Source organism: Salmo salar, chromosome 26 (assembly GCF_965601325.2).
Source record: "Salmo salar chromosome 26, fSalSal1, whole genome shotgun sequence".
Taxonomy (NCBI): domain Eukaryota; kingdom Metazoa; phylum Chordata; class Actinopteri; order Salmoniformes; family Salmonidae; genus Salmo; species Salmo salar.
In genome coordinates this window covers 13149431-13221519 of record NC_138316.1, presented here as the reverse complement: position 1 = coordinate 13221519, position 72089 = coordinate 13149431, and positions in this window count along the sequence as shown.

The following is a 72089-nucleotide window of genomic DNA, read 5'->3' as shown; positions in this document are numbered from 1 at the left end:
AAATCCAAGATATACAGTTGCTGCTGAAATCACATCAAAGGCTAGCAGTCAGAAACATGGAAGCAGAATGACAAATGCATTAGCTGTGCAGAATGTCAGTGTGTGCGTGTGTGTGCGTGTGTGCGTGCGTGCGTGTTTGTGTAACAGACAATTTAGCCTCTTATGGTTGAAAAATTGAATGCATTGAAAAATGTGCTGCTTATTTGATAGTATATTCACCACAGGAGGTGAATATACTATGATGGTGATGATTCCATGATGGTGATTATTCCATTTTAATGCCAGTAAATTACTCAACTGGATTTCCAAAGACTTCCTGAGCTGACTGGAATTGTTCTTAACATTCATCAAATGTTTTCTTCTTTTTCTTGAAGGTGCATTACGTAATACTTCCACATGCATATAGCCCTTGACTGTGAAATGTAATTTCCCTTGGCCCACCATAAGTAAATACCATATGCAAGTAAACATGTTGTACAAACTGAACTGCAAAACAATTACATGTGTAGCTGGCAGCTCATGATACAAACAGGATATCAAGTTGCAGTGGGTCTTTGTTATTAAGTCTGGAGATACCTGTCTGGGTAATCTCAGTGTTAAGCACATGGATTTAGGTTTAAAATATTTAGAGATGTATGTAATCTCTCATACCAATGAGTACCGTAATTTCCGGACTATTGAGCGCACCTGAATATAAGCCGCACCCACTGAATTAAAAAATATATATTATTTTGAACATAAATAAGCCCCACATGTCTATAAGCCGCAGGTGCCTACCGGTACATTGAAACAAATTAACTTTACGCAGGCTTTAACGAAACAAGGCTTGTAACAAAAATAAATAGGCTTTAACGAAACACGGCTTGTAACAAAAATAAATAGGCTTTAACGAAACACGGCTTGTAACAAAACATTTAAAATTAGCAGTAAACAGTAGCCTACCAAGAAAGTCATTGGTCACTATCTTCCTCCTCCTGTGCACTGAAACCACTGAAGTCATCTCCTTCGGTGTCGGAGTTGAATAGCCTCAGAATTGCTTCATCCGATATTGGATCGTTTTCATTGTCGCTCTCGTCACTGTTTGACCTTAACCCATTCGGCAATTTCATTGGTCTAATGAAAGCTTCATGCTGCCAAAAAACTGAGCACGTCAAAGAATGTGTTTTTGTGGAAAAAAATTAATGAAAGCGGGAAAAATCCATATATTAGCCGCGTCATTGTTTAAGCCGCGAGGTTCAAAGCGTGGGAAAGAAGTTGCGGCTTATAGTCCGGAATTTACGGTAGATCAGTCAACATTTGCTCTCCGTATAACATAGAGTTGAGAGGAGTCTGGGAAAAAATGATAATCTGTCATACTTTAAATCAGCTGTGGTCATGGATTGTCAGGTTTTCCTTTGTCATTTGCCTCTTTGGCGTTGGGAAATTAATATTTTTTCTTGACCAAGTTACACTACCCAAAATGTACTCTATTTGTGAAACAATCTAGTGCTAAGTGGGTACTGTAGCCTTGAATTGCAGGACACTTTATGGCAAAAGTCAACTAATATTGTAATCATTGAATGCCAATGGCTTCTTGAACCACACAAGTAAGCCAACACAAAAATGATAAAAACTGCCAAAGGAGAGATAGCGCAAACATGGTGTGGAAGACTCTTACCTTCTCACTCAGGGCATATCATTCTGAGTGTACATTTTCTGTTTTATTAGAGAGACCTGAAGGGACTGAAAAAAAGAATTATATTAGGGTCTTTATTTGTCAGCCAACTTAAGCATACTCTCTGTTTGCCGACTCTGAGAGACTGCTCAAGTATGAAGAGAACCAATCAAACTAAACCAACAATAGAAAACAGGGTGTTTTTTCTTCACAGCACAAAATGAGGTACAATTTGAAAGTCAAATAGTAGGAAATTGCTTTAAAAACTCAAACCCATTTCAACAGTTGAAGATATTCGATGCCTGAGGGTTATCGGTGGCAAAATGTATGTATTCATAATGCTTTTTTACTTAATTATAATTAAACAAATGATAAGAAAGCCTGTGGCAATTATTTGTGTTTTATTTACCGTCTGGAGAGGGAAAATGTGTTATATGATTGGTGGGAGAGTTTATTTTGCTAACCTGTCTGGGAATTTGATCAGTAAACAGCATTTGATTCTTCTAAAAGCAACACGTATTTTCTGCAACTGTGAGTGCAGTGATATGGTTTGTAAGTGCTGTCCATTCATTTTCTATCCACTTGTTGTCTGTCTTCGACTTGAAACACATTGAATGCTGGCACAAGCCATATTACCTTTTTGACAGCGGGCAATATTGCGCTGCGTGTATGAGACCCCCAAAGCCTTCACGTGAAATGTAGCTATTAGTCTATCACACTGGCTGCCATGGGTGAATAAACAAGTGCAATAGTACACTTAATAAGATGGGTTGTCAGACAGTCAGACCATCCTCAGACTAAATTACACATTGTGAGAAGACGAGAAGGTTAATGTGCCTGTAACAATGGCATGAGGATGGTGTAGTTCCACACAGGGGGGATACATTTTTCCGGGAAAGTATCATTCTTTTTTACCTCTGTGTCAATGTGTAAAAGGATGTCAAAGGAAGAGCATTTACATACAAATTAGTTTAGGCTATTTGTTTTAGTTTTATTTCGGTTTCAACAGGTGTTTTTTAGTCATGTCCTCTAATACGAATCCGATACATTCTACAGAGAAGCTGTTCAAAGTCAGACAGAAATCTAAAGATTTGTTATATAAATCAGCCTTAAACCAAGTAGTGGGTGGCCTATAAATATGTATACATACAGATCTCAATTAAGATTTTTTACAGCTAGGTGTTCTGTAGGCTACATCGTGTGGGAAATACAACGCTAATGAAGATATAGGTCTGCTCTTTATGATTCTTGTGTGTAGGTTGTCAAGCTGTAAACAAAAGCAGAGGCAGCCATGAGAAATACTTATCTTTGATTGATTTCCGTTGCCGTAGCAACAGGATTTCATCCCATAGGGAATGAGTCAATGTCATTCAGTCAAACTCTCAGAAACAGAATAAAGCATTGGAAAGTGATCTGTGGCTACTACTAGTCTTTCAGTTAAAGAGAAGACTTTCCGCAATGACCTTGCAGATAACCAATATCACAATAGTGATGAGTATAGTGTTTATTGTTTTCTTCAGATTACTACAGTAAAATTTCATCTGGTTGATACCAAACCTGAAGTCCTCCTCCATAGCAAGACTACGCAAGATCTAGCTTGGAACCCAATTGCTTCAAACAACTGTCCATTTGCAACCACTAGAGGAGAATTAGGGTGAAGTAAAAACGTAAAAATCTTCGCAAACAAAACAAAATCAGATGTGAAAAAAAACCCTGCAATTGAACCAGATGTGTTTTCACTATGCTTTTGGCGCAGGTCTCATGTTGTAGATTGTAGCAGGGAATAAAGTGGGACCTTTAGAAAGCTCACAGGCATTTCATAACAACCTTGTTTTGTTCCATTGCTGAAACGGTCCACCTGCACATAATGACGGCTTACCATAGGTCAGCGCATTTCCAATAATAGAAGTGGTACAACACATTCATTTCCATTCTATGTATTTGAAATGTCAGCATGTCTGTATTGTGTAACAGCCTATGGATATATTGCTTCTGTAAATTAAAGTTAAAGGTAAGAAATTCAAAGTTTGAACAATAAGACATTCCGTTCCAGGGAGGTAATTTTTAATCAAAGAAAGGGATTATTAGTTAATTTGGGATTATGCTTTAATGTTGAAAATAACCTACACATTTTACATATGTTCTGTAATACTGCATATTTAGGATACTGCATTTAACAACTACTGTTAAAATCTTTATGCAAAGAGGCCTTCTTCATGTAAACATGATTTTTCTCTGTGAAATCAGCATCATCCTACACACAAGCAGCACAATGTATGTCACTTATCAATATCATAGTATCGGTACCATAAAGATGGATTAAGAACGCCTGACTAAAAAGACAGGAGGCAGCTGCTGCTTGTTTGTACAATACATCCTTCAGCAGCAGTCATTTGTGACAAAGAGTTCAAGCCAACCGACGGAGTGCCCCAGTTACTTTTCCTTTCATCTTTTTACTGTACAAATCAGGTTAATCATGTTGTCGTCTTTTCAGGCTTGTGTGACTATTACAGTAACATGTGTGACTATTACAGTAACATGTGTGACTATTACAGTAACATGTGTGCTAGCTATAAGCACCAAATCAGCCTAACAATGTATAACTATAATCAGTCTGTAGGTTTCCACATTGGCTTGTATAGCAATAACATCCAAACAAACATTACATGTCTTCCAATTGTGTTGGGATCAGGAAGCCCTCAAGCATGACTTGAAACCTGAGTTTTCACTTCTCTAAGACAGAATGGTTTTCCAGGCGTTCCTTGACCTCTACACCCCATCTCAGCTCTGTAGAGGTGGCATTTGTTTTACGTGACAGGTCGCGTCTATTTGTCGGACAGCAGGGCCGCAGGGCCAGAGACGAGGGGGTCCAGAGACCAGTTCTGAGGTGAACCCTGTGCCTGCCAAGCATTTTGGGAAATTAGGAATATGCATGCAGGCCTTGGTTAACCTTTATTTAACTAGGCAAGTTAAATGGCCACCCCCAGCCATTCATTTGCATCTTACTCACCCATGTGTGCACAAAGTTCCTTTATTCAAATTACCTTTTCAGGATGAGCAGCTTCTGCGGGACCATAATTGCATTTTTTTTTTGTCTTTCTCCCTCTGTTTGATTATGGAGTAACAGTGAAACATTCTGCCCACTTTTCTGGGCAGCTCATTTGTGTGGGTGTTTGTTGTTTATACAGCGGGTGGGTCTAATCCTGAATACTGATTGGTTAAAACCCCATTCCAGCGGGTGTCTATTCCACAAGTTACCACCAGCTAAATCTGTGATGTTAAAATGGCTTTTTACTCCGTTCTATCTGACTGCGCAATCTACTGTCTCATCAACTAGCCAGGCACACTTGATTTCCACTATAAAAAGCATCTACACATTATCTCATATTTCTTTTGGACTAACATTTAATTTTCAACAGCGGAGATTTGTATAAACCTTGCTTTCTGTCTCTCCGACATTTGCAACATTGTTTCAATATTCAAATTCAATCTCCTGCTGTCCCATAGTAATGAACGTGTCGGGATGAGACAGAAAGGCCAGCAGCATTTCTCAGCCAGTCGAAAGCATGAATCAGCTGGCATCATCTTTATTGATATATACAAAAAAATGTAAATTGAAAAAAGGTCAATCGAAACGCAGCTAATTTGTAGTCTTTCCTGCTTCACTTTGAAGTGATTGTGTTTCTGTAGCTGTGTTGTTGGCTATCTCCTCTGAACAACAGTGTCCTGACGAGTGAGCACATTTTCTATGCCAGGCGAAATCACGCCTCATTAGCATATTGTTATGGATGTATCCAAATAAATTTCACTAGAAAACAGCTTAAACAAATGCAAATGTGGCTACTTTGCTGTTATTCTGGCTGATCTTTTTGATGTGACTGTAAGTTAGCTGTAGTTGGCTAGCTAGCAAGCAAGGGATAAGAACATTGCCAGCCAATATGGCAATGGAACATTTAGAACGAACAACTGGGTCGTGTCCATAGATACAGAAGAAAAAGACTGAACGACAGATTTGTGTCGGGACTATATCTCGAGGAAGGATGAAATAGTATGAATAAATTCATAAAAAAAGAATGTTTTTAATGAAAATATGTCAATCATTATTTGAATATGTTTGTAACCCATTGTATAAAAGTGATAATGCCTTCGAAGGCGGTGTTTGGAGGATATATTGGCACGGTTTGCCGGCCCGAGATGAAAAACAAGAGCTTGTGGGTAACATTAACAAAATGTTACATTTCCAGGCTCCCTGTTTTCCCTCCATTTACTTTTTTAAAGGTACTATTTGTCAGTATTTGTGTTCATAAATGGTTATGATTACCACATAGGTGATTCAATTAAGGCAGGGCAGGAGTTGACTCACTGGTGGTGATGAACACATCATCAGACTTAGCCAAGCATATTAAATTACAGTATTTCTACTGTGGCAATTCACACTAGAACAAAACATTACCGACAAAACATTTGCAGCATTGACATCATTGTTAATATTTTGGGAAATGTACACTTCATTGAGTATTTGCACTAGGTGTGAAATGTATACTGTAACTATTTTTAGAGTAAAGGATTAACCACAAAACAATTACTATGCTAACATCGAACAGGCTTCATGTACCTCTGTCCATCAGATAAGAGGAGAGAAAGAGTTGTAATTAAATACTGATCCCTGCCTTTAAATACTTGAAGAGTGAAGGTGAACTGTCCACATGATAGAAGCAATGTTTTAAAGGTGTCCACCAACCCAGGCTTGTCTAACTCTCCTCAGGATAGTTGCTCTGCTGGTAAATGAGCAATTGCATGCCTTCCTCTGTGACAGCGATTTGTAATGCAGAATTACCACCATGTTCAATAAGGTCTTGAGCCCCCATGAATAAAATGGGAAAAAGCACATAATATTGTGGGTCATTAGCTTGCACTTAATGTTGTAGCACATAATTGATGTGGTGGTGGCATAGAGAGAAATGTACACTATTTGCTCGAAATGCACAACTGCTCTGCTGTTTCACATTAATATGATAGTGAAACGTAATTACAAGTTTGGTCTTTGTAAATATGGAATGGTTTCTTTCATCAACAGCTAGTGTCCTTTATTTAACCACAGTGTTACACCAATGTTCTCCCTAATAGTTCAAATGGGTACTTTATAGAGAACAGGCAAATGGTATGTTTGAAACGGCCAGGTAGGTATCATAAAGATACGTTACAGGGTATCATCATGCGATTCCACAATGGCTTCACTGATGTTAACTCTTGCCTGGGTCTCAATGGGGACTGAGAGAGTGAGTCTGATAGTGTAAGACAGTTATATTGGCAACATGTCAGCTCTGTGCATCGACAATATCTAAACCAAAGTGGCCTGAATGAAGTCTCCTAGAGGGCACTAAGGTGTTGTGTCACATCTGAAGATTGCATATATACAGTTCAAAGGCATTTCGCTACACAAGTATTTCGCTACACCCGCAATAACATCTGCTAAATACGTGTATATGACCAATAACATTTGATTTGAAAAGGCATTATAACTTATCCATGGTATTCTTGGAAATCGCCACTTTATAATCCTATCACTACTACAGCAGAGTGGCAAATTGGATACACGCCTCGATTCTCTTTCTGCAAGTGGTTCCGTAATACAGCTGCTCTTTCAGACATTTCTTTTTGATACATTTTAAAAGTCTCTCAACAAGATTTTTTGATGATATGAATTCTACAGCCCAAACTCCAATGGATTATGTGCTGTCCAGCCATATTTATAGTAGAATGGTGAAGTTATGGCTTGGTGTGGCGTTTCATGGCTATTTCCAACCGTCCACTAGGGGCAACGTGAATGCCTGTTACCATTTACTAGGCTTGCGGTGAGCTAAGGTCATAGAGATGGGGTTGAGGATGGACTAAAACCTCAACCTACGGCTCCAAGCATTGCAGGTTCAAACCCAGTGCTAGGCATTTGTTTTGTAATTGTAGTTTTTCTGATTTAACCCTATCCCAAACCTTAACCCTAACCTTAACCACCTTAACCACTGCCAGACATACCCGAATGCAAGATCGTAATTTTCATAACTCATACGTTGAGCCTACGTCTGCCCATGTCTGTTGTACATGGTAAGCTGATGCGAACCAAGTTGTACTTCATGTTTTAATATGGAAAACGTCTGTGAGGATTTTTCTACGATATTCCCAACATTATGACACAATTACACACTTATAGAATAAAAATCTAATTTAATCAATTGCATGTGGAAAAACTTATTTGATTTAACATTAGCAAGCCAGCAGCAGATGAAACAGAAAGTTAATTCTCTCCTACCTGTCTCCCTGGTTTAGCTTGTGGCTATCACTGTCCAGCTGGCTAGCTTTAGGATATTTACTAGCACATACCAGTGACAAATGTATCTATGTTATCAATATATGGCACTACACAAACAAAATCTAGCTCACTTCTTTTGCACAGCTAGAAAGAAACAGCAACAAATTCAGAAACGGAGGAAGAGGATAGCTAGCTATAGCAAGCTAACGTTAGCTGATACTTCTTCAACAAGAAGCAACTGTGACAACATTGATCCTAAGATAAAAACTTTCCCATTGACTAAATCCACAATCCACCCCTCCAAATAAAGCCTGTCTCCAGGACTTCTTCAAAATGACCCTAGATCCGCGATCAAATCCATGACCAAAGTATCACATTTCAATTTAACCCACAGGTAGGCTCATTAGAAAACTCCCCCGGCGCCACACACCATCCAACGAGCCATCCACACACACACAGAGAGCCCAAGTGCAGACAGCCAGGGCTCCCAAAACACATCTCATGTGGTAAGCTCCATAAATAAACTTTATCATTATACAATCCACCCCTCTAAAGAAAAACTGGCTCCTTTCCCCCGAAATACCATCAGATCCATGATGAAATATATTTGATCGCATTCCGGTTTAGCCCGTCATCTACACACATAGACGCACACACAGTTTTGGAACAAGCCACAGGGCTCTATACAGAAACACTGACCTAAATCGCGACCAAAACTACTATTTTCCCATAGGCTTGTGCTATCTATACTATGACAGATCCAGCAGTTAGCTACCAATAGCTGGCAGACATATTACTTTAGCATTAATCTGTGTTATTTAGATTGGGGTCATGAGCTAAATGAGGTAGCTCTATAGCTAGCTAGTGTTAGCATAGAGGTAAGTAAGCTAGCTCTTTCACTTCTAGTGCCTTCAGAAAGTATTCACACCGGTTGACTTTTTACACATTTTGTTGTGTTACAAGGTGGGATTAAAATTCATTGAATTGTTATTTTTTTGCTAACTATCAAAACAAAATACTCCGTAATGCCAATGTGGAAGAAAAATTGTAACATTTGTAAAAAATGTAGGAAAATAAAACATACACTACCAGTCAAAATTTTGGACACCAATTCATTCAAGGGTTTTTCTTATTTTTTTAAAACAATTTTCTGCATTGTAGAATAATAGTGCAGACATCAAAACTATGAAATAACACATCCGGTATCATGTAATATCCAAAAAAGTGTTAAACAAATTTGCCTTGATGACAACTTTGCACATTCTTGGCATTCTCTCAACCAGATTCACCTAGAATGCTTTTCAAACAGTCTAGAAGGAGTTCCAACTTATGCTGAACACTTGTTGGCTGCTTTTCCTTCACTATGCGGTCCAACTCATCCCAAACCATCTCAATTGGGTTGAGGTCGGGTGATTGAGGTCATCTGATGCAGTACTCCATCACTCTCCTTCTTGGTCAAATAGCCCTTACACAGCCTGGAGGTGTGTTTTGGGTCATTGTCAAGTTGAAAAACAACTGATAGTCCCACTAAGCGCAAACCAGATAGGATAGCGTATCGCTGCAGAATACTGTGGTAGCCATGCTGGTTAAGTGTGCCTTGAATTATAAATCAATCGCAGACAATGTCACCAGCAAAGCACCCCCACACCATCACACCTCCTCCTCCTTGCTTCACGTTGGGAACCACACATGCGGAGATCATCCGTTCACCTACTTTGCGTCTCACAAAGACACGGTGGTTGGAACCAAAAATCTCAAATTTCGACTCATCAGACCAAATGATAGATTTCCACTGGTGTAATGTCCATTGCTTGTGTTTCTTGCCCCAAGCAAGTCTCTTCTTATTATTGGTGTCCTTTAGTAGTGGTTTCTTTGCAGCAATTTGACCATGAAGGCCTGATTCATGCAGTCTCCTCTGAACCGTTGATGTTGAGATGTGTCTGTTACTTTAATTCTGTGAAGCATTTATTTGGGCTGCCATTTCTGAGGGCTGGTAACTCTAATGAACTTATCCCCTGCAGCAGAGGGAACTCTGGGTCTTCCTTTCCTGTGGCGGTCCTCATGAGAGCCAGTTTCATCATAGCGCTTGATGGTTTTTGCGACTGCACTTGAAGAAACTTTCAAAGTTCTTGACATTTTCAGTATTGACTGACCTTCATGTCTTAAAGTAATGATGGACTGTCATTTCTCTTTGCTTATTTGAGCTGTTCTTACCACAATATGGACCCTACCAAATAGGGCTATCTTCTGTATACCACCCCTACCTTGTCAGAACACAGGTGATTGGCTGAAACGCATTAAGAATGAAAGAAATTCCACAAATTAACTTTTAACAAGGCACAGCTGTTAATTAAAATGCATTCCAGGTGACTACCTCGCTGGTTGAGAGAATGCCAAGGGTGTGCAAAGCTGTCATCAAGGCAAAGAGTGGCAACTTTGAAGAATACATATATTTTGATTTGTCATCGGCAAATACTTTTTTGGTTACTACATGATTCCATATGTGTTATTTCATAGTTTTGATGTCTTCACTATTATTCTACAATATAGAACATCATAAAAATAAAGAAAAACCCTCGAATGAGTAGGTGTGTCCAAACTTTTGACTGGTACTGTATATCTTGATTATGTAAGTATTCAACCCCCTGAAGCCATACATGTTAGAATCACCTTTGGCAGCGATCTTTCTTGGTAAGTCCATAAAAGCTTTGCAAACCTGGATTGTAAAGTATTTGCACATTGATCTTTAAAAAATTCTTCAAGAACTGTCAATTTGGTTGTTGATCATTGCTATACAGAAATGTTCAAGCCGATCTAAGTCAAAACTGTAACTAGGCCACTCAGAAACATTCAATGTCATCTTGGTAAGCAACTCCAATGTACTGTATATTCGGACTTGTGTTTTAAGTTGTTGTCCTGCTGAAAGGTGAATTTGTCTCCCGGTGTCTGTTGGAAAGTAGACTGAACCAGGTTTTCCTCTAGGATTTTGCCGGTGCTTCGCTCTATTCCATTTCTTTTTATCTCCAAAAAACTCCCTAGTCCTTGCCGATGAGAAGCATAAACATAACGTGATGCAGCCACCACCATGCTTGACAGTATGAAGAGTGGTACTCAGTGATGTGTTGTCTTGGATTTCCCCCAAACATAAGACTTTGTATTCAGGACATACAGTTAATTTATTTGCCAAATTTTTAGCCATTTTAATTTAGTGCCTAATTGCAAACAGGATGCTTTTTTTGTAATATGTTTATTCTTTACAGACGTCATTCTTTTCACTCCGTCATTTAGGTTAGTATTGTGGAGTAACTACAATGTTGTTGATCCATCCTCAGTTTTCTCCTATCACAGCAATTAAACTGTAATTGTTTTAAAGTCACCATTGGCCTCATGGTGAAATCCCTGAGTGGTTTCCTTCCTCTCCGGCAACTGAGTTATCTTTGTAGTGACTGGGTGTATTGATAAACCATCCAAAGGGTAAGTAATAACTTCACCATGCTCAAAGGGATATTCAATGTCTGCTTTTTTACTTTCACCCATCTACCAATAGGTGCCCTTCTTTGCGAGGCATTGGAAAACCTCCTTGGTCTTTGTGGTTGAATCTGTGTTTGAAATTCACTGCTCGACTGAGGGACATTACAGATAATTAATTGTATGTGGGATATACAGCAATGAAGTAGTCATTAAAAAAGCATTTTAAACACTATTATTACACACAGAGTGAGTCCATGTAACTTATTGTGAGACATGTTACACACATTTATGCTCTGGAAATTATTTAGGCTTACCATAACAAATACTTAAATACTTATTGACTCAAGACATTTCAGCTTTTAATTTTTCATTATTTTCTAAAATGTCTTAAAGCATAATTCCACTTAGAAATGTTGGTGTACTGTGTGTAGGCCAGTGACACAAAATCACTGGTTCCACATTTTCACTGGCCTACACAATTTTAAATTCAGGCTGTAACGTAACTAAATGTGGAAAAAGTGCTCTGTCTCTGCTGGTGCTTCTGGCTGTTTGTGATACTTTATAAGCCATGTTGTTGGTAGGGACAGCATCCACTCTGAAAAGCAATGTTTTGCTGAAACCCTCCTTCCATTGTTATAGCCATGGAAATGATTAAGGATGAAATGTGTCCTACAAATTGACGAGTAGATTACCAATTCTCCCACTTCTCACAAATATATACCACTTTTCATTTGCGTGGCCATGGAGGCATTTTCACAGTTGCATAGCAAGTGTTGCTACATCCTGCTACCACACAAAGATTGGCCATCTTGATGAATAAATATGCAATGCAAGCTAATTCCATACTACTAACCAACGAGTATATGAAGGTTGAGTATGGGATTTTTGTTCTTCACTGTGTGACGTTGACCACGGGGCATTTTGGGATTGTTTCCGAAGTTAAAGCAACCCCAACGTTTAGAACAATATTACAATATTATAAAATTAGATTTAAGAGTTTTTAATGTGGGAGTGTTTTCTTGGGGTGCTTTAAATGACTATTAAATGCTTTTCTGGGATTGAGAAATAGCTGCTACATGCCCTGTAACCAGAATGAATTCCTTAAATGTTAATTTAGTTTTCACTTTCTGACCGACAGCTAACATACCGTCAAACATACCGTAATTAAAATAACAGCACACTCCAAAATCTACAGACAGCACCGCACTGCATAATTGAAATGGCAACACCTTCCATAATATCTGTTGCCTGCAGTTATGGCAAATGTCTCCATTTGACTTGGAAGTCACATTGGAATTCTAATAGAAAACCTAAACGCTTCATGTGGCAGAAAAGTAGAGATGGTAAAGATGGTAAGAAGGCTGGATTAACGGTAACCACAGCAGGAAAGTGAGACCTTTATTGTTTTGATATACAGTTTATGTATTTAAAAATCTAAGATGAGATAGTAAAGGGACTCACCTTTTGAATGAATTGACAAAATAATTTAGAATGTCAACATTACATTGAAACTTTGCAAAGAACATCATTTGTTTTGGTTGATATGTTGCTCCAGTACTTTTGCTAGCATTTTGACCAATGGCTTTTCTAGTATATATATATGTGGTTTCTGTATGATTTATATGTCCCATGCGTCATATGTAGTCTGATTTGATTTATACCTTTACCTCTAAAAATGAGGTGAGCACATCAGTGTGATGCATGATGCTTTGTGTAACTCACCTATGCTGAGAGATTGTTTTTGACCATAGTCTACTAGTGCTTTTTGAACAGAGGGGAGAGTTTGGGAAGAAGCAATATGAATCATGTGTTTCATGCCTTTTCCTTTATTTTTTCAATTCTCAGTTGCTTGAATGTAAATGTTTGATGTATGTCTAAACCTCAACATTGTATTTTTAATTATTGTATTTAAACCTATGGGTCCAAAGTATGTTGCATAGTAAAAACATGCTGGAAACAACGGCTTAGGGGCTTTTCAGTCTCTAAATAAATACAAAGTGTGGTCAGAAAGTGTTGACAATGTTATGTTAATGACTTCCATAGTAACACAGTGCTTGGAAATGTCCTGTAGCTGCCCTAGTTACTCCATAATAGCTGCCATTACATAATAAACGGGTTTTATTATGCAGCCAAGTCTTAAATGTAAGTGTTGACATCCCTTCATCCAGTATGCCAACCAATCACCTATGACATTGAAGAACAGAAATAACAGTAGTACTTTATAATATCTCATTTATAAAGCATTTATAAAGGATTAGTAAATCGTTTATTCATCATGTATTAATCGTTACTCCATTCATAATATATTCAATATAGGTCCTTATAAATCATTGACTAATCATTAGTTAAGTCTTTTTGCGTGACCTCATCTAAAGTGTGGGCTATTTATACTTTATAAATGTTGTGAGTGACCTGTGTAATTTCTCACAAAAGATGGAAATGCCATTGGTAGACATTCCAGCAGTACCTGATGCGCCTTAAGGTCTCAAAATTGCCTTAAGGTCTCAAAATGGCAAAACATTCACGTTACAACTCTTCCTGAAGTCATTTTAAAAGTTGTTTCATAACAGATTTTGTGAATAAAATGTTCAACATATTTCCTTTAACATCCTGTGTTGTGTGCTTATTCTTTTGCCATTTATATTTTCTAGGCTATTTTGAGACTTGAAGGAGCATCAAGTACTGCTGGAATGTCTATCAATTGTATGTCCATCTTTTTGAGAAAGTACATTGGTCACTCAAAACATTTATGAAGTATTTATAAAGTATAGATAGCCCACACTTTAGACGAGGTCACGCAAAAAGACTTAACTAATGATTATAAGATGGTTTATAAGGACCTATAATAAACATCTTATAAATGGAGTAATGATTATTAAATGATGAATAAACTATTTACTAATCCTTAACAAATGCTTTATTACAGTGACCTATTATAAAGTGCTACCGTTATTTTTGTTGATGTTAGGTGTTTAGTTGGCATACTGTACACAAGGAATGGCATACTGTACACAACACTTACATTTAAGATTTGGCTACATAATAAAACAGGTTATTACATAATGGCAGCAATTATGGAGTAACTAGAGCATTTTTAGGATATATCCAAGCACTCTAATGTTCTACTATGGGATTTATTAAGATAACATTATCAACACTGGTAATTGGTTCCAGCATGTTTACTACGCAACATACTGTACTTTGGACCCATAGGTTTAAACACAATAATTGAAAATACAATGTTGAGTTTTAGACTTACATCAAACACTTACTTTCAAGCAACTGAGAATTTAAAAAAATAAAGGAAAAGGCATGAAACACATTATTCGTTATTGCTTCTCCCCAAACTTTCCACTCGGTTCAAAAAGCACTGGCAGACTATGGTAGCTGGACAGATGACACATTTGACAGCAGATATTTAAATGACCTGAGCCCTTTCATCTGTTTCAGATCCCATCTCTTTTCATTTATAAAACAGGTGGTGAATGTAAGATGACATGAATGCTTTATTAAAGTCCACGCGCTGTCTGAGGAGGCCTCCTTGATGTTTCAACCACACAGAGCTATGTGCTCCAAGAGGGAGAGGGGAAGAGGGGTAAGGAGAGATGGGATATCTTATCCATGTTTTGTGCTGTAATTCACATCGTCAAACAAAGTGTCACAGTGGTGAAAGTTAAGACTTGCATAGGCTCTGTCCTAATCATCCCATCTGAACCCAAACCAGGTCCATGATGCCCTGCTCTGGGGTTGGTGATTGTCCCCACTGTACTATGTCCTAGAGAGGTCAACCTCTGCTCTCTTCTATGGAGTTTGGAAAAGGTACCCCCAACAGTCCTCTTGCACTAAAGAAGATAATTCTCTGTAAAAAGGTAATACTACTATAATTCATTAATACATACAATTCATGAATTGTAAACAGTTAATGTATATAATTCAGTAAAGGTGAATTTAGACCCGAGTTACGTGTGTGTTAATGGCGTGTTAATATTCCAATTACCTTTTCTCTCTACAGGTTTTCTGACGTGGGGGAAACCAGCAAGGTATTTGTTTGAGGTGAAGATAAAAAACAAAATGGAGGTGTGGCAGAGGTGTGTCTACCATGAATAAGGTCAAGCAAACCTTTCGGTTCCAAGTGGAAAAAGCATCTACTTTATTTATTCCGATAGAAATAACAGCATTCCCCATGCACTGTTATTTATAAATTGATAAGAGCTATTGATACGAGCAAGTATATGAGTAATCCGTTTGGATAAGGAGATTATAAATATAGGCTAAATTACAATTGTTTCAGATCTATTTTACCTTATAATCACTGGAGATGAATGTAAAACCAGTCATATGGCAGGAAACTGAAAAGCATATCAACTTAACAGGTATTTCTGCCCCTTTCCCACAGTGAAGTATGAAATGCTGTGCCTTTATGTAGAATTTTAATTGTATGGTCTTATAACTTGCAGGGATGACATTTGGAGACGCAAGCCAAGTGGGATGACAAGGCAAAGAGTCACGATAAATGTAACCTTTGTGCTCTCTGGAATGTTTTAATCATAAACTTTTATTTAAATTATTTTTCCATGAAGTAGAATTCATGATTATCCGCTAAACATAAATAATGGTTCAAATCAGTGTAACGGTCGTCGTCAGAAGTGGACCAAGGCGCAGCGGGTTGAGTGCTCATTTTTAACATTTATTGAACACTTAAACAAAAACAAGAAAACGAACGGACGACAAACACACAGCAATGCAAAATCAACCTCCCACAATTCCCTTAACAAACATACCCCTAATTATAGGACCTTCAATCAGAGGCAACGAGAAACAGCTATCTCCAATTGAAGGCCTCAATCCCAATAAACTAAACAGAGAACTAAACACCCTAGATCAGACATAGAAATACATAACATAGAACCTAACCAAAAACCCCTCTACATAAACACATACTCTAACACACCCCGAACCACATAAAACAAATACCCCCCTGCCACGTCCTGACCAAACTACAATAACAAATAACCCCTTACTGGTCAGAATGTGACAGTACCCCCCCCCCCCCCCCCCCAAATAAACCCCAAAATAAACCCCCAAACTAAAGTCACCGTTGGTTCCCGTGCTACACCCCCCCCTCCCCAATCCTCCTACTGTGGAGGTGGCTCAGGCTCTGGCCTTAGTCCCCCACCTAACCAGTCCACCCCTGCTGAATACCTCGGTCTGAAGCGTGTCACTGTAGACCTTGGACTGTAGGGCGACTCTGGGAGCTCCGGACTGCGGGCCGTCTCACTCGGTTCCGGACTGCGGGCCGTCTCATTCGGTTCCGGACTGCGGGCCGTCTCTCTACGTGGCACTGTCGCCGGAAGCTCTGGATGAGGCACTGTTGCCGGACACTCTGGACGAGGCACTGTTGCCGGAAGTTCTGGACGAGGCACTGTTGCTGGAAGTTCTGGACGGGGCACTGTTGCCGGAAGTTCTGGACGGGGCACTGTTGCCGGAAGGCCTGATGCGTGGGGCTGGCTTAGGACGCGCCAGACTAAGGACACACACCACAGGGCTAGTACGAGGAGCAGGGACAGGACGAGCTGGACTGGGCTGACGCACTGGAGGCCTGGTGCGTGGGGTGGTAGTGGAGGTACCAGACTGGAGACACGCACCCCAAGGCTAGTGCGAGGAGCAGGAACAGGACGAGTTGGACTGGGCTGACGCACTGGAAGCCTGGTGCATGGGGCTGGTACTGGAGGTACCAGACTGGAGACACGCACCTCAGGGCTAGTGCGAGGAGCAGGAACAGGACGAGTTGGACTGGGCTGCCGCACTGGAGGCCTGGTGCGTGGTGCTGGTACTGTCTTCAGCCTTGGCTGCCTCTATCTCCTCCGGTGGGCGACGATATTCCCCAGCCTGGTGCCATGGTCCAGCCCCGTCCAGTATCTCCTCCCATGTCCAAGTTTCCTGATAGTCCACATCATTTCTCTGTTGCTCCTTACCCCGCTGCTTGGTCCGTTTGTGGTGGGACATTCTGTAACAGTCGTCGTAGGAAGTGGACCAAGGCGCAGCGGGTTGAGTGCTCATTTTTAACATTTATTGAACACTTAAACAAAAACAAGAAAACCGAACAGACAACAACCAGTAATGCACGCTAACACACAGCAATGCAAAATCAACCTCCCACAATTCCCATAACAAACATACCCCTAATTATAGGACCTTCAATCAGAGGCAACGAGAAACAGCTGCCTCCAATTGAAGGCCCCAATCCCAATAAACTAAACATAGAACTAAACACCCTAGATCAGACATAGAATTACACAACATAGAACCTAACAAAAAAAAAAAACGGACTAATCTAATCAAACACCCCTCTACATAAACACATACTCTAACACACCCCGAACCACATAAAACAAATACCCCCCTGCCATGTCCTGACCAAACTAAAATAACAAATAACCCCTTACTGGTCAGAACTTGACAATCAGAGTGTTTTTAAATCTACCCATGGGTTCTGAAACAGCGACAAATATGCATGTTTTCATGGCTATCTTTCCATATTCTGAATGCCTTCTCCATAATCTGCGTTCTTGTTCCAATTAAAGTTGCACCGTAATTAAAGGGATTGGTTTAGATAAATGAACAGAAAGAGGAATTTAACAAAAATTCCCTGATCAAATTGGTAGCCCACACAGTGGGTATTAATTTTGATGTTTTTGCAGAGGAACTCTTAGTCACACAATTTTACATCTAACTAAGATCATTGAAAAAATGTGCATGAAAACTTGCTCACCAGAAGAATGTCATAAATCGATAGAATCAATGCTTTAATCTAATTGACATTGGTAAAGTTTTTGCTTCTTTCTCTGAGAAAATACTTTTAAATCCTTCTTTAAACCTCTAAAAGTCTAAGCCGTTGGACCCATCTTTAACCCCTTAGTTTTGTTGGCACAAAACCTACTCCCTACTTCCTTTCATTTATATGGGTTACCTTCAGACGAGTCCCATGACACCATCGTGCTCGTGACCCCCCCTTTCTACAGTGGGGTCATATTAGTTTGTATCCCAAACAGTTCAGACACTACAGATAGAAGTTAGCACATCAGCTTTACTGACTTCAGGCGAGTCCCCTGGGGCATGTGAGGGTCAGAGACCAAAACGGAGGACACCATTGTGTTCGTGAGAGTCTCATCTTTCCATAGAAAGTGTCCGTTCAGTTGCTACAGACTATTTAGTGCGAAGATACATTTTTGGGATGTCTCATGGTCTGACAAACACCACTGTAGCTTGGCCACCTTCCACCACAGATGCGAAAGGCCAACATAGACGATGTGGTGGATTGAGATGCAGCCCATGCAAAAAATGTCTCTAGCTTAAACTGAGGGATTTTGATAGAGGTGTTACTATTACGCTACTTAGATTGACACATTGGTGGATCAATAGACTCTTAAGGATTCTCCTCCCCTTCATCTACACTGACTGAAGTGGATTTAACAAGTGACATCAATAAGGGATAATAGCTTCCACCTGGATTCACCTGGTCAGTCTATGTCATGGAAAGAGCAGGTGTTCATAATATTTTCTATACTCAGTGTAAATTGCACAAGGTATTGTTTTATCTTCATTCAATGCGCCCGCCACCCACCTGCCCTTCATCTGCACAATATTTCATGACCTTAAACCCGCCCGCCCGCGGATATAACCGTGGGGATTACGGATTATGAGTAAAGCCATGCATCACTAGAACCAACACACTACATATGTCTTAATGTTGTTTTCAAAATATGTCAATATTGAAAGTACTTCCTTTCTTACACATCAGTAGCCTATGTGTAAGCCAACATTTCTGATGTATATTTTAATTGCTGAGTGACCTATTATTAATTGGATAATATTGACATTCAGAAAAATTATGAATTCAGGAGTAAATGATTGGGTGCGTTAGCTCAAAAGCCTTCAGGCCACCATACCCCAGAGGCAGGGTCATATTTGCTGTGTATCTAGAATAAACCATAAATTAGCTGTTTAAACCCTATTCATTCCTCACATCCTCAATATTTAGCTGTCTGTTTCCTGAAATCAGACCACTCTCTATGTATGGCGTATAATTTAGTGCTTTTAGTAGCCCCGATGATAGAGAATGTTAGACATTTTTAAATAAGAACAAAGTGGGCTATCAGCACATGCAACACTGAGCCCTCCCAAGAGGAGAAAAAGTAATGAAAGAGTTAACGAAATAAGTGAAATCAGATAAACCAACTCCAGGCTACAGGCCATTGCAAATTCCATAGAAGACTCAGTGGGTATTGCCACAGAAACGAGAGGGAAGAACACATTACCGGAGCCCTGCACAGTCTGCTGCACTCATCCCCCAAACTCGCAGTGTCGTGAGGAGAAGAGTGACGCCAATCTCCTGACCTCTCCCGGTGCTATTCAGACCCAGCCCTGTCTGCCGTACCTGCCTTGCAGCAGTGACCCTCACTCTCCCCGCTGCCACCCATTCACCATCCTTTCACCCAACATTATTAGCTCATTACTTTTTAAAGACTTCTCTTCTCCGAGGCCTCCATCCTTGGGCTGGCTGGAACTATGGGGGGTGGGCTTGGTGCGCTCCATCTGCCTGATCATTGTCTGCCTGTAGTTGTCTCTTAGGTTAAGAGGAGGAGGTGTGGGATGTAGGAGAGATGCAGAACGTTTGTATGTATTCTATTACTCGGAGCACTGTTTTATATTCCCCACAGGTTACACTCCTCTTTGTGCTGGCCAGGCTGACACACTTCATTAATACTTTATAGAGTCATTCTCCAGGAGAATACTATGTCTAAGTGAGGGGGTAGAACTCCAATGCGGTTCAATTCATTCTTGGACCACAACATTTTGCTTCCTATTGGTGGTTGTAGTAATCTGGGCTGCCTTCATCTGTGGTCATCTTTGAATTGTTCAAAAGCAAAGCAGATATTCTGGCTGTGGTTTACGCAACTTTATTATGTCCAATATTGTCATTTAAAGCAATCATTCCACCTAAAGAATAAAACAACTGTAGAGATAATAGAGATAATATATTAGTTGGACACTAAGGCTACGTTTACACAGGCAGCTCAATTCTGATATTCTTTCCACTAATTGGTCTTTTGACCAATCACATCAAATCTTTTCACATCAGATTTTTTCAGAGCTTATCTAATTAGTCAAAAGCCCCCCCCCCCCCCCTCCCCCGGTTACTATTGCAGCTTCGGACAACATTTTCCCAGGAAGTCAAAATCCCGTTCAACCACTGGTGAAATCCCCTCACAATGATCTCAAACTGCTTTTGTAATACAGAATTACCAGACTACCCCTTGCTTATCAGGAAACTCTTTGGTATGTTGTGGTGGACTGTCATAATAATTGCTTCACAGGAACCTGGTAAAATTATGTTTGTAGTGTAAATAGCCACTGAATGGCTCTGAATTCACTGTCAACATGCAATCAAAGCTATGCTGTATAACCTTGCTTGGAGCTAACTAGTGCTCTCAAATCATACCCTGCTGATGTTGACATGCAGATGGGAGTTGTATTCATAACATTGCTAACTTAGCTAGCTAACATACATTTTGAGAAAACAAGTTATATTAAGTGGCTAGCTAGCTAGCGTTAGCAATATTTGGTGGTCAATGAGACTGAGAGCTAGCTAACCAGTTGAGCTAGCAAACATTGTTACAAAAGTATCATTTCGGATTAAAAAAATACTCCATAAACAGGCTCTGCAGTTCAGGAATCACAGTAGCAAGTACTCCTGGTGCAATGTTCAATTATTTAGCCATTTAAACTCAGTTTTTGTTATAGCCCTCACTAGCGTTTATGCAATTTAAACATGAGCTTGTCCGAGGTGTCGGACTCGACGACAGTTGCTATCCATTGGAGCGCTGCGATTGGTTTCCCAACATTCTGGGGTTGGGCTTAGCGAAGGGTCAATTGAGCTGCCTGTGTAAATGCAGCCATAGTATCTTGAATGAAAACTTAATTGCTAATCATGTTTATCATTATTATGCAAAATGTTTTTGGAATTAATTGCCAAAACAACTCTCCCCTCTCCTCTCCTGGATGACAGTTTTACATGTTTGTGTACAAATTGCACAGAACACCACACACAGCTAGACTTTCTTTGAATTTAACTATTACTGTGAACTCAAGAATTGTATTGTTTTTGGTAAATATGTTGTTGGATTAATGTACAATAGAGTCACCGAACACATTCGGGCACTGAGAACAAATTCAGGAAATATTTGTACACATTTTTATTGCCTCTGTCTGCTTTTAGCACAGTTATCTACATTATCTAATTAGGCATTCTGCCTTAGAGATACACTGTAAGGTTGTAGTGAAAGTACTGTTTAGCAACACTAAATGCATGTAACAAAATACGCATAAATTAAATGGTATAATTTTCTGCATAATTTGAGCTGCTTGGAAGGAATTTGCTCAAACTTGAGGTTGATGATAGCTTTTAGATAATTACTCAAATTAGGATATGTACATACTACCTCAATACTACCTCAATAGGGCCAACCAAACAGGGCTATCTGCATTGTGTCCCGCCACCCACCACCACCCACCAACCCATCTTTTATGCTACTGCTACTCTCTCTTCATCATATATGCATAGTCACTTTAACCATATCTACATGTACATACTACCTCAATCAGCCTTACTAACCGGTGTCTGTATGTAGCCTCGCTACTTTTATAGCCTCGCTACTGTATATAGCCTGTCTTTTTACTGTTGTTTTATTTCTTTACTTACCTATTGTTCACCTAATACCTTTTTTGCGCTATTGGTTAGAGCCTATAAGTAAGCATTTCACTGTGAGGTCTACACCTGTTGTATTTGGCACACGTAACAAATAAACTTTGATTTGATTTGATTTACGTGGACCTTCATTTTAGCACAAGTAGAACATATCTCAACAACATGTCATGTCTAAATCTCATGCACTAACCCAGTAATTAGACAACCCTCTTCTTCCTCCCCCTTGTTTCATTGTAAATGATTTTCAGTGAATCATTATGATAACATTTACTTCAATTACTAACCCAGGCACTGTCGCCTGTTGAGAAAAAGCCTTTAACTCGCTCTGTCTGCCATGCCACTCCATCTTTTACAGACATGCGTCAAATTTGAATGAAGTCATGTTGATTGGCGTTTCCCTTTGCTCGAGGAGAAACGAAAGGATAAGGGGTTCTGAGAAAAAGGTCTCTGCCTGTTTGCCTCACCGTGGCAAGAATCCGCCCCCAGGGAGAGAGCTTAATTTCGGGGAGAATCCCCCACCCGTCTGCCCACCACCTCCATCCTTCCATGCATGTCCAGAGAGCTGGAGGGGATGGAAGGGAGGGCACAGCTCCTGACAGACCTGAGCTACTGGAGCAGGAACCAGTCAGGGCTATTTTTACTGGCTATGCCCCCAGGGTTTCACTAAGCCCCTCCACAGTGTGTGTGTGTGTGTGTGTGTGTGTGTGTGTGTGTGTGTGTGTGTGTGTGTGTGTGTGTGTGTGTGTGTGTGTGTGTGTGTGTGTGTGTGTGTGTGTGTGTGTGTGTGTGTGTGTGTGTGTGTGATCCTGAAGTTGACATGGTGTGGAAAGGAGAAACAATTCCACGTTGTACAGAGACAGAAGCAAAGAGATAATACAGGTTGGGCTTCTTTCACTGTCTGGCTTATGTGACCAAATACCATGTTGAAAACCTAACGGATGCTGCAATCATATTAGGTTCTGCTATAGGGTACTGTACACAGACATGGCAGTTGCACATGTCAGATAAAACAATGTCTGGGGCCATGCGTACCTCCTTGGGTAATTTAGGTCTACCATAATTTTTCATTACAAATACATTGAATGTGTGTCATGTGATTCTTTCTAAACTAATAATATTTTACATTTTTGTTTGGGACATTTAATATCATGAATAATCTATGTAAGATTTCTTAATTAAACAAGAAATTGTGAGAGACGATAAATCAGAATATGACACTTTGACATAATCATAATTCCCCATGTATGCAAAGCATGTATTTAATGTGTTTCATTTTGTTGACAGTCTCTTAAATAGGTAGCATTAGAACATGATTTATGTAGAATGGTGCCATGATTGCTCCAGACAAACAGTCTATTGAAAACACAGATTACATTATATTACTTATGATTTTTGAAGAGCCCTCTCAACCAAGAGCCCTGTCTTCACTTGAAGTACTGTAAACTATACGTATTGATTGATGTGCACATTGGCCAATTAATAAAGTTCGCTGGAAAACCAACTCCAAAGCCATAGTACAGTAGGTAACGTGACAGCATTGAGCTGGATGGAGTATTCACCTTTATTTAACCAGGTAGGCTAGTTGAGAACAAGTTCTCATTTGCAACTGCGACGTGGCCAAGATAAAGCATAGCAGTTCGACACATACAACAACACAGAGTTACACATGGAATAAACAAAACATACAGTCAATAATACAGTAGAAAAAAAGAAAACAAAAAGTCTATATACAGTGAGTGCAAATGAGGTAAGATAAGGGAGTTAAGGCAATAAATAGGCCATGGTGGCGAAGTAATTACAATATAGCAATTAAACACTGGAATGGTAGATGTGCAGAAGATGAATGTGCAAGTAGAGATACTGGGGTGCAAAGGAGCAAGATAAATAAATACAGTATGGGGATGAGGTAGTTGGATGGGCTGTTTACAGGTGGGCTATGTACAGGTGCAGTGATCTGTGAGCTGCTCTGACAGCGGGTGCTTAAAGCTAGTGAGGGAGATATGAGTCTCCAGCTTCAGTGATTTTTGCAGTTCGTTCCAGTCATTGGCTGCAGAGAACTGGAATGAAAGGTGGCCAAAGGAGGAATTGGCTTTGGGGGTGACCAGTGAGATATACCTGCTGGAGCGCGTGCTACATGTGGGTGCTGCTACGGTGATCAGTGAGCTGAGATAAGGCGGGGCTTTACCGAGCAGAGACTTGTAGATGACCTGGAGCCAGAGGGTTTGGCGACGAGTATGAAGCGAGGGCCAGCCAACGAGGGCATACAGGTCGCAGTGGTGGGTAGTATATGGGGCTGTGATAGACAAAACGGATGGCACTGTGATAGACTGCATCCAATTTGTTGAGTAGAGTGTTGGAGGCTATTTTATAAATGACATCGCCGAAGTCGAGGATCGGTAGGATGGTCAGTTTTACGAGGTTAACGTTTGGTAACGGTCTGCAGCTCAGAGCCTCCGGCGGGGGTCAGCAGCGCAGAACAGGGGCTACACCCGGAGCCAGAGCCACCTCCGTAGCTGGAGGATTGGCGGAAGGGTTGGGTGTAGCACAGGAACCGTCATAGACGGTGGCCACCCTCCCTTCCCTCCCTTTAGATTTGGGGATGTTTTTGTGGGGTTTTTGTTTGAGGTGCAGTCGGGGTCTGCACCTTCGGTGGGGGGTGTGTGGGGGGGGGGGGGGGGTACTGTCACTGTCAGGTAAAAGGGTCATTTGCCATAGTAGAATGGTCATGGCATGGCAGGGGGGTTGTTTTGTGTATTTTTGGGTTGTTGGTTTCTAGGGGAATGTGTTCTAGTTTTCATTTTCTATGTTTCGTTTTCCAGATTTGGCCAAGTATGGTTTCCAATCAGAGGCAGGTGTCTTTCGTTGTCTCTGATTGGAAGCCATACTTGGGCAGCCTGTTTTCCTTTGGGTTTTGTGGGTGGTTGTTTTCCGTATTAGTCTGTGTACCTTACGGAACTGTTTTGTCGTTTGGTTATTTTTGTTTAAGTGTTCTCTCTAAATAAATGAAGATGAGCACTATACACGCTGCGCCTTGGTCTGTTCAAAACGATGCCTGTGACATTAGCGTTGATCAAATGGCACCTTTTTTTGGTTGTTGTTCCGAGTCCATCCAATGGGCTTTCGTCTCTCTTTGTAATGTCGTGTGTGTAGGTGGCAGGGAAGTCAGGCGCAGGAGAATCGAACTTGGTATAAATTGAGTATTTTAATGGCATTACTAAAACTCCAAAACCAAAGTACATAATAAATAAAAGTGGGTACAAGAACCCGTCGCGCACCAATTCATAATACACGAGCATATGCACAAACAATCTCTGACAAGGACATGAGGGTAAACAGAGGGTTAGGGTTAGGGTTAGGGTGATGGCCTTGAGATAGAAGCTGTTTTTCAGTCTCTCGGTTCCATCTTTGATGCACCTGTACTGACCTCGCCTTCTGGATGTTAGCGGGGTGAACAGGCAGTGGCTCGGGTGGTTGCTGTCCTTGATGATCTTTTTGGCCTTCCTGTGACATCGGGTGGTGTAGGTGTCCTGGAGGGCAGGTAGTTTGCACCCGGTGCACCATCTGGAGAGCCTTCCGGTTATGGGCGGAGCAGCTGCCGTACCAGGCGGTGATACAGCCCGACAGGATGCTCTCGATTGTGCATCTGTAAAAGTTTGTGAGTGTTTTTGGTGACAAGCCGAATTTCTTCAGCCTCCTGAGGTTGAAGAGGCGCTGCTGCGCCTTCTTCACAACGCTGTCTGTGTGGGTGGACCATTTCAGTTTGTCCGTGATGTGTACGCCGAGGAACTTAAAACTCTCCACTACTGTCCCGTCAATGTAGATAGGGGGCTGCTCCTTCTGCTGTTTCCTGAAGTCCACAATCATCTCTTTTGTTTTTGTTGACATTGAGTGCAAGGTTATTTTCCTAACATCACCCTCTGAGGGCCCTCACCTCCTCCCTGTAGGCCGTCTCACCGTTGTTGGTAATCAAGCCTACCACTGTAGTGTCATCTGCAAACTTGATGATTGAGTTGGATGCGTGCATGGCCACGCAGTCGTGGGTGAACCCGTATGGCATGATGAGGTACTCATAATGCCCTGAGGTGGTACTAAATTCCGTCTTCCACTCGTCTCCCTCCCGGATACGCACCAGGTTGTACGCACTCCTGAGATCCAGTTTAGTGAAGAAGCGCACCCCGTGCATTGACTCAATCGCCGTGGCGATAAGAGGTAGCGGGCAACTGTACCTCACCGTGATTTGATTGAGACCTCGATAATCAATGCACGGGCGCAGACCTCCATCCTTCTACTTCACAAAAAAGAAACTCCAGGAGATGGGTGAAGTGGAGGACCGAATGTACCCCTGACGCAGGGATTCGGAGACATATGTCTCCATAGCCACCGTCTCCGCTTGCGACAGGGGATACACGTGACTCCTGGGAAGTGCAGCGTCTACCAGGAGATTTATCGCACAATCCCCCCGTCGATGGGGTAGTAATTGAGTCGCCTTCTTTTTACAGAAAGCGAGAGCCAAATCGGCATATTCTGGGGGAATGCGCACTGTTTCTTGGCAACCGTAGTAGCACCAACGGAAACCCCTAAACACCTACCTGAGCACTCTCACGACCACCCAGTGAGAGCCCTCTGTTGCCAAGAAACAGTGGGGTTATGACAAGTTAACCAGGGTAGGCCCAGCACCACGGGAAACGCAGGAGAGTCAATAAGGAAAAGACACATTTTTTCCGTGTGACCCCCTGCTTCACCATGCCCAAAGAAGCGGTAGCCTCCCTGATAAACCCTGACCCTAATGGTCGACTATCTAAGGTGTGAACGGGGAAGGGCACATCCACGGGAACAATGGGGGTCCCTAAACTATGAGCTAACGCTCTTATCAATGAAATTCCCAGCCACGCCTGGATCTACAAGTACCTTATGCTGGGAACGCGGGGAAAATTCAGGAAAAGTGACAGACAAACATATGTGCAACAGAGGGCACTGGGTGAGAATGGTGCTGGCTCACCTGGGGTGATGCCAGTGCGCCCTGCCTGCTGCCTCGATTCCCAGAGGAACCAACCAGCAGTGTGACCTCTGCGGCCACAGATGGTGCACGAGCGGGAACCCCCTTCGGTCTCCCTGCGCACCGGCCCTCCCAGCTCCATGGGTATCGGAGAGGGGGTGCGGGACGATGGAACAACCAGACCCCGATCTGGATGTCCGCGAGTAGCCAGCAGGTTGTCCAGCCGGATGGACAGGTCCACCAGCTGGTCGAAGGTGAGGGTGGTGTCTCTGCAGGCCAGCTCCCGACGGACGTCCTCGCGCAGACTGCAGCAGTAATGGTCGATCAGGGCCCTGTTGCTCCATCCCGCGCCGGCAGCCAGGGTCCTAAACTCCAGGGCAAACTCCTGGGCGCTCCTCGTCTCCTGCCTCAGCTGGTAGAGGCGCTCACCCGCCGCTCTGCCCTCGGGTGGGTGGTCGAAGACTGCCCGGAAACGGTGTGTGAACTCCTCAAAATGGTCCAACGCCGCATCTTTCTCTCCACACACGGCGCTGGCCCACTCCAGGGCTTTCCCGGTGAGGCACGAGACGAGGGCGAAACCCTTCTCATGGCCCGATGGAGCTGGGTGGACCATGGCCAGATAAAGGTTTAATTGGAGGAGGAAACCCTGGCAGTTGGCAGCACTACCGTCGTACCCCTGTGGCATGGAGGGACGGATCCCACTGGGTTCAGGCGGGAAAGGGGCGCTCAGGATAGACCCCGGTTGTGCTGGTGGAGGCGCTGGAAGAACTCCCTGTCTCTCCCAGCGGTCCATATTCTGGACAACGCGATCCATGGCGGCGCCCAGATAGTAAAGCTTCTCCGTATGCTCCTGGACGCGCTCCTCCACCTCCATGGCCGGGGTACCCTCTCCTGCTGACTCCATAATAGGGTCAGAGATTCTTTAATGTTGTGTGTGTAGGTGGCAGGGAAGTCAGGCGCAGGAGAATCGAACTTGGTATGAATGGAGTATTTTAATGACGTTACTAAAACTCCAAAACCAAAGTACATAATAAATAAAAGTGGGTACAAGACCCCGTCGCGCACCAATTCATAATACACGGGCATATGCACAAACAATCTCTGACAAGGACATGAGGGGAAACAGAGGGTTAAATACACAACATGTAATGAATGGGATTGGAACCAAGTGTGTAGGAAGACAAGACAAAACCAATGGAAAATGGAAAACGGATCAATGATGGCTAGAAGACCGGTGACGTCAACCGCCGAGCACCTCCTGAACAAGGAGAGGCATCGACTTCGGTAGAAGTCGTGACACTCTCAGAGGGAAAAAAAGGATGTAAGGAAATGATTTCTCTGGAGTACTTGTTCTCCATGAGATTTCTATCACTGTAACTCACTGCTGTAAATACACTGGAAGAGGGAGAGTGCTCTCTGACAGGTCAGCTCCATAGGGAATACTGGAACTACTTTTCTACTGTTATTAAAAGGTTGTCTCCTGGAGACGGGAATGTGTCTCCGGTTTTCTCAAAGTCTGTGCAGTAGAAAATGGATTCTGGGAAACTTTGTTAAACCCACCCATCAATAACCCAGTGTCTGTCAAGCAAAGAGATGCAACGTCTCTAATAGAATATAGACACATGCTGTAACATCAACCCTGACTGCCCTCTGTGGCTAACGCGCCAATGTGTTCACAAGCCTTCATGTGCTGTCATTTTTGTCATAGTTTTATTGCTCAGTGTATGATGTTGGTGTCATACTTTATCATTCCAGTGACACGTTGACTGAGTATCTCCAGTTTCTCACTATCAACATTTACTACACCTGGAGGAGAGGGAGAACATGAGAGCCAGAGCACGAGACCTTGGGACTATAACCCACTGGGCACACAGTGGTTGAATCAACGTTGCTTCCACATAATTTCAATGAAATTACATTGAACATTTGTGGAATAGATGTTGAATTGACGTCTGTGCCCAGTGGGAAGGTTCTATCTGCGCAAAGCATAGTTCTGAGATACTGAGCTTCACATTTTTCAAATCCCAGATCTCAGAACTGTTTTGTAGTGAATTCTTCTTTCATAACGCATTAACAAGGTCCCAGGGGGGTGCAATTGCGGATAGAAACTTACGGCTCTGAAATGTCAATCTGGGTTCAGCCATAAGGTCCTATCTGACACAGAATGTTACAATTATTTAAATAGAAAAGTACAGCCATGTAATTATTAAATAAAGAGAATACCCTTCCTTCTTTCTGATCACATCATGAAATATATTAATTCATGTTCATCACACATTTGTTAAAGCGATAGTTCCCTAAAATGACAAATACACTATGTCCTATGGATAACTAGCAACATTGCTGAAGCTTAGCTCTGGATGGGTAATCTGATATTTTTTTCTGGTCTCTGACACCCTACTTGCTATTAATCAATAAAATGTGGTAAGTTTGCAATTTTAGGGAAATACCCCTTCCATGGATGTTTTCGTATTGATATAGAACAAGTCAAAAACAGCAATGCCTCTGCTAAGGGCCTAAAACCTTCTCTAAGCCACCTGCATTTATTTGTTTTTACATTCTTCTGAAAAAGTGGTGGGAAAAAATCTTAAATTGAGAAAGAGGACCAGAACCTATGATAAGAATAATCAAAGGCTAAGGTTCTATCTGCAAAATGTATCGTTTTGAGATGATTAGTATTTTTCAAGTCCCAGATCTTAGAACTGTTTTGTGATGTCTTCCTCTTTCATGACTCAATAAGTATATCATCATACATACAATTGTTTTTGATTGACAACTCAGCATTGTATGATTGGATTGCAGATACAATCATATAGCACCAAGTTAAAAGGTGTTTTCACAGATAGAACTTTCAGATTTGACCTTTTTTTCAACGTAAATCTGACATACAGTGTCTCACATGTAAAGGACCACCTAAAGGACACATTTTTGACCAGATTATCAGATATTAGATGTGTGTTAAAATGTGTAATGATCATGCTGTGTAGTTAGCTTATTGATATGCCACACTTGTCAGGTGGATGGATTATCTTGGCATGTCTTCCTCTTTCATGACTCAGTAAGTATATCACCATACATACAATTATTTTGATTGACAACTCAGCATTGTGTGATTGGATTTCAGATAAAATTTTAAATCGTTAAGATGCAAGAGGCCATTACAATATACAGGGGCAGTCCATCACTGAGACTGGCTAGGAAAACTCCCATTCACACTTCATTTTCATGTCTTGTACTATTTTTTTTGCACTGAAAGTCATTGCAGACTTACTTACATCATAGACAATTAGCCCACATTGATGGTTATCTAACAACAGCAGTCAATTGGTTAAAACATGATTTATGTTTTATTGATATAACACTTGAGCAAACATCAATTTACATTGTTAATTAAACATCATTACAATGCTATCATGTCTATTGAGGATAGAATGAATATCCCCCTAAAATTATATTTAAACATGTTGTGCATAACTGTGCTGATGAAACAGACATCACAAGATACAATTGGCCATGCAGGCTATAAGTAACAAGATAATTATAGATGTACACTGAATAAAATATAAACGCAACATGTAAAGTGTTGGTCCCATGTTTCATGAGCTGAAATAAAATATGCATTGAGTAAATGCTTTTATTTGAGAGAATCTTTAGAAATATAACCAATGGTATAGTAAAATGAAGAGATCACCTGGCAGTTGGTCACAACTCAACTCAGCAGGCAACGCCTTTGTTGATGTGCCTTTGCTCTCTGGTTATGCATACAGCAAGATCATGGGGGAAAATTACATACAATATATATTTTTCACCCTCATTTTTAAGTAGTAGGGGGTTGGATATCGATTGTGTGGGGGTTAAACTTAGTGATGATTTTCCCTCTGTGTCCTGACACTCTTTACCCTGTGCTGTCACACACTGATCGGTTTCACCTGTCTTCGTGCTTGTCTCCACCCCCCTCCAGGTCTCGCCCATCTTCCCCATTATTCCCTGAGCATTTATACCTGTGTTCTCTGTTTGTCTGTTGCCAGTTCGTCTTGTCTTGTCAGGCTTTCCTGTTTCTCAATGTGTCGTATTGTGTTTGTTTCCTAGCCTTCCCGGTTCTGACCATTCTGCCTGCCCTGACCCCAAGCCTGCCTGCCATCCTGTACCTGCCTGAATCTGACCTGATTATGAACCTCTGCCTGTCCTCGACCTGCCCTTTGCCCCGTGTTATAATAAATTATTGAGAACTGTACTATCTGCCTCTACTGTAAGATATGGTGGTAGATTTTGAACTTATGGGGCTATTTTGCTTCCACTGGTCCTGGGGCCCTTGTTAAGGTCAACGGCATCTTGAACTTTACCCAATTCCAGGTCATTTCAGCCAAACACCTGGTTGCCTCTGCCCCGGAGCAGAGGCGAAGCCACAGCAGGGCCAGGCTGGGCAGAAACCCTGCCAGATTCAACACTGGCCCACCCAATTATTTAAAATATATTTTAATGAAATAAATACATTTGATTCCTTGGAAATAATTAGTTATATAGCAATCATATGGTACCACTACCCCCTCCCTCAAATTGTTTTGACCCTCTGCAATTCTTTGCTAATGCGAACTAGCGTTAGCTAACTAGTTACAAGTTATGGAGAAACAAAGTTCACTTTTCAAAAAGCCACAGATGGAGAATGAAGACACAACAACTGCTCCACTACCTCCATCGGCCGAGCCCAATCCGCCATGAGGAGGGTAGCATGTCTACTGCTTTGACTTCCATATCCCAGCTTGCTCATCATCGCCCAGCCCCAACTCATCATGGTGAGCATGTCATCATGAGTCCACCTGCGGAATTGTCTGCAGTTCTGCAGGTGGACCTATGCAACCAAAAATGCGAGTGTTCACCACTACAGTGATCAATGGAAAATTGTGGTGTTTCTCATGGAAGTGGTATGGGGATGCTGTTTTCTCTAAAATGTGTAGAGATTTCCCCAAGGCCACTAAGGAAGGCTCATTTATTAGAGACTGGAAGCACCTTCCCGAGGCATGCTTTAAGCACCAGGGTAGAAAACCCCACTCATTTGCACTGGATACAGTGCAAGCCATATTAATCAAAGCCTGGGTAATGTTTTAAATCAACTTAACCATGAGGCCATGGACTATTCATTTGTAGACAGGAATCGTGATCACTTCAAAGTGATTCTGGACATTGTTATGCGCTAAACCAGACATAACGCTACAGTACGTGGACCAGTGGCGGTCGGTGCCGTTTAAGATGAGGAAAGACAATCATTAGTCCAACAGTTGCAAACAATAGTGTTTTTATTGGACAAATTCAAGTATGTTTATCCCCGTTTCGTTCTGTTTACTTCCATTTAAGAAACATTTTTCAACAGAATCGGCGTAATGAATACACATATGATCACACGCAAACACAGTTCACTTTCATAGCAGCCACATACAAACAGCAAGATCCCTTTGATCATTGGATAATTCCTTCTCACATTTATGCACCCTCCTCCTGTCACCTTTTCCCTTCACTTGTGAACTTCAGTGCACAACACATCAGCTTTCTGTGACCAGGTGAAAAAACCTTTCCAAGCCAAACCTTTATATCATTACCGCTAAACACTACACACAGCTTCATCATTGTCAACATATTAGCTAATATCAAGTCAACATAGATACTAGAACTAGCGTGTTAGTAAACTCTCTACAATCATGCAGTACAGTTTACGGTTAGCAAGCAGTTTAGCAGTTACACCGGTGGGCCCCGGTGGTGACAAATTAACAAAACCAAAAGATTACCTTGACTTGGAAGAGTTCCAGTGTTTTATAGCCATAGCCAGCTAGCTAACATAACATCCCTCTTTGTTTGAACAGTGTGTTTGAGTAGGCTAAACTAGCTAGCTGCATTTGCTAGCTAAGTAAGTGAAAGTGAAAAAAATATGAAATATAGCTAGCTCTCTCTGCCACTCTCTCTCTTGCTTCTCCTTCATTTTTGAAGAAATTCATTTGTTAAAAACTGTTCAACTATTGTCTTTCTCTCTCTTTTAGTCCACTACTCACCACATTTTATGCACTGCAGTGCTAGCTAGCTGTAGCTTATTCTTTCAGCATTAGATTCATTATCTTTTTCTTTGATTGGGTGGACAACATGTCAGTTCATGCTATAAGATCTCTGATAGGTTGGAGGACCTCATCCGGAAGTCATAATTACTGTGTAAGTAGACGGAGGGCAGATGAGAACCATGAGCCTCCCAGGTTTTGTTTTGAAGTCAATGTACCCAGAGGAGGATGAAAACTAGCTGTCCTCCGGCTACACCATGGTGCTACCCTACAGAGTGCTGTTGAGGCTACTGTAGACCTTCATTGCAAAACAATGTGTTTTAATCATTTATTTGGTGACCTGACTATATTTAGTATAGTTTTATCTAAAAAGGGTAACTTTTTTAATATTTCACTATTTTGATTCTTTTGAAATTCACTGAGGAGAATGGTCCTCCCCTTCCTCCTCTGAGGAGCCTCCACTGACGTGGACATAGGAAGAGTGAAGAGGCCCTTAATAAGGGCAACATTTGTATGTATTTTTTTAATCTATCCAAATAAGATCCACAAATTCTAAATCGTCTGACTGTGCTGCACCCCCGGATCCAAGCCAATCAATATTGAATATTTATGCACAGAAACAGCAGGTTGTTAGCAAGTTAATTTTGTGATATTGACACAGATATTATAGTTAGAAAAACAAGTCCGTTCGCGGACGCTATGGTAATTTTAAAGAAAGGCCGTCGACGGCCGCTATGGGTTCTAAAGGGTTTTAAACATGTCTGGATATTTTTGCTGGAAAATGTTGGCCCAGCTACTTTTTTATGCCCAGCCACACAGCAATTTCTGCCTATGTCGTTGGCCAGGAGGCTGAAACTTGGCTGCAAGTTGATCTTCCAGCAAGACAATATAACCCCAAGCACACATCAAAATCCACAAAGAAATGGTAAATTGGCCACAAAATCAACATCGCAATGGCCATCTCAGTCTCCAGACTTTGAAAACCCATTGTAAATCTGTACTTTGAATTGAAGATGGCAGTCCATAAGCTCAGGCATAGGATATCAAGGATATGGAAGGAATCTGTATGGAGGAAGGGCCTAAGATCCCTCCCAATGTGTTCTCCAATCATAAAACATTTTAGAAAAAGGCTCAGTGCCATTATCCTTACAAGGTGAAGTACTGAAAACAGAGGTGTCAATAATTTTGAGCCCTACTTTTTTTTTTTTTTTAAGTATAAAATGATTTTTTGGAGCATACAATATAGGTCAGTACTTGAATTATTTATTTTATACAGTCATTTTTTCTCATCTTTATCAAGGGTTTTAATATTTTCGGACTCCACCCTATGTCCCCAAGGCCAATGAGACCACTCTGGATACTATATCTCCTAGAATAAATCGTGTGAGTGTGTGTGTGCGTGTGTGTGTGCGTGTGTGCGTGCGTGTGTGCGTGTGTGCGTGTGTGCGCGTGTGCGTGTGTGTGCGTGTGTGTGTGTGTGTGTGTGTGTGTGTGGGTGTGGAGATCTTGGTGGAGAGAACTGTGAAAACAACCGCTGTGTGGCTTGTCAGAACAGGTCAAAGTATTGGGGGTGTATTCAACTACAGTGAGTGGGTCCAAGTTATCATTATTTAGTAGCAACAGTAGTCACCATGCAGGATTGCTGTTATTCTCCACTAATATGCTGCTGTGGGAAAATGTGTACCCTGGTCTCTGCCTAATTGACATCTTAACCAGAATGAAATGCTAGGTAAACATCGTTTTGGATTCCATATAGTTTGTCATTTTTTAAGAGAAGGCAAGTGCTTTGACATCAATATTTTATGTAAGCCTCCAGTTAGCTTACTTTCATCTGGGCTCCCATCTGCGTTTTTACGCCAATCTCTATGTGATAGACAAATAGGTTATGGTACATGCAGTAATTTACACTCCACATACCCCGTAGCTAGTGTTTAGAGAGATTGAGTTGTTTGTTTGTGTGTGTGTCTGTGTTTCATGGCTGTTAAGTACATGCACATTCGTCCAGCTGGGTTCCACTTTAAAATAGATTACCCTTATGTGGTCAAGTAAAGTAACATTGTTTTAACACATTGTTAAATAGCACTCACAGCTGTAATAGGCACATACTAAGGTATGTATTGTAGTGTTTAATTTGTAAAGTGTCGCCTTAATATTGTTTTTTACATCAAATGTGTACATATTGTGTGATCTAAAAACTGTAGGCATTTACTATGTGAAGGAACAGGTTATGATTCAAGCTCTGATTGAGCCAATGCTACAGGAGAGCATAGTGCCCCAAAAATGTGAAGAGGCAGCAGGGCTTCCAGGCCAGGTGCATATTGGCCAAGATGAATCGCTGCCACAGTCAACTCGCTCCATTCTTCCTAACCCAGAACTGGATGGAAGAATTTGAGGATACAAGCTATAGCGTATGGTTTAAACATTACCATAATAACAGAGATTGCCTTAATTTTTCAACAAATCACTAGGTAATGGGTGGCCTAATTATCTTCATCCAGTTGTAAAATCATGTATTTAAAAAAAAAAAGACGACAACTTTTGAAACTTGGACACATGCCCAGCTGAACCACCCGATGTCTCTTCGGCGGTTGAACTTTGTTGCCATGAATAATAAATGGACACAACAGACTCACTTATAACCTTGAGGGGAAAGGGATGGGGTAAATATACTCCCAATGAATTAGTTGTGGAGTAAAATATAGCTCCTTCTCTACCATGGTTTATGTAACACATATTTGCCTCCCCCATGCACTTAAATTATTAATGCCCTGCTTTTAAGACTTAGCCTAGTTAAGTTATGACTATGCTGAGCCCTGTGGAATGCAGCAGATGCTGAAGGTGTTGAATAGAGCTCTCTGATTTTCCACCATATCCCATTTCTTTGTCATCTTTTTCTCATAATCCTTTCCTCCCATACCCATTTATACAACAGTTTGTTTATTCATTAGTTTGAAGCAATTTCTCCTCCAATATTGACTTATTATTACTGTGGCAAGCATGGCATGTTTTTCTTTGTTGACCTCTCCACCAGATGCTGCCTGAGGGATGTCTTTCTTTCTATGCTTTGTTTATTTGCTTCAATTCTAATTCCTGTCAGTTTCTTAGTCATTTTCTTCGGAAATTTCATTTTCCTCATCGCCTTCAAAATGTTAAAATATTCATGGGTATGCTTGGAATTCACTTTTTTTGATAAAGGACAACTGTTTGCTATTTCAGTTCAGTTAGCTGTTGTATTGTTTGTCTGTGGAATGTACTGTTACACAGATTTCTGGATAAACAGATGGAAAAGAGGTCTTAGAAAACATCTACCAGAAAAGTCTTAAAAGGTATAAGAAATACATCAAAACACAATAATGCTGACGTAAAGACCCCTGCCAATAAAGGACAACTGTTTGCTATTTCAGTTCAGTTAGTTGTTGTATTGTTTGTCTGTGGCATGTACTGTTACAAAGAGTAAAGGATTTGATTTCTGGATAAACAAATGGAAAAGGGGTCTTAGAAAATATAAACCAGAAAAGTCTTAAGGTATCAGAAATACATCAAAACACAATAATGCTGACATAAAGACCCCTGCCAAATAATATCAACATGGATACAGTTGAAATCGGATGTTTACATACACCTTCGCCAAATACATTTAAACTCAGTTTTTCACAATTCCTGACATTTAATCCGAGTAACAATTCCCTGTCTTAGGTCAGTTAGGATCACCACTTTATTTTAAGAATGTGAAATGTCAGAATAATAGTAGAGACAATTATTTATTTCAGCTTTTATTTCTTTCAATACATTCCCAGTGGGTCAGAAGTTTACATACACTCAATTAGTATTTGGTAGCATTGCCTTTAAACTGTTTAACTTGGGTCAACATTCTTTGGGTAGCCTTCCACAAGCTTCCCATAATAAGTTGGGTGAATTTTGGCCCATTCCTCCTGACAGAGCTGTTGTAACTGAGTCAGGTTTTTAGGCCTCCTTGCTCGCACATGCTTTTTCAGTTCTGCCCACAAATTTTCTAGAGGTTTGAGGTCAGGGCTTTGTGATGGCCACTCCAATACCTTGACTTTGTTGTTCTTAAGCCATTTTGCCACAAATTTGGAAGTATGCTTGGGGTCATTGTCCATTTGGAAGAACCATTTGCGACCAAGCTTTCACTTCCTGACTGATGTCTTGAGATGTTGTTTCAATATATCCACATAATTATCCTGCCTCATGATGCCATCTATTTTGTGAAGTGCACCACTCCCTCCTGCAGCAAAGCACCCCCAGAACATGATGCTGCCACCCCCGTGCTTCACCGTTGGGATGGTGTTCTTTGGCTTGCAAACCTCCCCCTTTTTCCTCCAAACATAACAATGGTCATTATGGCCAAACAGTTCTATTTTTGTTTCAACAGATCATTTCTCCAAAAGTACGATCTTTGTCCCCATGTGCAGTTGCAAACCATAGTCTGGCTTTTTTATGGCGATTTTGGAGCAGTGGCTTCTCCTTGCTGAGCGCCCTTTCAGGTTATGTCGATATAGGACTCGTTTTACTGTGGATATAGATACTTTTGCACCTGTTTCCTCCAGCATCTTCACAAGTCCTTTGCTGTTGTTCTGGGATTGATTTGCACTTTTCGCACAAAAGTACGTTCATCTCTAGGAGACAGAACGCGTCTCCTTCCTGAGCGGTATGACTGCTGCGTTGTCCCATGGTGTTTATACTTGCGTACTATTGTTTGTACAGATGAATGTAGTACCTTCAGGCCATGACATCATTTTCAGGGATTTTCCAAGCTGTTTAAAGGCACAGTCAACTTAGTGTATGTAAACTTCTGACCCACTGGAATTGTGATACAGTGAATTATAAATTAAATAATGTGTCTGTAAACAATTTTTGGAAAAACTACTTGTGTCATGCACAAAGTAGATGTCCTAACCGACTTGGCAAAACTATAGTTTGTTAACAAGAAATTTGTCGAGTGCTTGAAAAAAAAGTTTTAATGACTCCAACCTAAGTGTATGTAAACTTCCAACTTCAACTCTATTTAGTTTTGGAAAAAATGGTTTACCTGTTGTAGGTTTAAGAAACATTGCCTTGTGCTATGTAATTCTATTACCAAAGAAACAGATATCTTTAAGATATTTTCTAATTTCTCTCCCTCATGAGGGAGGATAATGAAAGTTCAAAGAAGTAACAAGTAAAGGTAGACCTACCAATTAATTATAGTGATTTTACTCACATACATTTTGTTTAGGAATTATTGTGTGATTAAAACTCGTAATTCCTTTACTAAATTGGTAATGGAATTATGTTAAGCTCATAACTGTTTTCACAGTCTTTCTGTTGTCTGGTGGTCACCAAGAGTGCTAAAACAGTCTGAGTCTGGACAACCCCTCCATTTCTCTCTCTCTGCCTCAATCTCTCACTCTCAAGCACCTCTCCTTACCGACACTTACACATGAGCGCCCTCTCTTTCCATTTACTGTAACCAGCATTCTCACCCACTAAGCACTGACCGACACCAGACATGGTTGAAAAGTAGTTGACATTTGCTCAGTCCACTCAGGCCTGGATGTTAGCATGCACTGATGTACCAGACTGGACCAAATCTGAACCTATCATATACAAAATCACTTTGGATACCACAGTAGAGTACAGTAGCCTACAACACAGTACAATACAGTAGAGTACAGAGTACAGTACAGTATAATACAATACAGTACAGTACAGTAAAGTGACTAGAACACAGTAGAGTACAGTACAATACAATGCAGTGGTATAGTACAATACAGTACATTAAAGAAAAGTAGAGTATGCTGCCCAACAAAGGAAAAACGTATTTGTTTTTGTATTCATTAAGGATCCCCATTAGCTGCTCCCAAGGCAGCAGCAACTCTTCCTGGGGTCTGGCAAAATTAAGGCAGTTATACAATTTTTAAAACATTACAATACATTCATAACAGATTTCACAACACACTAAGAGCGTGCCATCAGGCCCCTACTCCACTACCACATATTTACAACACAAAATCCATGTGTATGTATGTGTATAGTGAGTATGTGATCATGTGTGTGTGTATGCATGTGTCTGTGCCTATGTTTGTGTTGCTTCACAGTCCAAGCTGTTCCATAAGGTGTATTTTTATCTGTTTTTAAAAAATCTGATTCTACTGCTTGCATCAGTTACCTGATGTGGAATAGAGTTCCATGTAGTCATGGTTCTATGTAGTACTGTGCGCCTCCCATAGTCTGTTCTGGATTTGGCGAGAGTGACGAGACCTCTGGTGGCATGTCTTGTGGGGTATGCATGGGTGTCTGAGCTGTGTGCTAGTCATTTAAGAAGGTAGAGCAGAGCTTAATTATGGACAGATTTCTCCCCATCTTAGCTACTGTTGTATCAATATGTTTTGACCATGACAGTTTACACTCCAGGGTTACTCCAAGCAGTTTAGTCACCTCAACTTTCTCAATTCCCACATTATTTATTACAATATTTAGTTGAGGTTCAGAGTTTAGTGAATGATTTGTACAAAATACAATGCTTTTCATTTTTGAAATATTTAGGAGTAACTTATTCCTTGCCACCCATTCTGAAACTAACTGCAGCTCTTTGTTAAGTGTTGCAGTCATTTCAGTCGCTGTATTAGCTGATGTGTATAGTGTTGAGTCATCCACATACATAGACACACTGGCTTTACTCAAAGCCATGTGGCATGTTGTTAGTAAACATTGAAAAAAGTAAGGGGCCTAGACAGCTGCCCTGGGAATTCCTGATTCAACCTGTATTATGTTCAAATCTAATTTTATTTGTCACATGCGCCGAATTCAACAGGTGTAGTAGACCTTACAGTGAAATGCTTACTTACAAGCCCGTAACCAACAATGCAGTTTTAAGAAAATACAACAAAAAAAGAAAAAAAAAGTATGAGATAAGAAAAATAAATAATTAAAGAGCAGCAGTAAATAACAATAGCGGGGCTATATGCAGGGGGTGCCGGTACAGAGTCCATGTGTCAATGTACGGGTGCACTGGTGTCGAGGTAGTTGAGGTAATTATGTACATGCAGGTAGGGTTATTAAAGTGGCTATGCATAAATGATAGCAGAGAGTAGCAACAGTGTGTGTGTTGGGGGGGGGGGGCATTTTATTAGCTATTCAGGAGTCTTATGGCTTGGTGGTAGAAGCTGTTTAGAAGCCTCTTAGACCTAGACTTTGCACTCCGGTACCACTTGCCGTGCGGTAGCAGAGAGAACAGTCTATGACGAGGGTTGCTGGAGTCTTTGACAATATTTAGGGCCTTCCTCTGACACCGCCTGGTATAGAGGTCCTGGATGGCAGGAAGCTTGACCCCGGTGATGTACTGGGCCATACGCACTACCCTCTGTAATTTGCGGTCGGAGGCCGAGCAGTTGCCATACCAGGCAGTTTTGCTTTCCATCAGGATGCTCTCGATGGTACAGCTGTAAAACCTTTTGAGGATCTGAGGACCCATGCCAAATCTTTTCAGTCTCCTGAGGGAGAATAGGTTTTGTCGTGCCCTCTTCACGACTGTCTTGGTGTGCTTGGGCCATGTTAGTTTGTTGGTGATGTGGATGCAAAGGAACTTGAAGCTCTCAACCTGCTCCACTGCAGCCCCAGCGATGAGAATGGGGGTGTGCTTGGTCCTCCTTTTCCTGTAGTCCACAATCATCTCCTTTGACGTGATCACGTTGAGGGAGAGGTTGTTGTATTTGCACCACACGGTCAGGTCTCTGACTTCCTCCCTATAGGCTGTCTCATCATTGTCGGTGATCAGGCCTGCCACTGTTGTGTCATCAGCAAACGTAATGATGGTGTTGGAGTTGTGCCTGGCCGTGCAGTCATGAGTGAGGGGGCTGAGCACGCACCCCTGAAGGGCCCCCATGTTGAGGATCAGCGTGGCGGATGTGTTGTTACCTCCCCTTACCACCTGGGGGCGGCCTGTCAGGAAGTCTAGGATCCAGTGCACTCAATGCCGAGAGAGGTGTTTAGTCCCTGGGTCCTTAGCTTAGTGATGAGCTTTGAGGGCACTATGGTGTTGAACGCTGAGCTGTAGTCAATGAATAGCATTCTCACATAGGTGTTGCTTTTGTCCAGGTGGGAAAGAGCAGTGTGGTGTGCAATAGAGATTGCATCATCTGTGGATCTGTTGGGGCGGTATGCAAATTGGGGTGGGTCTAGGGTTTCTGGGATAATGGTGTTAATGTGAGCCATGACCAGCCTTTCAAAGCATTTCATTGCTACAGACGTTAGTGCTACGAGTCAGTAGTCATTTAGGCAGGATACCTTAGTGTTCTTGGGCACGGGGACTACGGTGGTATGTTTGAAACATGTTGGTATTACAGACTCAGACAGGGAGAGGTTGAAAATGTCAGTGAAGACAATTGCCAGTTGGTCAGCGCATGCTCGGAGTACACGTCCTGGTAATCCGTCTGGCCAAGTGGCCTTGTGAATGTTGACCTGTTTAAAGGTCTTACACACATCGGCTTCGGAGAGCGTGCTCACACAGTCATCCGGAACAGCTGATGTTCTCATGCATGTTTCAGTGTTACTTGCCTCAAAGCGAGCAAAGAATTTATTTAGCTCGTCTGGTAGGCTCGTGTCACTGGGCAGCACTCAGCTGTGCTTTCCTTTTGTAGTCTGTAATAGTTTGCAAGCCCTACCACGTCCGACGAGCATCGGAGCCGGTGTAGTGTGATTTGATCTTAGTCCTGTATTGATGCTTTGCCTGTTTGATGGTTCGTCGGAGGGCATAGCGGGATTTCTTATAATCTTAGACATGTAACTCTTTATCCACAATATAGCAGGGGATTTAAAGCCATAACACGTTTTTCCAGCAGCAGACTATGATCGATAATGTCAAAGGCCGCACTGAAGTCTAACAAAACAGCCCCCACAATCTTTTTATCATCAATTTTTCTTAGCCAATCATCAGTAATTTGTGTAAGTGCTGTGCTTGTTGAACGTTCTTCCCTATAAGAGTGCTGAAAGTCTGTTGTTAATTTATATCTGGTCAAACACAACTTTTTGAGCACTTTACTCAGGGTTGGTAACAGGCTGATTGGTCAGCTATTTGAGCCTGGAAAGAGGGCTTTACTATTCTTAGGTAGCGGAATGACTTTTGCTTCCCTCCAGGCTTAAATTGAACATATGGCAAATAGGAGTGGCATTATCGTACACTACAATCCTCAGAAATTTTCCATCCAAGTTGTCAGACCCCAGTGGCTTGTCATTGTTGATAGACAACAATCATTTTTTCACCTCTTCCACACTCACTGTACAGAATTCAAAATTACAATTGTTGTCTTTCAAAATTAAATCAGATATACTTGGATATGTAGTGTCAGCGTTGGTTGCTTGCATGTTATGCCTAAGTTTTGTAATCTTGTCAATGAAAAAATCATTAATGGTAATATCAGATGGTTTTGTGATGAATGAGCCATCTCATTCAATGAATAATGGAGCTGAATTTGCCCTTTTTCCCAAAATGTTATTGAAGGTGCTCCAAAGCTTTTTACTATCATTCTTTGTCATTTATCTTTGTTTCATAGTGTAGTTTTTTCAAATTTTTATTCAGTTTAGTCACATGATTTCTCAAGTACGTTTGCCATTCCTTTTGTCTCATCCCTCTCAACCATACACTTTTTCAATTCCTCATCATCCACAAGGATTGAACAGTTTTTACAGTCATTTTCTTAATGGGTGCATAGTATTAGTAACTGGGATAAGCAATTTCATAAATGTGTCAAGTGCAACATCTGTTTGCTCCTCATTACACACCACGGAACAACAAATATTCTTTACATCAACAACATAGGAATCACTACAAAACGTATTGTATGACCTCTTATACACTATATTAGGCCCAGCCTTTGGAACGTGGCTTTTCCTAGATATGGCTACTGATCACTACATCCGATGGATCTGGATACTGCTTTCAAGCACATTTCTGCAGCATTAGAAAATATGTGATCAATACATGTTGATCATTTCATTCCTGTGCTGTTTGTAAGTACCCTGGTAGGTTGACTGATAACCTGAAACAGGTTTCAGGCACTGGTTACAGTTTTGGACTGTAACCCTGAGCTAGGTGAAAGGAGGCAAGTTGTGTAGCAGATGTCGGTTCTGGGACACGATGGATGGCTTCCACATTTGACTGCAGCAGCGAGAGCCCTCAGGCTGACAAAGTTGATCTCTAGCACTGAGAACTTCTCAGTGTTGAGTGTGAGGTTGTGTTGACTGAGCGCTGCGAAGGCTGCTTGTAGATGTTCATCATGGACGGCAGTGTTGGACGATGTCTACTTGGACAATGTCGTCCAAGTAGACAGTCACTCCAGAGACCCCGGCAAAATGATGGTGAACATTATCTTCTGGAAACAGCTGGGGGCCAAACTGAGACCAAAAGGCATCCTTGTGTAGCGGAACACCCAGATATGAGTGACGAAGGTTGTTAGGTTCCTATTCTCTGGGTGTAGGGGAACTTGGAGGGAGCCCTTGCGAAGGTCCAACTTTGTGAAGACCGTCAACCCGTAGAAGTGAGTGGTCAGTTCCTCCATGGTTGGCAGTGGGTACCGGCCTTGTTGGCCGCTCTTAGATCCAAGCAGACCTGCAGCCGGGTTTGAGCGAACAGTGACTGACAGCAGGGGGTATGTCCATGGGGCGTAAGAGTTGGTACATGGGGGCCTGGGCTGGAGCTGACCTACACTACTTTGCAAAATGGTTTGGTTTTTGACATCGTCTACATGTCTGTCCACGAGCGGGGCAGTCAGGGGCACGTGCATTGTGTCTATTGGAACCACAGTTGGCACACCATTGATGCGCCTGGGTTCTCATCAACTGCACTGAGGCATTCATGTCACTGTCTGAGTGACAGCTACAGTCTGGACACTGAGACTGCTGCACAGATTGAACAGCACTGGAAGCATGTGTCTGTGCGTCAGAGATCTTAGTTGCACAGTGAGCTGCTGATTCCACTTGGGAAGCTATGGCTACAGCTTTTGCTAAAGTCAGATCATCATCTTCAAGGAAAAGCCTCTCCTGCATGTGTGAGCTTGAGGTTCTTTCAATTAACTGGTCCCTGATCATTTCATCTCTAAGATAACCAAACTGACATGACTGCGCTAGCCCTTTAAGATCACTGACATACTGTGTCACTGAGTCACCCACTCGCTGTGCACGCTGCCCGAAAAAGCAGCTTCTTCAGAAGCACACTCTGTTTCTTTCTTAAATGTCCATCCAAAGTTCAACAGCAGCATCATATCTGTACTCTTTTCCGAGCGTTTGGGAGATGTGCAGGCCCTCTGTTTTTAGACAGTGGAGAAGAATGGCCCTTTTCCTCTCAGGGCTAACCACATCTAGTCCGGTAGCTAGCATGTATGTACGTCTCAAACGACAATTTTCATCTGTCCCATTGGATTGTCGGTTCGCCTGCGAGAGGCAAGAACTGCTCCGGTGTAGAAATACTTTCAGCCATCCTTGTTCACCAAATGTTATTTACCCCCCCCCCCCCAAAAAAAACACTTGTTCTCAGTTGAAGCTAACGTTTATTTATACATTTAAAAAAAGTAAGCTAACGTTTATCTCAACAAGTAGCATTTCAAAAATGAATGGAAATAGAACCACCAAATCACCTAGTCATTTCCGATAAAAAACATATAAACAAAATAGACTGTCCAATTGATGATACGAATCATGGATGCTATACTAGACAATCAGTGATGAACACAAGACAACAATATCAACCATGACCACCGATTTGACCTATAATCCCTAAGTCAAATAAATGACCAGATAAAGTCAAATAGAAAAACAACAAGTTGGATAAACACATTTAGATTGGAGAGACTGCACAAAGTCAAATATTTGTTTTGATTATAAAAATGATGCGTGATGAAGTAGTCCTTACCTTATAGTGAAGGCTTGAGGTTTAGTAGAAAATAGAAAATTCTAAACAACTACGTAACTACAGAAAACCATTAGACACAATGTAGCTACAACTCTCAAACTGTTTCCATCAAACAGATAAACAACAAAACATGTAGATAAACACATTTAGATTGTAGATACTGCCCTTTTCCTTTGCATAACCCATGTAGTTGTTTAGGTAATACAAAGGCAGAGTGCAGTATCTGCCATATATTTATCATAGGTCAAATCAGTGGTCATGGTTGTTATGCATAAACATTACTTCATAATAAGATGATACATCAGTGCATTGTCATTACAGTGCATTCAAAATGTATTCAGACCACTAGACTTTTTCCACGTTACTTTATTTTAAAATGGATTCAATAGTTTTTTCCCCTCATCAATCTAAACACAATACACCATAATGACAAAGCAAAGACTGGTTTTTAGACATTTTTGCAAATGTATTCAAGTAAAAAACTGAAATATCACATTTACAAAAGTATTCAGACCCTTTACTCAGTACTTTTTTTGAAGCACCTTTGGCAGCGATTACAGCCTCGAGTCTTCTTGGGTATGACGCTACAAGCTTGGCACACCTGTATTTGGGGAGTTTCTCCCATTCTTCTCTGTAGATCCTCTCAAGCTCTGTCAGGTTGGATGGGGAGTGTTGCTGCACAGCTATTTTCAGGTCTCTCGATCGGGTTCAAATCCAGGCTCTGGCTGGGCCACTCAAGGACATTCAGAGACTTGTCCCATAGCCACTCCTGCGTTGTCTTGGCTGTGTGCTTAGGTTCGTTGTCCTGTTGGAAGGTGAACCTTCGCCCCAGTCTGAGGTCCTGAGTGCTCTGGAGCAGGTTTTCATCAAGGATCTCTCTGTACTTTGCTCCATTCATCTTTCCCTCAATCCTGACTAGTCTCCCAGTCCTTGCCGCTGAAAAACATCCCCGCATGATGCTGCCACCACCAAGCTTCACCTTAGGGATGCTGCTAGGTTTCCTCCAGTCGTGACGCTTGGCATTATGGCAAAGAGTTCAATCTTGGTTTCATCAGACCAGAAAATCATGTTTCTCATGGTCTGAGAGTCCTTTAGGTGCCTTTTGGCAAACTCCAAGCGGGCTGTCATGTGCTCTGTAGCTACAGCTCTGTAAGAGTGACCTTCGGGTTCTTGGTCACCTCCCTGACCAAGGCCCTTCTCCCCCGATTACTAATTTTGGCCGGACGGCCAGCACTAGGAAGATTCTTGGTGGTTCCAAACTTCTTCCATTTAAGAATGATGAAGGCCACTGTATTCTTGGGGACCTTCAATGCTGCATACATTTTTTGACACCCTTCCCCAGATCTGTGCGTCGACACAATCCTGTCTCGGAGCTCTACGGACAATTTCTTCGACCTCATGGCAAGGTTTTTGCTCTGATATGCACTGTGAACTGTGGAACCTTATATAGACAGGTGTGTGCCTTTTCAAATCATGTCCAATCAATTGAAGTTACCACAGGTGTACTCCAATTAAGTTGTAGAAACATCTCAAGGATGATCAATAGAAACAGGATGCACCTGAGCTCAATTTCGAGTCTCATAGCAAAGGGTCTGAATACTTATGTAAAGGTCTTTCATTTTTTGTTTTATACATTTGCTAACATTTCTAAAAACTTGTTTTTGCTTTGTCATTATGGGGTATTGTGTGTAGATTGATGAGGGAAAAAAACATAATTTAATCCATTTTAGAATAAGGCTGTAACCAGGGTTGGGGTGTAACAGATTACATGTAATCCGTTACATGTAAGGGATTACAAAAAACAGTAACTAATCCATTACGCTATCAGCAAAAATAATATAATCAGATTACAGATACTTTTGAAAAACCAGATGATTACTTTGAGGATTACTTTTAAATTCAGAAAGGATGTTTGCCCAAAAAAATCTTTGACACTTCTCTGTTTTCTCAATGACATTCAAATCAGCATTGAAAAAAGGCGCAGGTTTAGGTTTGTTCTACCCGAGCGAGCCTGATGACAAGTCAGAGACCACTATGATGACACACAAAATGTGTTTGATGGATCGCAGGAAAGGAGCAGGAATAGGCTTTTGTTGGCTGCAGTCCAGGCTATGTCTTCCAATGGTGTGACTGCTGTCGGTATCCAAAGATTATCCAATTTGAATAAACACTTGGAGGTAAGGATGACAGCAGTGGTGTAGTCTACTGCGATATGGATATCACTTATTATTGATATCTACATAGCGCATTGACGTGTATCACACTGCTGCTCTCTCATTTAGCTATTTGCGCCTTACAGATTGTGGTTGTTGTGGATGGCTGTTATCAAATCTAAATGTGTATTTGAACCCAATAATGGTTGAATTCAAGAAGTTTAAGCTGCCTATCAATCACTGTTTTTGAAACCAGTTGGCACCAGTGAAAAATGCGCTCTTGCAACAGCTGCATAGTGCAGATCCATGCCTATGGAATAAAAGTGGGACTTTTATTGCTCAATCTAATTCATGCTGATAAAAACAAAAAATCCATAGGCCTGATGAACACATGTTCAAACGTGCACACTTTTGATAGACTTAAAGGGGCAATCTGTAGTTACTACATCCATTTTTGGGCATATATATATATATATATATCCATTGATTCTTGAAGAATATAACTTATACATGCCCCTTGAGCTTAGTTCAATTGTCACACTCTATGAGAACCCAAAATATAAGGTTGTTTTACTCCAATGTTTGTAAACATGGTACATGTAAACAAACACTGTATAGGCTCATAACATGGTTAAAAAAAATGTATATCATGGCTGGTCAGTCCTTGCATCCATAGCTGTCTATTACTCTGAGAGTGGTTGTATTTCTCCAGGCCCATCCCTTAGCTTTTTACCAAAACAGGCAGGGTGACCATTTTGTTATTGTTTCATCTGTGGATTTTCCCATTAAACAGCTGCATACTATCAAGATATCAAAGTATCACCAACAAAAAGGTCAACAATAGGCCTATAGCAAATGCAGCATAATATGTGGTATTTGCTATAGGCCTATTGTTGACCTTTTTTTTAACCATATTATGGCATTCATTTCTCACATGTAAATAGCACTTTTCAGTAGGGCTCAAGCATGCCATTCCGTGAGCGCAGCATTTATATTTCAACTCGAATCAATGAACCCAATCAGTCCTCCATGACCACAAATTCATAAACAACAGAGTAGGGCTGGCTAAAAAGTCCTTCGTTTTGGGGTCATGCTCAGGTAAAACAATTTGTCTAATCTATACTTTGATATTTCCAAGTCCTATTCTTGAAGATCAAGGGGTATAACATTTATTGGAATGACTGGAATTCTGCTAGACTTTGGTTATTATTGTAAAGATATAATTTAATCATATTATTATATGCAGTAGAAAGCGATGGGTTAGAAGAAGTCTACATAACCAACCCATAAGGTAAAATGTAACATCCATATATGGCCAGCTATGTAAACATTAATATTGATTTATCTTAGCAATAGATGTCATTCAATTGGTAACACATTTTTGTCTTCTTCTAATGCCTCTTTAGGGGAAAGTAATCTAAAAGTAACGGAATGTAATCAGATTACGGTGCTGAGTTTGTATAATCCAAAAGTTACGTTTCTGATTACAATTTTGCACAGGTATCTGGTAACTGTAAAGGATTACATTTAGAAAGTTACCTACCCAACCCTGACTGTAACTTAACAAAATGTGTAAAAAGTCAAGGGGTCTGAATACCTTCCGAATGCATTGTATGTACAACATATTTGGCTGGCTAGGAAAAAATCTTTAAAGCCATTTTTCTGTGGCCACCTGGGTGCACAAATTCCAATACCACGGGAACCTGCGGAGACTCAACCAGCAGGAATTGGATCGTCTCGCTATGGTTCCTCGAAACTCGTAGGTTGACGGGGGTGGTCTGGTGGGTGGCCTGGCCTACAGAGAACCCGCCCAGGGCTCTAAAACCAATGCGAATGGAGAGGGGTTGAGTGGGGATGCCCAGCTCGGACGACGAATGAGCTAGGTCTCTTAAAGGGGCAGGTAGACACATAATGACCAGCAGTACAGCAATACAGGCAACTCTGGGTCTCAAGTCTGCATACACGTTCGGCTGGATACAGCCTTGCTGAGCTGCATCGGCTCGGGAAGAGGTGAATTGGAAGTCTCCTGAGGCTCTTGTAGCGACTCGTGTAAGCTCGGATCCTCGTGGGACGTAGACGTCAGGGACTTCCGGGGTGCAAGGTGGGATCCCTGAGTGAGCGATTGGGACCGCAATCGGACCTCTTCTCCCTCCTACGTTCCCGTAGCCAACCATCGATCCAGATGGTTAAAGCGATGAGTGAGTCGAGATCCGTCGGTAGTTCTCGGGCTGCCAGCTCATACTTTACCTCCTCCGATAATCCATGCAGGAACGTGTCGAACAACGCTTCCGGGTTCCAGGTACCCTCCGCTGCTCATGTACAGAACTCCACCACATAGTCTGCCACACTGATCGTGTCCTGCCGAAGCTGTTGTAACTTCCGGGCAGCCTCTCTCCCGGACACCGGAGCCTCGAAAACTTCTCACCTCAGCCACGAATACCTCCAGACTGAGGCAGACGGTGATTGTTGCTCCCACACCGCCGTGGCCCAGGCGAGTGCCCTCTCGGACATCAGTGTAATAATAATGTAGTGGGGCAAAGGTACCGGACGGCAGGGGAGACAAGCACAAGGACAGGTGAAACAGATCAGGACTTGACAGTTACTGGGTGTAGAGCCACTTTATTTACTGTAGTTCAATAACCAAAATAGATTTTTTCAAACTCAAGATGCTATGTCATAGCTGACACCGCATTCTTCCTGCAGACATATTTGAATCTTAATTCAGAGCAGATATTTAAAAGAGTTTTGGGAAAATGTGGTCATATAAGGGAGATTCCACTGTAATTCCGTTACCAAGGTTTGCATCTGCAACTAAATTCGTTTTTCTAAATGTTTCAGTGGAAATAGTTAAAAGTTGTCTTTGTGCAAAGAGCTGTAAGGATTGTTAAACTTTGAAATCAGTGTTTTTTGTTTAGCACATATTTTAAAGTGAAAAAACTGAGTCAAAGAGTATTTCCATGTCTATTGACGACCCAGTGTAGCAGTGGTCATCACCCCCTCATACACATACATCATTTAAATCAAGGTGGCATTATCTGCACAGAATTACAAAACTCTGCTAAATGCTAGAGCTGACTTATATCCAGGACACCATAGATGAATCCAGAACACCATGGATGTTAACTTCCTTCCTAATTCTTCTGTATTGCAACATAACTGAGGAAAATAATGTTTACCACAGAAAAGACAACAATATCTATCACTCAACAAGATAGCACTGCCACTTTGGTAACCTTGCCATGGAAGTAGAAGTTAATTTAGTTTATATGAGGTAAATGTTGAGAACACAAAACAGTTTATCTGTCAGGGCTTTCTGAAGGATCGGACCAATACGCAGCGTGATCGTAGTTCCACATATTTTATTGAATCGTGAAACCGAATGCCATATACAATAAACTTGAAAATACAAAACAATAAAGCTGTGACGCAGAGCAGGAAAACACACTACTCACAATTAACAACCCACAGCATACAATAAGAAAACCCCCTACCTAAATGCGATCTAGAATCAGAGGCAACAAGAAACAGCTGCCTCCAATTGGAGATCAACCCCAAACAACACCCGACATAGAACCAGAAAACCTAGAACCCACAACATAGAATTAACAACACAGACTGTCAAACAAACACCCCCCTGTCACGCCCTGACCCATCTACTATAGAAAATGACCTCTTACACTGGTCAGGACGTGACATTATCTTAATTGCAGCATGCATTTTGTCACCACAGGGCAAATTTGGGGGTTTTGGTTAACTGAAGTGCAGGTTTGATTGAATTCTGGCATAAGTTTCCGTTCGAAAAATTAGATGTAATAAAATAATGTTCTTGCAGCTTGTCAGGGGAACCCGAAGTGTCTTACTCTGGTGTAACTAGAGGAACACTGCTTGTGATTTGTATTGAATGAAACCAAACATTAAACTTTGACAATTGAACTGTGCTATATACTTACTGGGGAGGCAGGCTGCATGGTGCAGAGGTACTTATAATTAGAGCAGGGTCGTCATGTCTGCGAGCTTGCCGTTTCACTGCTGTTTCACTGTATCTAATGTGTATAGGAGGAGCGTAGCAGTCATCTTTGATTAATGTGTCTCTTAGGGGCCTGCTGCAGTGGGAAACAGACAGCCTGAGTCAGAAGCAATCCCAGCGTCCACTACTCACTGTGCCCTCGCCAATGAAAAATGAGAGTCTATTTTGTTGAATATAAGAGACTTGCACAATTACCGTTTTAATCATTCCCTCACATGGATTCCCCTCTCCTCCCACATTCCCTCCCCCTGCAGCTATGCTGAACTTTCAGCGGCGCACAACGCTAAATGTTTAACTGAGATGGGTGAGTTTTAACCACACTTTAGGGACTTACATTCTGCTCAACCCACACACAACATACTGTATATCCATAAATATGCCCATTGCTACCGGCCCCAATGGAAAAAAGAGCATCTGGAATTAACGGTTGCTCAGTGTGTCATACAGGAAATCATTATCTACTTATTGATGTTCCTGTCTTTTTGTCAGCATAATCCTTGGTAATGTCTGACTAAAATCATGATTTCCCTATAGCCTATAGTTTACGTCCATGTATAGACAAAGGGCTCTATTCAATCCGTATCGCAGAAGTTCAGTTTTACAGCGTGATTGAAAATCTAAAGGCAATGTTCAAGGACATTGCATTCACGGTAAATGCAGCATTCGTCGGCTCAATCGGAAATTACCTTTGCATTTCTATTGCGCAATCTGTAACGCTTCAGCGATGCAGATTGAATAGAGCCCACATTTCTGAACCGGGGAGGCCTGAAATCTGTCATGGTGGGATCAGATATTGAATGGTAGTATCTCTTGGGCCTTCTATGTCTCTAAGGTTCTCTTAGCGTAAGCATTTCACACAGCTTAAAAATGTACATTTTACACTTTATCCCAGATAATGGTAATTCCATAAATTATTGTATTGATTTGGCCTGCCTAAACAGATACATTCTACACAAAAAGTCAATTCCTTATATCCACTGAAATAATCCATAACTGCAACATGTTTACTGCACTAAACATGTCTATTAGTATGGACTGACATGCAGCATTGCCATGGCAACAACTCACCCCGAAGGAGCCAGTCTGGAGAGCCATAGCATAGAGTTGAAGTCGGAAGATTACATACACCTTAGCCAAATACATTTAAACTCAGTTTTTCACAATTCCTGACATTTAATCCTAGTAAAAATTCCCTGTCTTAGGTCAGTTAGGATCACCACTTTATTTTAAGAATGTGAAATGTCAGAATAATAGTAGAGAGAGTGATTTATTTCAGCTTTTATTTCTTTCATCACATTCCCAGTGGGTCAGAAGTTTACATATACCCAACGAGTATTTGGGAGCACTTCCTTTAAATTGTTTAACTTGGGTCAAATGTTTCGGGTAGCCTTCCACAAGCTTCCCACAATAAGTTGTGTGAATTTTGGCCCATTCCTCCTGACAGAGCTGTTGTAACTGAGTCAGGTTTGTAGGCCTCCTTGCTCGCACACGCTTTTTCAGCCATTTTGCCACAACCTTGGAAGTATGCTTGGGGTCATTGTCCATTTGGAATACCCATTTGTGACCAAGCTTTAACTTCCTGACTGATGTCTTGAGATATTGCTTCAATATATCCACATAATTATCCTGCCTCATGATGCCATCTATTTTGTGAAGTGCACCAGTCCCTCCTGCAGCAAAGCACCCCCACAACATGATGCTGCCACTCCTGTGCTTCACCGTTGGGAGGGTGTTCTTCAGCTTGCAAGTCTCCCCCTTTGTCCTCCAAACATAACGATGGTCATTATGGCCAAACAGTTCTATTTTTGTTTCATCAGACCAGAGGACATTTCTCCAAAAAGTACGATCCTTGTCCCCATGTGCAGTTGCAAACCGTATTCTGGCTTTTTTATGGCGGTTTTGTGGCTTCTTCCTTGCTGAGCGGCCTTTCAGGTTATGTCGATATAGGACTCGTTTTTACTGTGGATATAGATACTTTTGTACCTGTTTCCTCCAGCATCTTCACAAGGTCCTTTGCTGTTGTTCTTCAGATTGATTTGCACTTTTCGCACCAAAGTACTTTCATCTCTAGGAGACAGACCGCGTCTCCTTCCTGAGCGGTATGACGGCTGCGTGGTCCCATGGTGTTTATACTTGCGTACTATTGTTGGTACAGGTGAACGTGGTACCTTCAGGCATTTGGAAATTGCTCGCAAGGATGAACCAGACTTGTGGAGGTCTCCAATTTTTTTTCTGAGGTCTTGGCTGATTTCTTTTGATTTTCCCATGATGTCAAGCAAAGAGTCACTGAGTTTGAAGGTAGGCCTTGAAATACATCTTGAGGTGCAGCTCCAATTTACTCAAATTATGTAAATTCGCCTATCAGAAGCTTCTAAGGCCATGACATCCTTTTCTGGAATTTTCCAAGCTGTTTTAAGGCACAGGCAACTTAGTGACCCACTGGAATTGTGATACAGTGAATTATAAGTGAAATAATCTGTCTGTAAACAATTGTTGGAAAATGACTTGTGTCATGCACAAAGTAGATGTCCTAACCGACTTGGCAAAACTATAGTTTGTTAACAAGACATTTGTGGAGTGGTTAAAAACGAGTTTCAATGACTCCAACCTAAGTCTATGTAAACTTCCGATTTCATCTGTATAACCCTTATTTGTCATTTAAGCATGCATGACAAGCTATTATCTATGTAAATCTGGGTAAAAGTAGCATACGAATATTTATCAACACACTTTTAATCGACTATGTAGTTCAATTCATACAGATTCTTCCTGGTTTGCTTAGTACCATGGTCCCTAAAATATACATATACAATGTGATTGATTCAAGACTGATGCCACAGCAAGATGCTTTACGTTGTAAATGAATGGAAGGAGTATGGGATGCATTATATCAGTGAGCCAGGACAGACAAACATGAACGCCACCAGCTCAAATTATCCCCCACTCACATGAGCCTGGCTGTCACCTAAAGACTAATCTAAAAGAGATGTCACTACATGCCATTTCACTCCGCTCATCCCTCGTCGATGTCCCCGGACCGTGTTCATGAGTGCACATGGCATGGCAGAGACGCATTTTCAGATAGCCATTTTACCTTTCCCATTATTTGTATCATTTTCGGACACATTATGCAGAGGGGTGGAAATCGGGATGTCAGTGTTCCAAAGGGCAATGTCTCTGTCATGTGCGTGCCAGTTTATTCTGAGAAACACAGAGCTAGCTATACTAGTCCTGCCGTTAACAGGAACTAAGATACATTACAAAGAGACACTTGTTTTAGACTCTGTCTTATGGAGTTCTGAGTTCTGAGAGGTATAAGTAGCTGTGAACACTGCTACTTTTTTGTGAGTTTGAACAGTACAAGTCTGATTGATATTAGATCTGAGATGTGATTGCATAGAGCTTTATTATTTCCAGTCTCTCTTTCCCAATCTCTTGGATACTTACCTAAGTGCGTTTTCTTCTCGTTCGTATCTCGACAAGTGATTTAACAAAAAAAGCAATTACCCTCATCATTGAGTATTTCCTTTCATCTCCTGCAGGGCTGAACTCAACACAATACAAGGTGCTTGAGGCCCTTAACCACTTCTATCGTACCAAGGCAGAGTTCATTAACACTGATACAAAACGAATTGTTATCATTTAAGTGGCAACCATTCTTTGCTGATAGCTATATATAGATCAATTGTGAATAATTTAAGCATAGCTTAATACACTAGGAGAGTTGGATTTGGGGGGGGGGGGGGGGGGGGGTCACTGGAGAGAAATGCTGTTTTCAAAATGGCAAGAATTATATATCTAACCTTATCTCAAATGAAACCATACTATCTCCACCTTTCAAAAACTCAAGGGCAAATTGACAAAACAAAAAATGGATCTTTGTAACGACTGCTTTTCAACCAACCGAATTAGAATTTGGTCACCAGTGTTTCCAAATGTTGGGAGGGGCAAAGTATGCTTTAGGCCTACTGTACTGTATGTTATATCTTTTTTGTTGAATATTTGTTAGTTGGAGGTAGAGCTTTCTGAACCATTCACTTTTTTCTCCTTAAAAGGAGCTGTCCAGTGACATTGGTTCTGAAAATGACTTTTCAGCAATTACACATTTTCCTTGTGCCGATACCACAAGATAAACAGTGTGCAGGGCTATTGTTTGATAAGATCTATATTTCAAACATCACCTCTCAGACCCCTACCGTATACTCATAATAGAGTTGAAATCAGACAGAGGAGTAAATTATCTTACTGAAGTGGCATGAGCTTTGAAAATTGGAACATGGCCATGGTGTTTAGACATTTAGGAGACAGACAGGAGATAAAGCATTATGGTTTTGCATTTGTGGATGTGACTTTTAGCTTTCAAACAGACAATTATTTGTGAAGACAGTACCTAACTGTTATTCAGATATATTGACATTTTGGTAACGCTACATTAAGTTGTCTCTATTACTATGTAACTACACATGAATAACTAGCAACGACATAGTAGTTACATAGGTGTTACTACGTAATTACATGATAATAAGGTTGTAGTGCTTTCAGTTATTACACAATTGGAACAAAGAATGTGCAATTACACATCCACTTGCTGAAGGTTATTCCACATGTGTAATTATTGATGTTATTGCAAATTTTCTTGTTCCCAGTTGTAACAAATTGTTGGTAATTTCATGTTTGAAAGTCAAATGTGAATTACCGTGTTAATAACGCGAACCAAAATCTGACCTCGTTACATGAAACTACAAGGTGCTACTACCATTAAATCAACATGTATTACCAGGGTTGATAAATAGGCTAGGACTTGACAACAACCACTGTAACAATGCACACCCTGTCATGAACTACCGGTCATTTTCAATTTGTTAATTTCTATGTTATTACCTGGCTCAAAGGCTATACTGAATCAAGTGTAACGTAAGAACAATGCAGTTTTCTAGTTACTAAGTCTTTAGCAATATTTTCAGACAATAGTCTAAGCAGGAGAAATTCAGAGACAGGAGAACATTAGGTATAAACAACCCTTTTAGTGATGTTGTACTTACAATGTAATACTCTTTAACAACCAATTCTGTAATTCCAATGATGTGACAAGGGATATACATGTGTTTACATTGTATTTACCCAGGAGCAAGCAACTTAATGTAAAGTGAAGTGATATTTTTTTGAATTTACATAAAACATTTACATAACAGGCTCGACTATTCATAGAAACATCAGTAAATGCTATTGTTTCTCTTTTCATGGACAAATCGAGCAGATTTCAACAGAAGTGTGTTTTCAGTGTGATAATGTGCCATTGATATTTGCCCTCACATCTTTCTGCTGCTGCAGAATGCCTTCCTAAAGCTCTCCTCTGCTACAGAACACAACTGTGCTAAACTAACAAAGACATAAAAGTTACTCAATCATTGTAATCTAGGCTCCACAGAGAAAATGTATACATATACCAACCTTTTGGAGAAGCAACATATTTACAATCACCCTGTAAAGTCAGCATCAATGCCTACTATATGAATCAAACAGATACAATCTCTTCTGGTTTTCTGTGTATGTCTGCAAGACTTGTAGGTGCAGGCCTTTACGATGGGATGTATGTAACCTTAGATATGATTTATATATGTATACAGTTGAAGTCGGAAGTTTACATACACCTTAGCCAAATACATTTAAACTCAGTTTTTCACAATTCCTGACATTTAATCCTAGTAAAAATTCCCTGTTTTAGGTCAGTTAGGATCACCATTTTATTTTAAGAATGTGAAATGTCAGAATAATAGTAGAGAGAATGATTTATTTCAGCTTTTATTTCTTTCATCACATTCCAAGTGGGTCAGAAGTTTACATACACTCAATTAGTATATGGTAGCATTGCCTTTAAATGGTTTAACTTGGGTCAAATGTTTCAGGTAGCCTTCCACAAGCTTCCCACAATAAGTTGGGTGAATTTTGGCCCATTCCTCCTGACAGAGCTGTTGTAACTGAGTCAGGTTTGTAGGCCTCCTTGCTCGCACACACTTTTTCAGTTCTGCCCACAAATTTTCTATGGAATTGAGGTCAGGGCTTTGTGATGGCCACTCCAATACCTTGACTTTGTTGTCCTTAAGCCATTTTGCCACAACTTTGGAAGTACGCTTGGGGTCATTGTCCATTTGGAAGACCCGTTTGCGACCAAGCTATTACTTCCTGACTGATGTCTTGAGATGGTTCTTCAATATATCCACATAATTTTCTTGCCTCATGATGCTATCTATTTTGTGAAGTGCACCAGTGCCACAACATGATGCTGCCACCCCCGTGCTTCACGGTTGGGATGGTGTTCTTCGGCTTGCAAGCCTCCCCCTTAATGATGATGGTCATTATGTCCAAATAGTTCTATTTTTGTTTCATCAGACCAGAGGACATTTCTCCAAAAAGTACGATCTTTGTACCCATGTGCAGTTGCAAACCGTATTCTGGCTTTTTTATGGCGGTTTTGTGGCTTCTTCCTTGCTGAGCGGCCTTTCAGGTTATGTCGATATAGGACTCGTTTTTACTGTGGATATAGATACTTTTGTACCTGTTTCCTCCAGCATCTTCACAAGGTCCTTTGCTGTTGTTCTGGGATTGATTTGCACTTTTCGCACCAAAGTACGTTCATCTCTAGGAGACAGAATGCGTCTCCTTCCTGAGCGGTATGACGGCTGCTTGGTCCCATGGTGTTTATACTTGCGTACTATTGTTTGTGCAGATGAACGTGGTACCTTCAGGCATTTAGAAACTGCTCCCAAGGATGAACCAGACTTGTGGAGGTCTACAATTTTTTTCTGAGGTCTTGGCTGATTTTTTTTTATTTTCCCATGATGTCAAGCAAAGAGTCACTGAGTTTTAAGGTAGGCCTTGAAATACATCCACAGGTACACCTCCAATTGACTCAAATTATGTCAAATAGCATATCAGAAGCTTCTAAAGCCATGATCTCCTTTTCTGGAATTTTCCAAGCTATTAAAGGCACAGTCAACTTAGTGTATGTAAACTTCTGACCCACTGGAATTGTGATACAGTGAATTATACATGAAATAATCTGTCTGTAAACAATTGTTGGAAAAATGTGTTGTGTCATGACAAAGTAGATGTCCTAACCGACTTGCCAAAACTATAGTTTGTTAACAAAATATTTGTGGAGTGGTTGAAAAACGAGGTTTAATGACTTCAACCGAAGTGAATGTATTAACTTCTGACTTGAACTGTGTATACACTAGCGTTCAAAAGTTTGGGGTCAGTTTGGCAGCTTCATTAAATGTACCCGCAAGACACCAGTCTCAACATCAACAGTGAAGAGGTGACTGGGATGCTGGCCTTCTATGCAGAGTACCTCTGTCCAGTGTCTGTGTTCTTTTGCCCACCTTAATCTTTTCTTCTTATTGGCCAGTCTGAGATAAGGCCAGCATCCCAGAGTCGCCTTTTCACTGTTGACGTTGAGACTGGTGTTTTGCGGGTACTTTTTAATGAAGCTGCCAGTTGAGGAGTTGTGAGGCGTCTGTTTCTCAAACTAGACACTCTAATGTACTTATCCTCTTGCTCAGTTGTGCACCGGGGCCTCCCACTCCTCTATATATTCTGGTTAGGGACAGTTTGCCCTGTTCTGTGTTGGGAGTAATACACAGCGTTGTATGAGATTTTCAGTTTCTTGGCAATTTCTCTAATGGAGTAGTCTTCATTTCTCAGAACAAGAATAGACTGACGTGTTTCAGAAGAAAGTGCTTTGTTTCTGGCCATTTTGAGCCTGTAATCGAACCACCAAATGCTGATGCTCCAGATACTCAACTAGACTAAAGAAGGCCCGTTTTTTTGCTTCAGAACGTCAGTTTTCAGCTGTGCTAACCTAATTGCAAAAAGGTTTTCTAATGATCAATTAGCCGTTTAAAATGATAAACTTGGATAAGCTTGGATTAACACAACATGCCATTGGAACGCAGGGGTGATGGTTGCTGATAATTGTCCTCTGTACGCCTATGTAGATATTCCATTAAAATCAGCTGTTTCCATCTACAATAGTAATTTACAACATTAACAATGTCTACATTGTATTTCTGATCAATTTGATGTTATTTTAATGGAAAAAATGTGCTTTTCTTTCAAAAACAAGAACATATCTTAGTGAGCCCAAACTTTTGAACTGTAGTATATATATATATATAGAGAGAGAGAGATAGAGATATCCAGTAGATGTATGTAGCCTTAGATGAGAGAGAGAGAGAGAGAGAGAGAGAGAGGAGAGAGAGGAGAGAGAGAGAGAGAGAGAGAGAGAGAGAGAGAGAGAGAGAGAGAGAGAGGGGGGGGGGGGGGGGGGGGGGGTCCAGTCCAGGCACTGGGTTTGCGTTGAATGGCTTTGTGTTTTTGTGTCGGTAATTGCTTTCATTGTTTGTGTGTTACAATTCCCTGCACTTAATTGTGCCAGGACCTCCACCTTGCATCTGGCACATCAAGCCACATTAAGTACAACAAATGGCCAAATGAATAGAAACATTAGCAGGGTCTGGGCACAAGCAGGACGATGAAGGATGGAGGCAGATGGATACATCTTGGGTGAGATTCCTTGCCAGGGTTGACCTTCTCCATTCTGCTCTAATAAAGCATTTTGTTTATTAACAGAAGGCATACAAGAATAATGATAATAGATTTTATTTTTGCTTCTGCAGTTAAAAAAGGGGGTTTATATAAATTTGGTGACTTCTCTTCTTCCCCTTTTCCTTTTCTCTGTTGGTGTCTCTTTTTTTATTGCTTTCCACAGAAACAACACAATAAAAACAAAATGCCCACTTTACAGCACATTCCCCAAGGTGATCAAATATGGTTTCCAAACACTTCCGGTTTTTGTTTAATTTTATAATATACAAAATCCAACTGTATGTAGCTAGATAGTTCAGTCCTCCAGTTTGTTATTGAGGGTGAATATGAGGCTTTCCAATTGATGGCTATACATTTTTTTGGCAGAAATTCTGGCAGGAGTGTAGTAAGTCCAATTAATTATCTTAAATTGCAGTAGTTTATGTCTTAGGTTGTAGGAGCAGGTGTCAACATTTTTGCATATCTATGACCAATGGTTCTCCTCAATTTCTTCCTTTAGGTCTGTTTCCCCAATACTATGGAATTGAGAATCATTGGATTGTCTGTTTTTTCTTCAATGCCTTGGATCCGAAGTAGTGAATATATTTTTAGATCTTAAGGTATTATGACATTTATGGCTTCGATTCTCCTCCATGTACAAGGATAATCTGCTGTCCATTGTTTAAGTGAATGCAGTTGTGCAACCCAGTAATACATCTTCATTTGAGGTAGTCCAACATCTCCAGCTTTATAGGGTAAGTGTAAAACTGTCAATTTGACTCTTGATGTCTTTCCATTCCAAATAAAGTTGTAGAGCAGGCCATAAATGTTACTTCAAAAGTTGTATGGAATTGAAACAGGCAGGGCCTGGAACAAATACATCAACCTGGATAATATATTAATTTTCATTATGTTGACCCAACCTAACATAGAAATAGGGAGAGATCTCCATCTCTGAACATTGAATTCAATCGGATGTAAGATGGCGCCGACAGAGATGGTCGCCTCGCTTCAGGTCCTTAGAAAACTATGCCGTTTTTATGTATTATTTCTTACGTTGTTAGCCCAGAAAATCTCAAGTGTTATTACATACAGCCGGGAAGAACTATTGGATATAAAAGCGATGTCAACTTACCATCATTACGAGCAGGAATACGTCTTTCCCGAAGCGGATCCTTTGTTTAGACCTCCACCCTGGACATGCGATCTTATCCCAGAGGCCGACCCAAAACAACGTCGTCACCGCAGGAGAGGCAGACGGAGTAACCTCCTGGTCAAACTCAGAAGGCGAGCACACCATCCACCGCTTCAGAGCATATTACTCACCAATGTCCAATCTCTAGATAACAAGGTGAAAGAAATTAGGGCACGAGTTGCCTTCCAGAGAGACATCAGAGATTGTAACATTTTCTGTTTCACGGAAACATGGCTCACTCGGGATATGGTGTCAGAGTCGGTACAGCCACCGGGTTTCTTCACACATCGCGCCCGACAGAAACAAACATCTCTCTGGTAAGAAGAAGGGCGGGGGTATATGCCTTGTGATTAACGACTCATGATGTAATCACAACAACATACAGGAACTCAAGTCCTTTTGTTCACCAGACCTAGGATTCCTTACAATCAAATGCCGACCGCATTATCTTCCAAGAGAATTCTCTTCGATTATAGTCACAGCCGTGTATATCCCCCCCCCAAGCAGATCTTTCGTCGGCCCTGAAAGAACTTCACTGGACTCTATGTAAACTGGAAACCATATATCCTGAGGCTGCATTTATTGTAGCTGGGGATTTTAACAAAGCTAACCTAAGAACAATTCTTCCTAAATTCTATCAGCATATTGAATGCGCAACAAGAGATGGTAGCTTTCTGGATCATTGCTACTTGAACTTCCGCGACACATACAAAGCCCTCCCCCGCCCTGCCTTTGGCAAATCTGACTATGACTCCATTTTGTTGCTCCCAGCCTATAGACAGAAACTAAAACAGGAAACGCCCGTGCTCAGGTCAATACAACGCTGGTCTGACCAATCGGATTACACACTTTAAGATTGCTTCGATCACGTGGACTGGGATATGTTCCGGATTGCCTCAGACAATAACATTGATGTATACGCTGACTCGGTGAGTGAGTTTATTGCAAGTGCATCAGAGATGTCGTACCCTCTATGACCATTAACACCTTCCTTAACCAGAAACCGTGGATTGATGGCAGCATTTGCGCAAAACTGAAAGCGCGAACCATCGCTTTTCATCATGGCTAGAGGACCGGAAACATGACCCAATACAAACAGTGCAGCTATTCCCTCCGCAAGGCAATCAAACAAGCAAAGCGTAAGACAAAGTAGAGTCGCAATTCAATGGCTCAAACACGAGAAGTATGTGGAAGGGTCTAAAGTCACATACACGACTTACAAAAAGAAAACCAGCCCCGTTGCGGACAACGACGTCTTGCTCCCAGACAAATTCAACAACTTCTTTGCTCGCTTTGAGGACAATGCAATGCCACTGACACGGCCCGCTACCAAAGTCTGTGGGCTCTCCTTTTCCGTGGCCAACGTCAGTAAAACATTTAAACGTGTTAACCCTCGCAAGGCTGCCGGCCCAGACGGCATCCCTAGCCACGTCCTCAGAGCATGCGCAGACCAGCTAGCTGGTGTGTTTACGGACATATTCAACCAATCCCTATCCCAGTCTGTTGTCCCCACATGCTTCAAGATAGCCACCATTGTTGCTGTTCCCAAGAAAGCTAAGGTCACTGAACTAAATGACTATCGCCCCATTGCACTCACTTCTGTCATCATGAAGTGCTTTGAGAGACTAGTCAAGGACCATATCACCTCCACTCTAGACCCACTCCAATTTGCTTACCGCCCCAATATGTCCACTGACGATACAATCTCCATCACACCGCACACTGTCCTATCCCATCTGGACAAGAGGAATACCTATGTAAGAATGCTGTTCGTTGACTACAGCTCAGCATTTAACACCATAGTACCCTCCAAATTTGTCATTAAGCTCGAGACCCTGGGTCTCAACCCTGCCCTGCACAACTGGGTCCTGGACTTTCTGACGGGCCACCCCCAGGAGGTGAAGGTAGGAAACAACATCTCCCCCCGCTGATCCTCAACACTGGGGCCCCACAAGGTGTATTCTCAGCCCTCTCCTGTACTCCCTGTTCACCCATGACTGCGTGGTCATGCACGCTTCCAACTCAATCATCAAGTTTGCAGACGACACTACAGTGGTAGGCCTGGTTACCAACAACGACGAGACAGCCTACAGGGAGGTGGTGAGGGCCCTTTGAGTGTGGGGTCAGGAAAATAACCTCTCACTCAACATCAATAAAACAAAGGAGATGATTGTGGACTTCAGGAAACAGCAGAGGGAGCACCCCCCCATCCACATCAACGGGACAGTAGTGGAGAAGGTGGAATGTTTTAAGTTCCTTGGCGTACACATCACGGACAAACTGAAATAGTCCACCCACACAAACAGTGTGGTGAAGAAGGCGCAACAGCGCAACAGCGCCTTTTCATCCTCAGGAGACAGAAGAAATGTGGCTTGTCATCTAAAACACTCACAAACTTTTACAGATGCACAATCGAGAGCATCCTGTCGGGCTGTATCATCGCCTGGTACAGCAATTGCACCGCCCTCAACCGCAAGGCTCTCCAGAGGGTAGTGCGGTCTGCGCAACGCATCACCGGGGGCAAACTACCTGCCCTCCAAAAAGATCATGAAGGACAACAACCACCCGAGCCACTGCCTGTTCACCCCGCTATCATCCAGAAGGCAAGGTCAGTACAGGTGCATCAAAGCTGGGACCAAGAGGCTGAAAAACAGCTTCTATCTCAAGGCCATCAGACTGTTAAACAGCCATCACTAACATAGAGAGGCTGCTGCCAACATACAGACTCATCTCTGGCCACTTAAATAAACGGACTTAATAAAGGTATCACTAGTCACTTTAAATAACGGCACTTTAATAATGTTTACATATCCTACATTACTCATCTCATATGTATATACTGTATTCTACACCATCTACTGCATCTTGCCTATGCCGCACGCCATCTCTCATCCATATATTTATAAGTACATATTTTTATTCATCCCTTTACATTTGTGTGTATTTATCTGTAATGTATTTGTTGTGAATTAGATTTTACTGCATAGTCGGAACTAGAAGCACAAGCATTTCGCTACACACGTATTAACATCTGCTAACCATGTGAATGTGACCAATACAATTTGATTTGATTGATTTGATATCTATTATTGGAAAATTATTGATTTTCTAGGCCTCCTCCAGATTGCATCCGTACACCCAGGTATTTACTGTTTTTGTCCATTTTCAATTAAATGTACTTTCTAAGTTTAAGAAGTCATAATTAGAAATTGAAATTATTTCAGTTTACTCCCAATTCACTTTGAATCCTGATACAACACCAAATGTGTAATCTCTGACACCTCTGGCTTTCTCAGTGTGATTTGGAATTGTACAGACCCAGTGTGTAAGGAAGACGCATGGCGTTAGGAAGCAGGTGCAGTTGGAGAGTTTAATATAAATGAACTTGTAATGATACAAAAACAAGAGACGCGTCTGGTCGAGAGAACATAAACAGAGACAATAACGCCTGACGGGAAATGACAACGGAGTGCTACATATATATAGGGGGAGTAATCATGGAAGTGATAAGGTCCAGGTGTGCCTAATGATGAGGCGCAGGTGTGCGTAATGAAGGGTTGCCAGGTGTGTGTAGTGATGGGTTGCCAGGACCGGTGCTTAGTAGACAGGCGACGTCTAGTGCCGGAGCGGGAGTAGACATGACATAGTGCAGTCAAAAACAAGATTTTCCTGTGTTGTATATATATTTACACACTATGAGGTTGGAATAATACTGTGAAATTGTGAAAATTATGATAATGCCCTTTCAGTGTAAGAGCTGTTTGAAAAGGCCGCCTGAAATTTCTGCCTGTTTTGGTGGGATAGAGTTTTGGCCTGCCTTGTAACATCACCAGATGGTAAATTAGTTAATAGAACAATAAGAGAGTTCCAAACCATTAACAGCTAGTTTTCAGTTTTCCCCTTCAAACTCAGACCACTCCCAGACAGACCTATCATAATTCTTGCTGTTTTTGTTATTTTTTACTATTTTAATTGAAAACAATCACAATCACAGTAAGGTACTTAATTGTCATCCAGAAAGGATTTGATATTGAGATAAAAATGGCTTCATTCGACCTTAAAGAAACAAATTTGTGCAGGCTATTATTGTACGAACTAGACACACAGCCTTTGCTACGGGATGGCTCTAAGGTTTTATGGGTCATATTGTTGAAAGAAAGCATATTTTCTCTATTCACAGGAGACGATGTGGTTCACCAGGACCATATCTCTGCTATCCTCTCACTGTCACTGCTCAGGTTCCTCGGTGCCCTGTGGGTTTCCATTCTGTGACGTGTTCTCCCATAGAGATGGCCAACGTGTCATCCCTACCTGGAACCCATTTACTGATGCTCTGCAACAGAGACACATCAATATCTCTGCATGTCTCCAGCCTTGTGAGAGGTCAGGAGTCATCTCACACAACCAGAACTCAAGGAGTCATCTGGCGCTGCAGTAGAGAGGATAGAGAATAGCACGTAGGTGTGGGTGTCTGGAGGGGTCTGACATCTCAGAAACCAGTAGCAGCAGCAGAGGTGACTGGTGGATTCAGTCGGTCTGATGTGTGTAATACAACTCTCAGCCTAGCTGTGTTTCTATTTGATACCCAGACAGGTGCATCTGCTGGGACTGCATCCCAGCCCCCCCCCCCCCCCTGCTGGGGGCTAAATCCCCAAGGTCCTGTCAAAACCTTGACCACTGGAACAGCACGTCACCTTCCAAATTGAGTTTGCACAGTCTGCCTGAAGAAAATATCCAAAAACATATGCTTATATCAATTATATCAGACAACAATGTAAATAACACTTACTGTAAGTGACACCTTCATGTAAAGGGATAAAGCATTGTCTTCTCCATTTCTACTCTGTCTGCATCATTTACATAGACAATATCAGGACCTTATGATAGGCAGACGCGCAAAACTCAACCTGTTTGGTCTGTGTATTTACTATCATTATGTTATTTTTATGCACATAAAGAGGGGGAAAAAAGACAAGTGCAGAAATCAAAAATGGTCGTTAGCTAACGATGAAATACGGCCTCTACTACAGTACAATGGTAACCATATGGCAAATATGTGAACATGTCTGTGTGGGTGTACCCATTCATATTTCATCCAGTAGCTCTACAGTAATGAGACAGCATTTTATGAGTTGTTATCAAATAACTCGATTCTGTAACTCCAATTTCCTGAATCATACACCAACGCTCAGAGTAGAATACACTCTTGAATACACTCCACACATCTCAAAGTTCTCCTAACATCACTAGCTGGCCAACAGCATCTCCAACCCAATAATGGCCTGTGTGCTGCTACAATAAAACTCATTACTCTGGGCAAATAACTTTATATACAGCCTAATATATGGCTCTGTAGTCCACAGGGAGTCTAACCTGGGTTACATATTGACCATGAAATATTAAACAGTGTAACTTTGAAAATACAGGAACCAGAGCAGCCAGCCAGCAACAGCAGTGGTATTAGGCTCCATGACTCAGTAGGGAGCGAATAAAAGCGTTCACGATGATGACTTTCCTTTGCCACCAGTATATCACATGGTTATTAATTAGCTACAGTGATTTCAATCCGTGAAGCTCCACATGTTGCCTGAATTATTGCCAGCTATTGTAGAAGTGCATGGCCAACAAAAGCACTGGGAGCACATAGACTTTTTTACTTCAAGATGTAATGAAAGCTGTTTATGTTATTTTCCTCCAGTTCTAATCATCATTTTGTTAGGTAGTTACTGCACTTACACAGTAGGTCATTAGGGGATTTAAGTGAGCCTAATAAATTCACTCTCCCTAATTAAAGTCTGGGTTCCAGAGCCTCTGTGTCTGTGAATCTGGTTCGGAGTGGTTAAGCTAGGTTAAAAAGCCACAACCAACCCTTACCAAAAGACCACATGAATTACACGTGACCATGTGTTTCACATGTGATCATGTGACAACATGCAAAACTACACGTGAAAATATTTCAGCATGTGAAAACATGATCTCATGTAAAAAAAGAATTCAACATGTGATACCATGAAACTACACGTGAGAGCATTTGAATGTTTTTCAAAGAGATCCACGAGAGTTAGATTTTCACATGTGAACGTTTTTCACGTGCAAATTCGAATTTTACATGAACGTTTTTCCATATGTGAAAATGCAATTCTACATGTGAGAGTTATGTATTCACATGTGAAAGTTTTTCACATGTGAAAACTGTAATTAATCTGCATTTCACATGTGAGCTTAAAACATGTCTGTTAGTGTTCTGGAATGCATGTGAACATATGGTTCCACATGAACAACTGACCTCACATGTGTCTCTTTTGTTTTCACATGTGAACATTTCAGCTCAACATGTGAAAATATGCATTGTTAAATGTGATTTTCAATTAAAGGGAAGTTATAAAATGGTATGGGGGTTTTAAGGTAAGTGGTACACTGTTCAGCTAAAATAGTGAAAAAACCTTTCATCAAAGACAATATGATTACATTTAACATGATCACTTAGTACTGCCTTTTTAATATGACCACACCTGGAATTTGAACTCACAATCTCCGGATTTGGGGTATGCTGATCTTTCTGCTGAGCCACAAAGTCTGTAGGAAAACTAAGATTGAATTTAAAGTCCAAAGTGTAGGAATATAGGTGAATTCAGACATTGGCACCGACATTGACACAGACATTGTGGCTTAGCAGGAAGATCAGAATGCCGATGTGAGTTCAAATCCCGGTTGAGGAGATGTTGAATGATAATTATTGTGTAAATAAACATACACAATGTAATCATGTATGCAGTTATTTAATGATGTTCCTGGGACATCCTAACTACTCAATTTTGTTTGCAGGATGTCATGTGAAAATTTCGATGATTTCATGTCTTCACATGTGAAGTCTTCCAAAATCACATCGTTTCACACAATTTCACATACTATATGAAAGGTTATGTGATTACATGTGAAAATCCACATATTAAACTTCATGTGAATTATATAATTTTTTACATGTGCAAAACGTGGACATTTCACGTAAAATCATATGATTTTCCATATGTGGAATCATGTGGTTTTAATTTGATCACTCTTCTGTCGCTGAGAATTTTCATTTTAACGCAGATGAGCTTCGTGATTTACATAAACTCCCAGAAAATCCACACTAACACACAGTTTAACAGTATTGCACACTTCATGTAGCCTCCTTTTCGCCAGCTAATTAGCATAACCACCAATCAAGCAACATTATGGACAAAACATTAAAATCCTGTTGCTGCAGCATTATTTTGCTGTGACATTATAGGTTCAATTAAGATCCTACACCTGTAAGAGTCATGCTGGGAAAGCTTATGCCCAGCGTAGAAGAAATGGTCCACCTGATATACAGTACTAGAAAATAAATGGTCATAAATAGAGCTTGGGGATAGCAATTTCATATGAACGAAAGGTCAGTCATGTGGAGATTCGATTCAAGAAGAACTCACCATCAAATTGGAGGTAGATAGGAGGAAGCTCTGTTGGCTCACCCAATTGCTCCTACTCTCTAAGGCAAGCTAAAATATACTAGCCACACACTTCATCACAATCAACTCTGAACAAATATCGAAGACACATTGTCAGACTTAGCCATCTATCAACATAAATACACTGTATCTGGGTAGTAATTCTTGTCAACTGCCTTTTTAAGTTGTGCTATTTGCATAATATAAGATTGATGTCTAAAGTAGATATTGTGGTTGTGTGGGACCACAACCACAACTACCGGAACTGCTCATTTGAATGAGCAGTTCCGGTATGTGCCTTGGAGTACAGCCTCTACTCCTCCAAAATATCAATCTCCCTTCACATTTTCCTCTTAGTCTCCCCAACAACACCTTAGACTTTTCAACTTAAATAAGATTGAAAGTAGAGACCTGAATTGTCTGTCTTTTAATTTTGATGAAAATCTGACAATCAAATCTTCCTAGAGGTACGCACTTGGCATTATGCATAACGTGCACAGAGCTCATGTTTTTCCTGGGCCCAATCGATAAGCTCATCAGTCAAAGCTACTTCGTCTGAGAGGATCTTTTGTCTGGTAAAATACACCTTCTTTACAGCCTCTCCCGTAAAACACAAATTAAGTATGGCCAGGATACAGACACCCCAAAAAAGAGCCCAGTGTCACTCCAGGTCCATTTATATTCTCACATAAAATGACCATAAAAAAGAAAAAAGCTGGCGAATAAATTGCCCATCTGCCTCCATAAATCAAAGTCCCGAAACCCTTGTTAATCTAGCAAAATAGGCAAACATATTGGCTGGGATATCTTTGGCCACGAAAATAATGATGACAAATATAAGTGCAATCTCTGCAAACCCATAGGCAAAATGTTATAGTCTGCTGAATTAAGTCACAAGTATTGTCACAGAGTAGTGCAGCTTGATGCTTGTGTCTTTATAAGAATGATATTACATTAAAAGGACATTGGTGACTGAAGATAGTGTCTTGTATTTTGAAAATGCTTCATGTATCTTCTAACATGTTGCCTCCCACTCCCTAAAGAAATTACATGCTGCTCTAAAAGAAAACATCTTGACAAATTCACGGCTTTCTCTCTTTGGTTGAAGGTGTTATCTCAATTGATGAATGTTTCTGTGTTACCATATAATGACTCAACACGGCTGGCCGTCCTACATGTTTTTGCAGTCGATCAGTATCTTTTTTTGTTGTTGTCTGGATGTCTCTTTTTCAGGAACTGGGACAAAGTATGAAATGAAATACAACTAAAATACAGAATGTCTGGTGTGAGTATTATCAAGTGTACTCAGTTGGGATATAACTTGGAAACCGGTTTACTCCTATTGAATTTGATTCACTGGTCGTACAGTAAATAATTAATTTCAGCACGGGTAACAGGAGTCATTAATACATGTGACATGCAGAGCCTGTATGATTTATTGTGGCCGTGCCTTAATTGCACATGATAAAATGTTGTTCACACTTTTACCACCTTTCCTGTTGGCCTAGAAGACATCTTTTGCAGGATGATATTTTTCATCCTGTTTTGCTGCCAATACATACAACACTTACATGTTCAATTAGTTAGAGAGGACACTGCCCATGACCTTGGCAAAACAGACATAATCATAGCCTGGCTACAGGCATAAGCAATCACTTTTCATTTTTAAGTTGAACCTTTATTTAACTAGGCAAGTCAGTTAAGAACAAATTCTTACTTACAATGACAGCCTACCAGGGAACAGTGGGTTAACTGTTCAGGGGCAGAACGACTGATTTTTACCTTGCCAGCTCAGGGATTCAATCCAGCAACCTTTCGGTTACTGGCCCGATGCTCTAACCACTAGGCTACCTGCTGCCAAGGGTCCCTGACCCAAAAAAGGAACTCAGTCGGGGTCTCAACTTACTGTTGAGAGTTAGAATAGTAGAATAAACAAGCTGCTATTTTGGAAATTTGGTTGTGGATCAGCAGCTATCCTCTTGTTATGTCAGTCACCTACAGTCCCTCAATTAGCCCTGCCTGGAATGTGTATTTGAACAAGTTCAGTTCAGGACACCTCAAACGAGTTACTCATCAAATCAGCATTACTTACAAGGGGGGTATTGTGTTGTGTCCATGATGGTTTCAAATCAGCATAATAGCACAAACTGCAGGCTTAGGAATGACACTTAAGTTAGGAGAAGAGTAAAGTTATGCCCAAAGGACTATGTGCACTCAGTCAACAAATTACTTTCATTTGTTTCAAAATTAGATTGCCAAATATAGTTCTCGTTTTACTAGCTTATTATTGCTCCTGCAAAAACGGTATGCTAAGAAATTATTCACACAGAAAAACCTGTTAACAAAAATGCATACAAAAGGCTTCTTTAAATTCCCACTTCTATTAAGGATTCAATGGGATTCTTCAACTCTTAAACATGTCTATACTGTGTTTTGAATTTGGTATTTTAGAAAATGCAAGCACAACTGCTTTAGCACCTTGTTAAGTGCGCATGTGATCCCTAGTCCAGTTGTCATCCAACAAAGCAACAGAGCACTTACAATGTGATTACCCTTACAAATGAATTCGATTCTAGAGTAGTGATGAGATAGCAAACACAATTAATTGGCTTATTGTCTTCAACTGGTAGCTTGGGTAGGGCTATCAGTTTACAGACACATTGAGGCAGTACACTACGGCATGTACTGCTTCTAGCTGCTAGATGAAGAGGGGAAGATGAACTTATTGACTTCACTTTGTAATTATGATGGCACAAGCATCCACTCTCCCTTAAATATCTCCATAACTCTTTATTCTTGCCATGAGATGATTCAAATGTACACATTCAAGTTCAAAGTCCATCAGTTTCTATTATAAATATTATCAGCTGCCAAAAGGAAACTAACTGATACCATCTAAGACCCGAGTGAATGATTAATTAAGCCGTTTCCCATCCCTCACGAAAATACAATGACTCTCATAACCCAGAAATGTATATGTGGCTCTATCCTTTGTGTAAAGACAGGAAGATGAGTTGATAACTGGTAACCACTAATAGTCTAGCTTTAAAGAAGTGCATACACTCTAGTAATTCATGCTGTATTTCATAAAATGCTGTCTGTAAGTGTAACATCCCACAGTCTAATTATATACACTGAGTGTACAAAACATTAGGAACACCCTCCTAATATTGAGTTGCACCCCCTTTTGCCCTCAGAACAGCCTTAATTCGTCGGGGCATGGACTCTGCAAGATGTCGAAAGCGTTCCACAGGGATGCTGGCCCATGTTGACTCCAATGCTTCCCACAGTTGTGTCAAGTTGTCTGAATGTCCTTTGGGTGTTGGACCATTCTTTATATACACAGGAAAATGTTGAGTGTGAAAAACCCGGCAGCGGTGCAGTTCTTGACACACTCAAACCGCTGCACCCGGGCATCTACTACCATACCCTGTTCAAAGGCACCTAAATCTTTTGTCTTGCCCATTCACCCTCTGAATGGCACACATACACAATCCATGTCTCAATTGTCTCA